The following is a 71164-nucleotide window of genomic DNA, read 5'->3' on the forward strand; positions in this document are numbered from 1 at the left end:
TTTTCAGCAACCAGGCAATTTGGGGGAGGCCGCCCGCAGCCCTCAGGACACCTGGGCAGGCAGAGAGGACCCCATGGGTGGGGACGCGGCCGTGGGGGTGGCAGCCCCGTGCAGGGAGGCCTCCTGGGCCCGGCCCGCTCCGGCTCGGCTCGCCCCGTGAGTATCGCCGGGCGGTCACATGCGGCAGGCGGGGAGAGCGCAGAGATGGGGAAGCGCTGAATAATTGAGGAGCTGCAGCGCCCTCCTCCCTCCCTCCCTCCCTCCTTCCTCCTCCCTCCCTCCCTCCCTCCGCCCTGCCTGCGCGGCCGGCAGCCGGGGCCGGCGGTGCTCAGCGCAGCCCCCCCGCCGGCTGCAGCAGCGCAGCCGCCCCCGCCGGGGTGCGCGCCCGCGGCGGCTCCGCAGCATCGCCCGCCCGCTGCCCTCCGCGCCCGGCGGTGAGTGCCCGCACCACCGGGGAGGGGAAGGAAGGGACGGAAGGGAAGGGACCGGGGCGGGGGGGGGGGGGGGGAAGGCGCTTCCCCGCGCTGCCAGCCTCCTGCCCGGGGGGAGCGGCTCGGAGCCTCCCGGGGTGCGGGGGACACGGGGGCCCGGCTCCGAGCGCGGGAGAGCTCTGGCCCGGCGCCCCGCGGGAGAGGGTGAGGGCGGCCGCGGCCATTCCTCCCCCCTCCCCCCCCCCACGGGGCCGGCTCCTGCCCCGCTCGGGGCCGACCGCGGCAAGGGGAGCGTCCCCGGGGGACCCCAGCCCGCTTGGGCGTCCCGCTGCCCCGGCCAGGCTGCGGCCCCGTGTTTACAAAGTGCCGGGGCACTCACCGGAGGGGAGGAGGTGGGGGCGTCCGGGCTGACGGCGCGGGATTGGTAGGAAACAGGGAAAAACAGAGTGAGAGGAGAAATACCGGGTGGCCTGACCGAAGCGACGGCTCTCGCTACAGGTTACCGCACAAGACGCGTGCGGGGAAGGTCGGGACGCTGCGGGCAGGGGGGCAGTAGGCAGAGAAGGAATCCGAGCGGACGAGAAACCGAGGGGGAGGCGGGCAAGGACGCGAGGGCAGGTTAGCCCCGCCGGGGGCCGCCGCGGGCGGGGGCCGCGGGCCGGAGCCGCATCACGCGTGGGGCCGGGCAGCGCCGGGCGGGCGCTGTCCGCGGTGCTGAAGCCCCGACGGGGCGGCCCCGGGCGCAGGCGGCCCCCGGCCCCGCCGAGGCCGCCCCCCACGGACGCGGCTGGCCCACGCACACGGACCCGATTGACGGCTCCGTCCTCCCGCCGGCGCCTGCAAAACTCCCTCTGACTTAGATCCCGGTAATGGAGTTAGCTTCCTTTTTACGTCACCCCCGACTCGGTGCTGTTTATCGATTCCACACGGGTGTTTTCGAACTCCCTACTACCAACCGTCTGCCCAGCTCAGCCCCGGTAGGTGTGCTTCAGCATCACGGTATTGAAAATCCTAATCTCTTTTCTCAGAATTGCTTTCCAGCTCAGGTTTTGTGGCCTATTAAATGCTAGTTTATAGCCATCGACTTAGTGCCTTCCTGTCACAGGCTGTACCTAGAGAGCTCTAATATAGGGCTTCCTAAATCGACACAGACTCCGGGGAGGAGCAGGAAGCAGTATTACTCTTGTCGACCCCAGAGAAGACTTTCGGCTCAAAAGGGCCATGTCTGATTTCATCTAGCATATTAACTAATTAATTCTCCCAGTGTCCCTAAGTAGTAGGCAAGAACATTTTAGCATGCCAAGGCATTTGTTTAATTGCCCAAAACCTGTCATGAGACTGAAAGTCTGATTGCTAAAGATATTTACATGTGTTCATTTTATTGGTACACATTGCTAAGGCATACGACTTACCGTAGTTGAACAACATGTTGTAAATAGTAGAGTGAAAAGTTACCTAGATTAAACTGACTAATTATCTGTTCTTAAAACGTACTGCTCCATGGGGAACCCTTGTTCCATGAGAACAGAGAAGTAAGGGGTTCTTGCAGAGATCCAAGGCCCAAGTGCTATTTCCCATTTTCACCTGTCAAAGGTGCTGAACTTGGCCAACAAAACTGAGACTGATGAGTAGTAAATGATGCCGACAAAGAATCTTGGGTCCTCTCAAAGTGAAGTTAAATGTACAGTACATATCTTAGAAGACAGGATGGAGGCAGTATCTGCAATAGGACAAGCTCTTGAACAAGACCAAGGAAAAAAAAAAGCCTCATTCAATTGCTGCTCAGTAAGGGGAGATGTACGAAGGAAATTTTACCTCAGCCTTTGGAAACTGAGACTGCTAGAACAGAGTAGACATCAACAAAAATGACAATAAAATTGGAAGTAAAACAAAAAACAAAAAAAAGAAAGAAAAGCCAAAGCCTGTCAAGGACCAGAGAAAGGCCCTTACAATGGAGGAATTACAGCACCTGAGCAACTCACTCCATTAAAAAGGAGAGTGGGAGGTGACTTGATTCTTGACTCTAAGAGCCACTACAGAAAGAAATTACTAGGCACTGAGTTATTCCTCCATCTGCCAAAGAAAGGCACAACATGAACTAGTGCCGAGATGCTAAAGCCAAAACATTCTCATTTAAGTGAGGGATCACATTTTTGAACAGTGGAGGGCTGATGACCTGATGAAGGAGCTATCAGAAAACCTGCTGGATTCTCCATCTGTTTATGTCAAGACTTGATGTCCTCCCAAAAGATGTAACTTAGCCAAAGCAAGCCATTGGGCTCCCTGCAGGAATAACTGCCTGGAAGCTAACGGCCTGTGATTCAGACAAAATGAACTCGATTGACTTAATGGTACCGTTGATCCTTAATTCCCCAAGTCAGGCCCAGAGATGTACAACTTTGCTCCCAGGTGCCCCAGCCTCTCCTCTAGACAAGTACAACATTCCCAGCAGGTGGGATTTTTGACTACATGCCAAAAGCAGAACAAATGAGTGACCAACTTACATTTTGAATCCCCCAGTTTTCCAACTTGTTTCATTAATTAACTCTCCCTAAAAGTAATTTCTTTCTTTGTGCATATTGCAGTAAAGTGAAGTAATTTAAAACATAAATCGTTCTCCTTAGGGAGTCATGACTGACTCCCTAGTCAAGACATATCCTACCCTTCTCTAATTTTTTAGGATCATATGAAAATGATGAAAATTCATTCTTTATGGAACTTCAGAGTCTCAGATGGGATCATATCAGAAAGGATTCCAGCCCAAAATATTTTAAAGAATATATTTATAGGCTGACTTGACACTACTTCCTTCTTGAGCATAAGACAGTCTGTTTTCTCAGTTCTGAAATCACACACATATGATAAGATTTCATCCATCTTCCCTTGAAGGCAACAGGAGTTTTTCTAGAAAATTCAATGAGAACAGAATAACCTCTCAATGGCTAAATTAATGGTTTTCCTGTGAAGCCCTGCAACATTCAAGCAAATAGGATGGCAAGAACTTACACAAACATAAATACAATCCTAGGGTCTTCATGAAAAAAAAAGGAAGAGGATAACAGAGTAGTCAGTAACAGAATATACTTAGTCCTTCAGTCTTCTTAGCCCCCAAATAGTCAAAACTTTGCTTTCGGAGCACCTGAGCTATTAAAATCATCATAATGTATGTGTTTAAGCAACATGTTGTTTGGATTATTAAGACATTTTAAAATTAAAATGTAAGAATGTAAAAAAGGATCAAATACTTCTTCATCTGTGTGTGGTAGGACATCATCTGTGGGATTCCTATGTCACACAAAAAAACATTAGCAGGTGGGTAGCATTTGTGTCTTTCACATTGACTAAAAAAAAAAAATTAAAAAAAAAAAGTCACACCCAGATTGGTGCTCTCTATAAAATATAAAGCCATGGCTGGGCCTGAGCTTGTCATTCTTGTGAGAGACAGTAGATCTAGGGATGCAAAAGGATCCAGAGTCAAAAAACATAGTAGGCGTTTTTAAGGTACTTCCTACGGATATGAAAACCTGGCTGGAGTCTCACCTCAGTCCGGGGTGAGTCTGTTGAACTCATTAAGCCACCCATGGTGTAAATGGGAGCAGATTCTAACTTGGATCCACGAGCCACAGAGATTCCTAAACCATTTTTCATTTACAAGCAATGAGATGTAGCTAAGCTGCGGTTGCCAACTGGAAACTGCATTCTAGTACTGGGCAATTTTTGTCTTGTATACGTTTCCTTGGCTTATGGAATAGCAGCCCTGCCTCTAGACTATGCAGTCATCGGCACAGGGCTGGGTGCTCCAGCTAGCATTGACGCTCCCACTGCAGCCCATCCCTTTCTGTCACCAGGCTGGAACACCCCTAGGAGAAAACTATTTTTTCCTGCAATAAAACTGTCAGACTGAAGCCCAGGCACTTATGAAACAAAATCAGTGAGGTGGAGCCACACAGCACGTGACTCTATTGTTTCTGTTCCTCTGCACAGTGACTGTATCAATAATTTACTGAAATGCATGATACCATAAATTAAATATGCCTGGCAGGTGAACGGAAGAAGAGCTTTTGCGGTGCAGGTTTTTCAAGCACCATGTCCTAATTCTGCGAGGACAGAGTTACAGGATCAAGTGGTTTGCTGCCTGTAGGGAAATGCGTTACTGGTGCCATGCTACAAGTGTCTATGGGGGTGTCTGTGTTGAAACTTTAGGTAAACGTCTATAAAACCAAATGTGTGGGTTAGAGGGCAGCCCCTCTCGGCAGCCTCTGACTCTTGCTTGTTAGTGACCATGACCTAAATTGGTGGTTTGGTCCACTCCTGCAGGTCCTCAGCTCCCTGAGTGCAGGCTGGGTCTTACTCAACGAAGTTTTTTAAACTGTGGGCTGAGACACCACTTGCACATCTGGGCACGTTCCACCCACAGCAGCATGATTAAAACTTAGCTTTAAACGTGCGCTTGAGCATTATTGAACCAGGTCTTAACCATGGATCTGTTGAGTCATACTAAATAAGCAGCTGCTCCATGGTGCCCTGGAATGCTAGGGTGGCCTCCAGGTAGGATTTAGACACCCTAGTCTAGTAGTGAAGGAAATGTATGCTTCTCCTGCCTGTCCTTCATCCTCAGCTGGGAACAGGCAGAAAGCATTGGCGACAGGTCTCATGCCGCTCCAGCCCCACAGCAAGGTGCTCGGGATGCATCTGGGTACACCACAGCCTTGTCTAAAGCACCTGGGCAACAGCAGGTGTGTTCCACTCATTAACTGGCTGTGGGAGCAACAGGGACCAGTAGATGTGCAATTAATAACCAGGGTCACCAACTCTGCACAAAGTAAATTAAGAGAGAAAAAAGGAATATGTCAAGTTCCTTTGGCTGAGAGCTCCAGCACAAACAAGAACTACAGCAATAATATTTCAGCAACTCTGCTTTCTGCTCTTAATTGCATGCAGGCAAACCAGTCGAGTTACGCTTGCCAGGCAGGGCAGCACACCACGGGGAGACTCTACTTACTGTAGCTGGGAGATAAAATGTGTTGCCTTAGTGAAAGATGTTGAGTTTTGGGGTCTCACTGGTAAGGGATGCTAAGAGCAAATATGCAATTAGCTACCAGGGCTTCAATAGCAAACAGATTTTAAGCTAAAGGTAATCATGTTGGCTTGTGCTGATTCCCTTGCTACACAAGGACATCTCCGAGCAGTGTGTACACGGCACTCAGGAATACTATAATACCCTATTTTTTATGCTATTAGCATTTTTAAGAACACATCATTCTTCATTTAATTCTGCTTCACTAGTACCATCCTAGATGCTGATTTAGTCTTAGATGTGCATTCATAACTCATTTACTGGGAAATGTCAAAAAACCCTCATGCTACAACACCAGGTATTACTCACCCTACACACCACTTAGGTGTTGCAGTGCATTTGCCTGACTGATGATGATAAATGACTAAACACATAGAAACTTTATTCTAAATCATCTTCTTTGATCAACTTGTGCTCACATTACTCATATAATCGGTTGTGTTGAAATGCAAGGAGGATTACTCATGTAAGGCAAGGCTTTTTTGTCCTAGTGAATAATAAGAATAAGCAGCCAAACGTAATAAAAGCAGCAGAAGCTGCTATTCACTTCCTTGGAAGTGCGTTGAATCTACCTCACACTTCTGTTGAGGAATTTAGTGACACGGGCTACAACCAGCCAAATTACCCCGCAGCTCTAGACTCCCTTTTTCATATGCAAAAAACCCACATTGATTTGCATATACTACTACTGCTTCTTCTGGAGCATTTAGTAGGCTCGGGATTGAAGAATGTGTCTTTCCAGCTTCTTCTGAGTAAAGTATTTCTTTGAGAACCTCTCCTGCATTAATTAGCTGATAGCCAAAATCATGGAAAAGGGGCAGCGAGGCATAATCAATTACACTTGTGTAACCGCTGATGGAACACGATAACTAATGAGACCAGGCGCACATACAAAAGAGAAATGCATCTGAAACTCGGCAAGAACTGAACTGTGTTTGTAAGCCCAATGTGTTTACAGCGTACAAGACCAGTTCAGACTCCTACTAAATTATTACAGAAAGCCGGAAAGACTGCTGGTAAGAGAGAGTCAGTGTTGAGAGGAAAAAACTATTTCTTAGTGGGGAATAAAGGAATCTCTATAAAAACAGCAATCGTCAAAATAAAAATAGAGGCTTAGAAATAGTGAATTTTCATGTCCTCTGTTTGATACGCAGGTCTTTTTTTTTTTTCTGGTTTGGATGACAAAGCCAAAGTGTTAAATGGGCACTTTACTGAAAGATTTAATTGGTGTTTTTGTCACTGAAATTCAGAATGCTACCCCGAAATGAAATAAGTTTTCGTAATGATGCATCAGCCTGATTCTTGCAACAGTAAAAATCCATTTTGTTTAGAGAGACTTACACATTAATAAATAACCCTGTCTGAGAATTATGTCAAATGAAAAAAGCTCTCATGGCTGGCCTGGAGCAAACAGTAATGACTTTCATTCTGCAGTGTAAAAGTATGGATCCACAGAGGAAAGAAAAAGAAAGCACAACCCAGTAATTACAGATATTTCCTCCTGCATGTTGTTAAAGCAAAGACAGTTTTTAAATGAGTATAATTCTAGAAGAGACTGGGTAACCTGGGTCTAAACATTTCAGTGGTACAAAGGCAGCCCTTGTCCACTCTGACAGTGAGATTTGTTACAGAAAACGTGTATCTCATCAAAGCAGTAATTACTGAAAGTAGAACCCATTACCCAAAAATAGGAAAAAACCCAGAGCTGCAAACGCAAGGCAACCACTCTGCTGATGCCAACAGCAATCGCACTGCTAGAACAATACCTACCTAGCATTGCAAACAGGCAACTCCCTGTCATCCGAAGAAGATACCAAATTAGCAGGAAGATGCCTTTTCCCTTTGTGACAGCTCAGGGTCTGGAGCTGCTACTATCAAAACCAGAGAGAAGGTGGCAGAAGTACGTGCCAGCACACGAGATGAATCTCGGTTCCTGGGCACCTGGCTCGCAGTGCTTTAAACGCCTGGATTTCAGAGGTCAGCACATTAGTCCTTGAAACAGCCTGAGCACCCAGATCTGTGAGCATAGCTTCCTTTAGGAGTTTCATTTGTTCGATCATGCCATGGCTCGTGACTGCAAAAGGATGGGGGAGGCTGTATCTGATAGCCACGAGCATTGGTATAAATATCTGCACTTCAAATGCAAAATCATGCAGCCGCCACAAATGAGCGCATGAAGGTGCATAGAGCCACAAGGGTCCTTCTGCAGATGATCATGGACAGGTACAAAGGCAATATTGTTTTCAACAAGGTACGGCTAGGGGAGTGTTAATAGATTTTGGCACGGTTTCTCCTCCGCTTCCTTAGAAAACCCACCTGAATTAACCACTCATGCACTTCTGTAAGGTAGCTACTTTCTCCATTTTACTGCTGGAGGAACATATTTACTAATTTCATGGGGTTTCATCACTCTCATAGAGGGAGCCTGTCAGAGCAGTTCCAAGAAGTTCCTGGTTCCCCATCTCCTGCTCAGCTCACCCATCTATTGATTTGTAATTTCCCTGCATTAGCAGTATTGTTACATTTTTTAAGGCTTTTACTTTGCCATCTCTAGACAACAATGACAAACTAGACCTTTTTGAAAATGTGCAAGTTGATTAGACTTCTTTCTCCATAATCCTCTCTTTCTTTTTTCTTTTTTTTCTTCTAGTGATTAAATAGCTTTTTTGCAAACACAAATGGAGCACTTCAGGCATATTGCATTACTTACAGCTCGGCACTCACAGACTGTTGTATCTGTCATCAGTACTCTGCGCTCAGTCCTACACCACTCTGCACCATGAGGAATCATTGGTACCCATACAAAAAGGGCAGAAAACAAGTGGAAAACCAAAATGCCAGGTGTAGGACTGCCTTCTACAGGCACAAGGGAGAAGGACATCATGTCCTGGGGAGGTGGATTTACTGTCTAAGGGGAGAGGATGCAGCTGCAGGGATGCCCATGAGCATCTGGGAAAGGGCGAATGGTGCATTTGGGTTTCGATCTCCTGCAGGCTATAAGAGCTATAGGTGCTACCTCCAAACACATCCAGCCTCTAGGAAGGAGGAAAACCACTGATCCCTCCAGCCCCAGAGCTGTTACTCACTAGCCTGATGCTCCAGAGGCTCCCAAGGGACCCTGACAACCTGAACCAACTGCTTGTGAGGTTGGCATGTAATTAACCCTGTCAAAGTTTAGAACGACCCGGTGTCAAGGGATCTGCTGGCCTTCACTGCGACCGGCTCCAATTTCACCTCTGAGTGTGTTACTTCAGCTCCCACCTATTCCTTATCCAGGCAGGAAGATGAGCACTCACCTTCTCCTCCTCCTAAACCTCCTCATTGGGCACCGTGTCCATGACGGCGAGCGAAGATCGGTGCTCAAATACTGAATTAGCTATTTAGCTTAGGAATTGGGACCCACCAGCTGCAAGACAAAAAGGAGATTTCACATCTCTCCCGTCCTTCCCTCTGTCTTTTCCCTGGTTATTCAGGCAGCCTGGTCTCTCCCCAGAGACAACAGCGGGTAAACCAGCACACTGTATCACCCCTCTGAAGGCTGGAGAGGGGCAAAAAGGGTAATCTCTATGTACATGCTAATTATTTTACTGGATTATATGTCTATGCTCTTTTGACTCTTTCTTGCACTAGAGACTAGAATACAAAGTTTAAGGACTCCAGGGGCTGGCTCTGGATGTGTGGCACCCTTGCCTTATGTCTTTGGTCTTTGCCTTATCTATTTCCTCTTTTATTTTGCTTATTTGTCAGAAGAAGATAATGATGTCTAGCCATTTTACAGCAGTGCTAACATTGGTAAAGCGCTTAAAGTAACAGATAGAAGTAACGCAGAAAAGTGCTGTTCAACCCCTCCACTTCCATTTTGCTATGAAGACACACAAAAAAAAAATCCCTGAATTTTTTAGTTCATGCAACATAGAAACTTGGTCTTAAGACTGAAATATATCACTAATTTAATTTAGCGAGAATTTTAGTTTAAATTAACCACAGCTCCACTTGAATTGCTTAAGTAGAGGGAAAAATGGAAAGATTGAAAATAAAAGAGCCCAAAACTAACAGCAAAGGCACAAGGCCAGATTGCTGAAGCTGGACCCACGTGTGCGGCGCCAGGACTGGCTCTCGGTTCTGTGCCTGGCTTCTAAATCCCTTTAAGGAGAGCTGATGATGGAGACAGCGCCAGCTTTTACAGTGGCAGCCCAGCTGGGGATCAACACTGTAAAAACAAGCACACAAAACTCCAAATCAAATCGCGTTCGCAATGAAAACATTAACGTGACGAGCAGCCCCGGCAGAAGGCGTCCCTCTGGTTGGTGGCCACCGGAGCTGCTGCCTGGCTCCCGCCGCGCCGCATCGCACCGCTGACGTCATTCCTCTGCCTGCTGGAGGAGCTGTAATGAAATTCAGTATATTGTGTCTCTTCATACAAGTCCACCTCACTGTTACCGAGCTAGTAATTAAAAGAAAAAGGGGAGGGGGAGCAGGGAAGTCAGGCTAGCACATTTCTTCCTCTTTCTCTTGTCCTTCGTCTGGGATCACAGCGAGTTTGCTGCCAGGAGCTGCCTCTTGCATTGTCTTGAGCCACCTCTCGCATCGTCTTGAGCCTTTGGGGCTCCCTTTTCCAGGGGCGATGCTGCAGCCCAGCTCTGCATGCAGCCCCTACGCGGGCAGGGCGTCCGAGGGCTGTTGTTCCTGCACTGTAAACATCTGTATTACTATTTCTGAGGTCCACAGCAGGCACCGCCTCGGGGTTTGATAGGAGCCTGCTTCAGTCCTGCATTTCTGGGGCACATCTCCCCTGGGCAAGGAGGAAGGGACTTTCCCCATAAAAACCTCTGCAGCAAACTGGGTGCTGCTGTCCCCTGTGCCGGGGCTGTGCCGACCCAGCTGCTGCTGGGGCATCAGCAAGTTTTTCTCTGTAATAATTACTTCTGTGAGCCATGAAAACCAGAAGAAATCCAATCTTTTCCTCTTAATGAGTGCCCCTGCCTGGATTTCTATCAATACACCAACAGGAACTCTCTTTTTTTGTTTATCACCATCGATGTTCTGTTTCTTGTTGCATTCCCACCGTTTTTTAATAGAGGTCTTTGCTTAAGGATACCCCTATGGACTCCTGGACAGAGGGAAGTCATTAACAGAAAAATCAAATAATCCATCCCAAAGCACAGGCGAGGTATGGGGAAGCTTGTCTGGGGAAGCTGGAGCTGCGGGGGGTGACGAGGATGGGCGATGCCGGGGGCCGAGGGGCACCACGCTGCATCGCGCCGGCATGGGGCAGCTGGCAGAAAGCAGCTTTACGTCAGGAATAATTCAACACCGACCCAGACGCTAAGGAAGATCCATGCCTGTGAATACCTAGACCTCTCCTTGTGACTTGATTGCTGTTTTAGTTAATTTAGCCTAATGAAGAAGAGTGTTTCGGTACAAACAGCGGTTGCTAACAAGCACGCGGCGGCAGCAGCAAGTGCCAGCTGGTGAGGCGGCAGCCGGGGAAAACCGACCCAGACTGCCTGATGACAGAGAGCTGCGCAGCTCCAAAACCTGGCTGCAGCTCCCCGAGTCGGGCTTGCCCCCTCCAAGCCACAGCTCCCTCAAGCTTCCCGGGTTTATAATGAAGAGAGCAGATAAAAACCACAAAAACTCTCCTTCCCTCTCACTGTGTGCTTCAAGCTAGCCAAGGTTAGTGGAGCAGAGCAGAAACGAACCGTCTCTGCCCCATGTAAATGGTTGCCATCCATGAGATTTTTTTATGGCTTTAAGTGGAGTGAAAGGATGTTTTCCAAGCTACAGAGCAGCAATATGCCGATCTTGCTTAAACATCTGGAATAGTTTCGAATGATCGCTTTAATTGAATATAGCAGCAATTATAGAGTTATTTTGTTTCAGATGTTTTAGAGAATTTTTTCCCTTGGTGACTCAGGAGGGGCTGTATGAATCCCAGGGCTGTGCTGGGCTGCCCCATGGCAATGGGCAGCCACACAGGAGGACCTGGTCCCAGCCTGGCCCCGGGCAGCTGGAACAGCTCAGCAGCCTAAATCTGGGAACATCACAGATCCACCAGTCAGTTCCTCTTTTAAATTTAAACCATTTAAAATATTTAGGTTTTTCATTATTTTAGCAGTTAAAATTTATTCCTGCACAAGACTGCCATGTCTTCCCTTGAGGTTCTTTGCAAAGAATGAGAAAGTCATTTCTGTACCCTGGTGTGCCCTGAGAGCAAACTGGGCTGTGTGAATCCATCACGCTCCACTCTCTTCAGTTTGGGAGATGCACTAATTTTTGTGGTGTGGATGTGGATCTCTCCAGCGAGACCTGAGCACATGCCACCCTTCCCAAACCCTTCATCAGCCACCCACGGACACTGCAGACAAGATGATGAAAAACTGCTGGTCTCAAACCACATCAGCCCCAACCCTTTTAAAACACAGGGCAGGTCTGCCCATGCCCAAGCACAAAGCTGGTGATGGGACCAACGACCAGCCCGCTGCCTCGGCATCTCCATCCCATGCCATCCTTCCTCTTCTGGTGGCCCAGTGGCTCCTCTGTGACAAGCACAACCTTCGTAAAAGCATCCAGAAATGGTGTAAAGACATCAAGAGACACAAATCAGCTCTTCCCAGTGTTCATCTCTTCCCACAGTTAATCACCCAACTTTTATTTGTCCAGCCCCAACTTCCAGCCATTGATTCTCATTATGCTTTTCCTCACGAGAGTTAAGAACTGACTCTTCAGTACCTCTTATTTTCACCTTGCAATGGGATTTTGCCATGAGTAAACCAAGGATGGGCTCACTTGGGAAAGATATTTTCTTACAGTACAAACTGCATGAGAAAAATGCTCAGAGATAAGGGCGTCTAGATTGTAACAGTTCAAAAACCAGACGGATACTTCTGCCCAGCTTCTTGGCTAGTTTAAGTCAATTTGATGCAAACCTAACCATAGCAACCTGAGTCTTTCAAACTCAACTAGGAGTATCCATAAAGTCCCAGTAAAGAAACTAATTAAATAAAGGATGGGAAGGGGTTGGGTGGAGTGCAGCAAGACCTCTTTGCCAGCCTGTGTTTCAGAGATGCTGTGCTTTGGATAAAAAGAGGATGAATTTGGGTAGTGCTCACTTAGGTTAGAGTTATTTCTTCCATGACCAAAACACAGCCTGGCAAAGCAGAGCCACGCTGGAGGCATCAGCACATGGGCACGCTGCCCCGAGGGCTGCTCTACCTCGTCCCAGCTGGCGCAGACCCACTGAGCTCTGGCTCAGCTGCCCCCTTCCAGCACAAACCTTCATTTAAACCAGAAAGTAAAACCTAGCCTGAGATCCAGCCCACGCCGCAAACCAGCTGACTCCTTGAGCAACCCAAAAGCCAAACCCAGTTTTTATTCTCAACCCAAAGATGCACATTTGCTCAAGAGCGGTAACAATTTTTCCTTATTATAATTCTTAGCTAGAACATCCAGCCTTTCAGCTTGTGGTTGCTCAAGGTAAAAAATCAGCAGAATTTGAACTGTGATCAACCAAAACATGAAATGAATGCTGTGTTTTATTTAATAAACTCTAGCAACACAAGGCTGCTGGTAGACACAAGGTAATTTGTTTTGGATGTAACGATGGAAAAATAATTGGTTTGTCTTCAAGGCAATTAAAAAAAAATATTTCTGTATTAACAGGAAGAAAGCTGCCAGGCTACAATTCATATTTAATAAACTAATTTTTTTGTTCCCTTATATTATAATTCAGAGATTGTCAATTCTTGTTATTTTCCTCAAAGTCAAGAAGTCATCATAAGTCACTAGGAAGTTATTACTGCTGGTATTAGGAGCTCACCTGAGAACTATGGGTTTGCTAAAAAACAGCAGAATGGAGAGTGGGAAATGGCAGTTGCTGAATAGTTCTTGAAAACACGACTTAAAAGAAAAAAAGCACAGAGAAAGAGCAAAACAAGATAATTTCATGATTTTTAAGACAATCTCATGATTTGGAATCATAAGACAATTTTCAGACAGTCTTAAAGCTTCTGCCAAGCTTGTATCTCAGCTCACCTTAACCACACAGAAGCCGGACTCCAAAGCTTGTTGCAGTTACTCCAGGAAAACAACATCTCTTAATTAAAAAACAAAAAGTATTCCTAAAAGAGTATTTAAATAACTACAAAAATGAAGTGATAAATTGAATGAAGAAACCACACCAAGGACTCTTTTTAACTGGTTCACTGGGACCCGAACAAGCAGCACCCTTTAAAACTTTTCCCTTTAGGGTTCACCAGGATAACGGTAGCACGCAAAAAGAAAAATCAACCGGAATAGCCAGAGAGCTGCAAGAGTCAACTTCTACAGCACCAAAAAAAATCACCTGTCCCTGTAAGGGCCAATTCGTGGTGCTCAGGCCCCGTAGCCAGCTGCAGCCCGGCAGAGGCAGGCAGCAGTCTCAACACGCTGGATATAGGAGCAAAGCTGTGGTCCCAGACTCTCTTTTTTTTTTTGCAGTGCAGATGGAGCACAGAAATGTCCCCCAGAAGGTCCCATGTGGATGGGCACAGCGATGGTAGGCTGAGAAACGGTGCCCACAGGAGCATCCCCACTCCCAGGACATACTGTGGTGCGGCTGAGCTTGGGGCCAGGCTTGGTCCCCACCAGGACCCAAGGTGCCACGGTGGCCACCAGCACCTCGCAGTTATACATAGCCATCATCACTTTTGGTAGCAATTAGAGCACGTAATGGGCACTTGGAGGGTATCAGGTTCCTGCTGCTATGGGGATGTATTAATAACTGGGGCTAAAACCATGCAGACAAACATAAAGGGGGGCAGAGCATCTCTATTGTACAAAACAATTGGGATGGAGAAAGGAAATTTCTCTGGAGCAGCAGCATGGGCGAAAACAAAGCTCCTCTCGGTCTTCAGGGCTCCCCCAGCGCTGGAGCCCAGCCAGAAACTGGCTCAGGGGCCCTTTTCGGTTCCTCCATGTGGAGCACATTGCTCTTTCTTTGCTATTTCAGTTAAAAACTGTGTTCTTCTCTCTTGCAGCCAGGCCACCAGCGCAGGAGGGAGATGCAGCCGCAGCCCTGAGCGGGTGCTGCTGAAACCGTCCGTGACCCACCTCTGCCGAGCCCAGCACCAGCCATGAGTGGCTTCTTCTCGCGCCTGGACCCACGGCGGGTGCCATGGGGGGCAGCGGGCCATGCCCTGCGTGCCCGTGTCCTGCGCACCAAGCCCGTGGAGTCGATGCTGGAGGGCACAGGGACCACTGCCGCCCAGGGTGCCAGGCTGGCCAAGGTCCTCACCACCCTCGACCTCATCTCCCTCGGTGTTGGGAGCTGCGTGGGCACCGGCATGTATGTGGTGTCCGGCCTGGTGGCCAAGGAGATGGCGGGTCCTGGGGTCATTGTTTCCTTCATCATCGCCGCCGTTGCCTCCATCTTGTCAGGTGAGTCGTGTGGGTGGGTTTTTGAGTAACGTGCCATCTCGTGCATCCTCTGGCTCCATTCATGGGTGGATGCCTGGCAGGACCCATGCTCAGCAGCACAAGCTACGAGGAGGTGGTGACTTCCCCATAGACTAAAAAAACCCTTTCACACTGGGCTTACCCAGCTCATGGGGTGCACTGTCTCTCCTTGCCCAAATGTCAGACCAAACCTTGTACTGGGAGCCAGCAGCCCAAGCATAATTACCCCGATGAGCTGCTGATGGCCTCCCCAAGGATGGAGCCTGTGGTCAATATATTTTGAAACATTTGAGAGTTTTGTAGCGCACGTCCCAGGCAGAGAGCACGGCCAAGCCACAGCATTGGAGCAAGAGCACAACATGGCTGTGGGAAACCCTGTTTCTACAGGAAGGATATCGGTGGCTTGGGGAGCACCAGGGCCAGCTTCTTTTGTTGTGGACAATGCTAACAGTTAAAAAAATTCTCAATTAGTTTTGGAGTTGATTTTATTGGCTCCTATTCACACAGGATCACTCTTTGACTTTCCAAACAAAAAACCCAACAAACACATGTGCAGAGAGAGAGTAATTATGTATTTTTGTGAAAAGCCGGTGAATTCCATCTCCTCCGTAGGAACCCAGCTGAGCATATGGCTTGAGCTGCGGTTTCCACATGAAGCCAGTACTGCTGGCATTTGTCCTTTCCAGATCAGTGGTAACACGATGATGTGATGTTCTTGCTCTCCCTGCTCAGAGGACTTTGCATGCTGTGTCAGTCTGGTATCCAGCTTTTATCTGCGAGTTGGATAAGGAAACTTGAGTAAATGGCAAAGGGCTTTGATAGAAGACAGGAACAGCAAACACAGAAAATTGAACCGGCTCAGCTTTTCAAGTCTCTGGATTTTTGTAGGGGGAGGTGGAAGCATATCATGCTCTTTCCCTGGAAGTTGCAGTGCTGCTCCATGGAGATCCCACCAAAGTCCATGCGCGTTTGAACCCGCTGCACCCCTGCAGCCCAGAGGCACAACCCTGGCACAGCACAGGGATGGGTGCCACACTCTCCCCAAAGCCATGCCAGGGAAAGATCCTGGGTGCTGGCTGGGGACCACCACACTGACAGTCCTGCCTCCCCGCTCCCCAGTTAGACCCCAGTGACAAGGCAGCTCGGACACATTTACCACTGGTTCAGTCCAGAACAAGAGCTGAGAGCATGCGTTGAGATCTGATGCTCATTTGAGATCACAACAAATGAACCAAACCACCCATTTTTTTAAGCAGGGCAGTAGATAGCATCAATGTCTTTATCCTTTCCCACTGCCCACTTTCTCTCCTCTGCAAGGGTTTCGCTGGCCATGATGCGCACTAACAGCAAACAGAGCCTGGGTGGGTCTCATCTAAAAAAACCACGCTGTTCTCCAAAAGGGATTTTTTCACCCCAGACACGAGCCCTGCCCCGCAGTGGGGAGCTCCTCCCGCCTTCGCCCACAGGAGCCCGTGCCGCTTCCCGCTCAGCTTTCATCTCCACTTGCTTTTGTAGCCCTGGGAAAGTGTTTTGCGAAGGATGCGGTGTTTTGATAGTCTCCTTGGCCGCTTCCTCACTTCATCGTTGATGCTGCTATTGTTTATAACAGCAACATGGTTTTGGCAAGTAAAACTGAGCAAGGGTTTGGGAGCCAGATGGGCTATTGGGCTCACGGGGGAAGTGATTTCAGCTCTCGCATCCTGGTCACTCCCGGTGTACCGGGCACTGAGTTTGGACAAGTGTGCACGGACAGATTTTAAGGAGTTTCTCACAGTTTTAAGGCTAGATGGGACCACTAGATCACCTGCTTTCCCTTCATGTATCCCTTCTGTATTAAAGATCACAGAGTCAGATCCCACTGCCTGCAAAGTGAGCCCAGGAAGGTTTTGGCTAAAAAAGCCCCTTCCAGAAAGCATTCGGCTCCCCTGGGCGACAACCGTGGGGAAGCCCTGCCAGGCAGGTCCCACTGGTGGTAAATCCCTAAGTCCCTCCGTGCTGTTTAGCCCAGTTTCAGATAGGGATTTTTCCAATTTCATCTACCCGACAAATTCCAGTTATGCCTTCCCCTAGGTGTAAGGAACATGTGCCCTGTCAGGGTACTTACAGACATAGTATCATTGATTAAACTGATAAATTAAATCAATCTCTTTCATCCTCTCACTGGAAAGCCTTTTATTCAGCTCTCAAACAGAAACATTTACCCAACTCCCCTCCAAAAAGCCTCTAGCACAGGGCACACCACAGGCTCCCTCCATCAGCTGCAACCACCAGCATTCCTCACTCTCACCCCCATCTCTAACCAAAACCCCTTCTTGGCAAAAATCAGCAGTTCCCATCTTACCCAACCCCATTACCCTCTCCACAGCCTTTTCCACCAGCTGTTGCTTGTCCCTTTAGTAGTCCCCTTTCCTGAAGTAATACAACCTTGTTGATCGCATTTTGCAAACTCCTTACTGTGAGCTCAGGCAAGGGTCAGGTCTCCCCCCGTGATGGTTACCAGCGTGGGATAGTCTTCTCTGCCACACAACCCCACAGGCTTCGGTGCCAGGCTGTGCAAAAAAAGAAGAGACTCTCTCTCCCATGGGAACTGCTCTGCCACCCCAGCAACCCTTGATGGGGATTTCAAGCACCAAACCACACAGTTTTGGAGCACATTGCCATGCTCTTACCTGGTACCCATGTGGGAGCAGGCTCAACGACAGCCAGGGTGCACAATGGAGCAGGGGAGAGCTGAGCATGTGCCTCAGGTGCTGCCTGGCTACAGGACAAGATCCAGGATGAGGGGCTCCAGCTGCAGCTGCTTGGGCAGTGCTGGAGAAATAGGAGTCCTTTTTCTAAGGAAGCTTTCTTTATGGAGCTGCCTTTTATATATCTGCACACAGTGATCATGAAACACAATGGACGGGCTCAGTGGCTTGCTGAAAATAGGATTTTGCCCTATACTTGCCTCCATAAACTGGCTGCTCTTGTTTAATGAAGGATGGTCCCTCTGGATTTCTTGCATGGTAGCATGAATTAATTGGTGTTACTTCCAGCACTGCTGAAAGGCCCCTCCCCAAAGGCTTGTTTCACCTAAAACATCACTCCCATCATGCCAGTGCCCTGTGTGATGTCTCATGGTCCCTCTGTGTCCTCGTGGCGGGCAGCAGCGGAAGGGTCAGCATCCACACCATGGCCACCACCACCGCCCCAGCACACCGAAAGCCAGACAGCAGCCAAGAGGGTGCACTGAGCTGTGGCTCTTGCACCGGCCCCTTGTACCACCGGTTGTGCTGCCCAGTGGCTGTTGCAACGCTGGAGTTTGAGGTTGAAGCCAGTGGGGACTTCGTGGTCCCTCCTCCTGCCCCTCTGAGGCACCGCTCACCAGCAAAAGTCCCCACCAGGCAGGTCAGGATGCCCAGTGTGACCCCAAGCCACCGCTAACACAAAAACATCTAACCCATATACATGCGCTGTATGGAAAGCTGCTGGCTGCCTCGCCTCCTACCCCCAAACAAGACAAACCAGAGAATGGAGAGGTCAATTAAATCTGAAAAATGGGGGTTTGTAGATCGGATCTTGGAAGGGACAATGTCATGGACCAAACTGCTCAGCTGTGTTTATGTCCTTCTGAATAATGTCAATAACTGTATAATTACACCAGCGTAATGACTGTCACATTACACAGTGTAGCTGATATTCAAGGAAAAGAAATGGTCTTCTGTAAAAAGACTACTCTTCCAAACAACCCCTGTGTTCGTTTTTTTTCTGCAGAAACTTCCAATCACTCTTGATTGGGGAGAAGAAAAGAAATCTGTCTCCAAATTCAAAGAGTCGTGGCAGGGAGAGCGTGCCCAGCCTCTGCCTGCGTGGATTAGTGAGATAAAATCTGTACCCTAATAAACTATGATATTATCTGCACCCAGATAAAATCTGCACCCTAATAAATTATGATATTATCTTCCTTTTTAAGCAGAGAGGGAAGTGCTGTGAACCCTGTTTCTGATGGAGGACCTGCAGCACTGCAAAGCAAAGTGATTTGATTAATGCCATCCGATACGGCCAGTGGCAATCATGGATGGACAGCAGATCCTGCATCTCATGTCCCCTGGACTGGATATTGCATGCTATGATAAAAAATAGTTTATTTTCTTAATATATGCTGATACCTAATGGAGATATCCACAACGTGTTGCTGTATGCAATGCATAGTGAAAGATTACTCTTCTATTTGGGGATCCTAGTAGAATAATTGAAAACTCAAACATTTTATCCATATTAATATCTTTGCTTTGCTGTTATCATTCTGTACCAATAACAACCCTCTTCAAGCCTTATCTTGTCATTGGCTAAAAGTACAGCGGCCTCCAAGAAAGATTATATTATTTTTAAGGCCATCAAAGAAAGAAACTAGATACTGGTCCCCATCAGAGCACCTGTTTCATAAATCATTCAGGCCTGTAGTTATCCATGAATGTCTTACCTTTGTCAAGTGCATGCATTTTTCATCAGTTTTGAGTAATGACTGTCTGTAGGGCTGGATGATGGGCATGTCTTGCTGCTCCTGCAGTTGGGCCTGCTTTACAGAAATCAAGTTTTCAAGAGTCCCATTGAAACGCACTGCCAGCATCGTGCATGCAAGTTAAACAGTGAATGGAATATAAAAATCCTCCAATACCAAGAAAAGAACCACCACCGAATTCAGCTTAGGGATTCAATAATTCTGTGTTTGTACTGTGTAAAAACTGCACTTACAGTAAGAGCAGCAACCTCATAAGGTTTTTATAAATTATTCATTCCTCTCTCTATACTGAACTGATTGCAATTTTGCAGCAATTATTATCTTCTAAATAGAGAAAAGTAGTTGATAAAGAACTCGATAATTACTACATGTTTACACAATGATAATAACAGCCCTAACCCATTAACTTGTACGAGCTGAACTGGGGTCTTCAGGGCAGGGGCTTAATCAGTGTTAAACATGCAGGATGCAGTGTGGCCTTCCAGCACTTGTTCTGACTAATATTTGGGGAATTTATGACTAAGTCCATCCATTCCTTTTAAATAAAAGGTAATGGTTGTTCTGAGACAGCAATATGTCAGGGTCAGGTTTTTATTAAAAAGTATCCTGACATAGTAAGTACACAAGGAGTTTGGAAGGTATTCAAGTCGATTGAAATCTCCTCCCAAACAGTTCCAGTGAAATACTTCTTTTAGCTTTTCTTTTCTTCTTCTACAAAGTTAGTTTTGCAATTATTCTTCAGAATGAGACTTACATGTAACATTTTAAAGTGTTAAAATAACTTACGTTCTCCATGTAAGATGGCCTCAAACTCCTCTTGCATGGGTACGAATGAGAGCAGGGATGAGCAGGACGGTGCTCGTGCCTGGATCTGCATAGCAATAACCCAAGATAAGCATTTGGAGATTGCACAGTCGGGGCAGGGAGAGGTGAAGCCTTGTGTGAGCCCTCCTGTGGCATCTTGCTGTAGGACGAGGCTGGGCAACACTGGTCCAGGATCCCATGCAATGGCTATAACCATCCCTGACCTCCTTGTGCCCAAACACTGTCCTCTGACAGGTCTCACTGCAACCACCTTTCCCAGGGCTATGATGTTTTCTGCAGCCAAAAGCACTGGGAGCTTTCAGTATATTGATACCACAAATAAAACACTTGAGAGAAGCATTCTTGGCAAAAATCATCTTGTGGTGTCACTGTTGCATGGGGAAGAAGAGGTGTCTATCACCACCAAAGCTGCTGCAGGGAAACAGTGCTCCAAGGACTGCACCACCAGCACTGCCCAATTCTGCTCCCTGTGCCTGGATTTCCCCCCAGCTTCGGCTGTGTGTCTGTGCGGGCTGCAGCTGGCCATGCCGGAGGGTCCCACATCAGGGGCACACATCTGTGAGAAGGCTTTTCTACAACAGGCTGTAAAGATTTGGGTAGTTTGAACTATGTATCCTCAAAAGAATTTCATGACAGCTTGATTTTAATGAGAAAATGGGCTGCTTTTTAAGCCAAGCAACTGGGGAGGGAGGGTCACTATGCCCCCCTGTGATGTCTCTGGGCTCTTTCTGATGCTGACTACAGCCCTGGGCACCTCTTGACACCTCCAGGCAGGTGGGACCAAGGCAGTTTTACTTTTTCCTTTTCCAAGCACATTTTCCTTATGTTGCTTTTTTATTTTTCTAAACAGGCGTTTGCTACGCTGAGTTTGGCGTGCGGGTCCCCAAGACCACGGGCTCTGCCTACACCTACAGCTACGTGACGGTGGGGGAGTTCGTGGCATTCTTCATCGGCTGGAACCTCATCCTGGAGTACCTGATCGGCACGGCCGCGGGCGCCAGTGCCCTCAGCAGCATGTTTGACTCATTGGCCAACCACACCATCAGCCACTGGATGATCAACAGCGTTGGGACGTTGAACGGACTAGGTGCGTCACACCGTGCATAGCTACCGGCATTAATTAGGGCCTGAAAAGTAATTGGAAGCTCGTCAGAAGTCAGACATGGAGATTAGGCTTCATTCATTATTTACCATCCGCCTGCCTCTGGTACTTTGCCTTTGCAGTCTGGTTCACAGACAAGATTTAGGGGGATGGGACACACGATACTTTGAGCCCCTTGGGGATGAGCTGGCGTTTAGCAGAATAAGCACCCAGAAAAATTAGTTGAATGTCAGAGGCTAATGACAGCGCAGGAGCACTTCACCCAGTGCAAGTCCCGTCCAGGCACACGCAGAGCCTTGTTAGAGAGTACAAGCTGGTGTCTGCAGTACTGCCGTGTAGAAACTCAGGGCTGTGATGGTCCTGTATGACCAGCAGTTCCAGCAACAGTCCATGGTTCCTACCAGTAAGTAAAAAAACCCTAGCTGTCCTGTACCTGTGTCATGAAAAATTAATGCTTGATTGATTTTTAATTAGTACTTGGCAGATACATGTTATGCAAACTAGGACCTGATCATTTATTTGCTGCCCTCACAAAACTCCTAATGCTGTCTTGAGGCATCAGGATTTATCTCCTTAATGAAGCAGCTTTAGCTAGCGGAGGCAGGGGCATCTGGAGACCACCTTTGCAATGAGATCAAGGACTTCTGCAAAGCCTCAGGGTCTGAAAAGGATTTTTAAAAGCCCCCACAGAGTTTCTGGAGATGCTGTCCACAGCTATGGATGGAGAGTTACACACCTCTTTTTTCTCACCCAGGGAAAGGAGAGGAGTCATACCCCGACCTTCTTGCTCTGGTCATTGCTGTCATTGTCACCATCATCGTGGCCATGGGGGTGAAGAACTCGGTGGGGCTGAACAATGTGCTCAACGTCATTAACCTGGCAGTCTGGATCTTCATCATGATTGCTGGTCTCTTCTATGTCAAAGGTCACAACTGGTCTGAAGGGCAATTCCTGCCGTTTGGATGGCCGGGGGTAAGTCCTGGGCGCACGGAGGGACACGCAGCACCTCAGCGGTGCCACCCACCTGCCACGCGCTCCGCTTTGCTCGTGGTATACGAGCCCTACTTCCACTGCACTCTCCAAATCTGAACCCTGCCAAACCCACCTGCGCTTTGGCCAGGGACCCCCAGCTTCCACCACTGCAGGCTTGGATCCAGACCTCCTCGCTCCACCAAACCCAAAGGGTACAGCAATGCTTTGCCCATATCTCCTGCCAGCTCTTAGAATAGACTCAGAACTTTTCCCAAATGTCCTCCTGGAGAGCGAAACTCCACATGAAAGTATACACCAGGAAATGCCGCTAATGGCCAGGCAATGGAGCAAAATGCAGTGGTCCTCCGAGACAGGGTGCTCAGGAGGACCTGGCCCAGCCTCTGCAGAGGGGGAGATACTTGTGTTGGCTGGTTTTCAACAACAATGTTCTCAAGCATTTGTTTTGAGCACTTCATAATGCCACCTGCCAGTACTTATTTTATGGATGTTCCCTCAAAGCTTACTGAGAATTTGGACGTATTTAGCTTTTTTAGCTTGCTTGCACTGGTTTTTATCCAAGGATGAACAGAGACTGAAAATATCTCAGCTGGCCTAAACCCAAGATAATTTCTCAGATTTACACTGCTCAACTCCATCGGGGTTTTGTGCAGAAAAATAAGCAAGAAAGTAAAGTAAACCAAGAGTCTTGATTACTGAAAGGGTTCCAGGCTGCCATACAGTCCCTGCACCTCCCTTCAGTAAATCAATACCTCTCTGCCAGAGAACAACAGTGAGGAGAAGAGCACTGAGGCCCATTTGAGAGCAGAGGTCATATTTACCTTTGGATTGTGCTTGGCTTTTTATGCCACACAATAGGAATGAAAAAGAGAAAATAGAAAATAGCTGTTTTGTTCCAATACAACTCACCAAATATCTCCTGGCAAAAACCACACAGTTTTGAAAGATACATATCCAAAACACATCAAAACCGATAGGGTCTTCCCGTCATTTTCAGCTGGTTGTTTGTCTCCCAAATTGTTTGTAAAAGTAAATCCACCACAGCAGAAGCATGAGATCCTCAGGACCATAGGATATACTTTAAAAAGGTAATTATAGGTAGTCCCCTGAAAGAGGTGAGTTTTACTGTGTGCTCCGTCACCAGACAGCAGAGATGACAGAGATGTGATGGACACGTGGTACCCAGCTAGCTAGCTAGATGTATGCGAGGGTTTTACAACTGGAAATTAGCTCGCTCACAGCCACACAGTCTTTCTCCTGCTTCAGCGTTTCTTTCCTATAAACATCCTTGCTAATCTTGTATATTTTAAAAAATCACATTAAAAAAATAACTAAACAGTACAAATAATTCCTCATCCAAATGCTCCAACGTGTGCTCCTAACCTGTCTGCAGCTTCCAAGCAAAACAGAGGTTGTTTGCAAAGCAGCGCACATCTGACTGTTGCTGCTCTCTTCTGCTTCCTCTGCTAGCGGATCTTGCTGCCACATGAGATATCTTGCTAAGATGGAATGTGTAAACATGCTCCAAATCCCTGCTAATATAAACGGATTTGGGGTGGACGATTGTGAAAGCAAACCTGAAATTGGTTAATTGTCTCCTCTGTCGCTGCCAAGATCTCCCAGCAGATTCGGGCACTGTGCAGGCACGGGTTTGTGGTGGACCACGCGTGAGCTGCAGATGCCTCCAGTGACTCGGGCCGCACGCTGAAATCTTTTCCCTCGACCAGATCACTGAGTTATGGGTGCTCCCGTGGTCAGTCCCCAGATGGGGATGCCCGGCTCTGTGTGTGCACCCCCTGATCTGCCCCCACTCACCCTTTAGCTCAGACAAGGCAGAACTGGTTCCTTCATTTTTGCTCCGTTCCCTCTCCCTGGTTGGGTGCCAGCCTCCCTCCTGGCACTCAGGTGCTCGACCCTCCACACAGGTGCTCAAAGGGGCTGCGACGTGTTTCTATGCCTTCATCGGCTTCGACATCATTGCTACCACGGGAGAAGAAGCGAAGAGTCCCAACACATCTATCCCCTACGCCATCACGGCCTCGCTTGTCACGTGCTTGACAGCATATGTGTCTGTAAGTACAAGCTATAAATACGTAAATGTACATAAATATGTATGTATGCATATATATATATATATATATATATATATAAAAATACATATATATATATATAGCATGTCCCTTCTGGGCATCTGCGCAGCTCCCCTCCCCATGAGCCAGGGTGCCAGTCTGACCCTGGGACAAGGGCCCTTTCTTTGGTGGGAACTGAGACATCAGCTGTGCTTCCGTGTGACTGCAGTGTCCTGCTGAGGCTTCCCTCAGCCTGGCCCGGTTTGTCCCCAGGCTCCTGTCATCCTGCCGAGATCCCTCTGCTGGCTGCAGGGATATGGTGGCAGCCGTTTTTTTCCTCACACCTCATCCCCATCCACAGCTATTTTTGCATCCAGAAGTGCAGCAAAGCAGAAGCAGTGCTGCAAAGCAGTGCAGCAGCATTGCAGCAACCTTTCTCCGTGTTTTTGGGTAAAGCAGCACTGCCTCTGCTGGAGATATGGGAGAGGGTCCAAGTGAGGGGGAGGATGGGCAGGGATGGCCATGCAAGAGGTATCCAGCTGCTCTGCACCCCAATAAATGCATGTCTATACTCAGGGATTTTCCTGTAAAAGAGCAAAATTGAGTCACGAAAAAATATTTTTCTGATCGTTTCAAAGAAACTCACCTACTGTCTCTCTGTCTTCTGTAAAGCCTTTGACACGGTCCCCCGCAACATCCTTCTCTCTAAATTGGAGAGATACAGATTTGATGGGTGGACTGTTCAGTGGATAAGGAATTGGTTGGATTGTTGCATCCAGAGGGTAGTGGTCAACGGCTCAATGTCCAGATGGAGATCAGTGACAAGTGGTGTCCCTCAGGGGTCCGTACTGGGACCAGTGCTGTTCAGTATTTTCATCAATGACATTGACAGCAAGATCGAGTGCACCCTCAGCAAGTTTGCAGGTGACACCAAGCTGAGTGGTGCAGTTGACACGCCAGAAGGACGGGATGTCATCCAGAGGGACCTGGACAAGCTGGAGAAGTGGGCCTGTGAGAACCTCATGAGGTTCAACAAGGCCAAGTGCAGGGTCCTACACCTGGGTCGGGGCAATCCTCGGTTTCAATACAGGCTGGGGGATGATGTGATCGAGAGCAGCCCTGCGGAAAAGGACTTGGGGGTACTGATGGATGAAAAGCTGGACATGAGCCGGCACTGTGCGCTCGCAGCCCAGAAGGGCAACCATACCCTGGGCTGCATCAAAAGCAGCGTGGCCAGCAGGTCGAGGGAGGGGATTCTGCCCCTCTACTCTGCTCTGGTGAGACCTTACCTGCAGTACTGCGTCCAGCTCTGGGGTCCTCAGCACAAGAAGGACAAGGACCTGTTGGAGCAGGTCCAGAGGAGGGCACGAAAATGACCCGAGGGCTGGAGCACCTCTCCTACGAGGACAGGCTGAGAGAGTTGGGGTTGTTCAGCCTGGAGAAGAGAAGGCTGCAGGGAGACCTTACAGCAGCCTGCCAGTCCTTAAAGGGGGCCCACAGGAAGATGGGGACAGACTTTTTAGCAAGGCCTGTTGTGACAGGACAAGGAGCAATGGTTTTAAACTAAGGGAGGGCAGATTTAGACTGGATTTAAGAAAGAAATTTTTTACAATGAGGGTGGTGAGGCACTGGCACAGGTTGCCCAGAGAGGTGGTAGATGCCCCATCCCTGGAAACATTCCAGGTCAGGTTGGACGGGGCTCTGAGCAACCTGATCTGGTGGAAGATGTCCCTGCTCTTGCAGGGGGGTTGGACTAGATGACCTGTAAAGGTCCCTTCCAATCCAAAGCATTCTATGATTCTGTGATTCTCTCCTGCAGTGTGGTGGGCTTCCCTCAAAATCAATTTCTCTTTGGCTCAAATAGGATCAGAGTGTTGCCCCAGGCAATGCCATCTTGGGTTTTGGGTCTGTCCCGTGGGAAGTGCATGACTCAGGCAGTGCTGTCCCCACACAGGAACGTGGCCAATGCGAGTGTTACTAACCCCACCGAGTCCCGCCAGCCTCCTGTGCCACCACTGCAGCAAGGTTCAAGGAGTCACCTTGTTGCCTTCGGAGGCCTTACCTCTAGAATTGTACATGCCCTCCACAGGGGACATAGGGATATAATCCCAATCAGACTTGAAATTTTTTGGCTTTCCACCCTTGAGAAGCAGCCCCTGTGCCCTGCGAGTCCCCAGCTGACACCCGTGTCCTGTTCCTCTCGCCTTCCCCAGGTGAGCATCATCCTCACACTGATGGTGCCCTACGATGCCATCGACACCGAGTCCCCGCTGATGGAAATGTTTGTGGCCCATGGCTTCTATGCAGCCAAGTTCATCGTTGCCATCGGGTCCGTGGCCGGCCTGACTGTCAGCTTGCTGGGCTCCCTCTTCCCAATGCCGAGAGTCATTTACGCCATGGCTGGTGATGGGTTGCTCTTCAGGTCAGTCATGCCCATGCTGGCATTTATTTTTATCCCCTTGGGACCCAGAGGGGAAGTGTGCTGAGAGGGACAGGAACTGTCCTGTGCAGCGGGCACGCACAGACTTGGTGCTTGCAGAACGGGACACACGCCAAAGCAAAATCCTGGGGAAAAAAATCAGAAGAGATCTACGCAAAAGTTTCTCATTTGGTGCTGGTACCTAGAGATTCAGCTTATGGGAGGATGAGCATTTAATTCAAGAGTTACTTGCAAAGGACAGCAGCTTATATGCATAAAATTTTGACACTTATTTGCAAGTGTCCCAGTGCCCATTCCAGATTGCACAGAGCTGGTTAGACCTAGATCTAACTCCAGATCCAGCCTCAGCAGTATTTCCAGTCTCTGGCTGTCTGGAGTCTAAGGTCCAAAAAGCAATAAGAGCTGAAGCCTGGTCCCTCCAACCGGGTAAGGGTTGTTGCAACAGGGAACTGCTGCAATCTGCAATTTTAACTTTCTGTGACTGTTTTGCACTCCAGATTTTTGTCCCACATCAGTTCTTACACGGAAACTCCCATAGTGGCTTGTATCGTCTCCGGATTCCTCGCAGCATTGCTCTCCTTGCTGGTCAGCCTGCGGGACCTGATAGAAATGATGTCCATCGGCACGCTGCTCGCCTACACACTGGTCTCCGTCTGCGTCCTGCTCCTCCGATACCAGCCCGAGAGTGACATCGATGGCTTTGTCAAATTCCTCTCTGAGGAGCACACCAAGAAGAAGGAGGGCATCCTGGCCGACTGCGAGAAGGAAGCTTGCTCCCCGGGGAGCGAAGGAGAAGAGTTCGCCGGCCCACCGACCAACACATGCGGGGCAAAAAATCTGCCATCACTGGGGGATAACGAGATGCTAATTGGGAAATCCGATAAATCCACCTACAACGTGAATCACCCCAATTACGGCACAGTCGACATGACTTCAGGGATAGAGGCAGATGAGTCTGAGAACATCTACCTCATCAAGCTGAAGAAGTTGATCGGCCCTCGCTACTACACAATGCGGATCCACCTCGGACTGCCGGGGAAAATGGATCGCCCCACGGTGGCCACCGGCCACACGGTCACCACCTGCGTGCTCCTGCTCTTTGTCCTGATGTTCATCTTCTGTTCCTTCATCATTTTCGGGGCAGACTACATCTATGAGCAGACCTGGTGGGCTGTCCTCCTCGTCATGCTGATGATCCTGCTCATTGTCGTGCTGGTGTTTGTGATCCTGCAGCAGCCGGAAAACCCCAAGAAGCTGCCCTACATGGCACCTTGTCTGCCCTTCGTCCCTGCCTTTGCTATGCTGGTGAATATCTATCTCATGCTAAAACTCTCCACAGTCACATGGATCCGATTTGCCGTCTGGTGTTTTGTGGGTGAGTCCCAGATTCATTTATTTTAATTTTTTAACTGACACTCTTTTGAAAGGATGTTAATAATAACTTCCCTAATTAGAGTGCTTAGGCTGATGCTTCTTCAGCTGGGACATACCCAGTCCTTTACATTTGCCCCTTGTCATCCTGAAGTTCTTAGAAACCACGGTTAATCAAGCCCCCGAACCACAGCTAGATGAAAAATTACACCTCCAGAAAATGTCAGTTTGATGGAAGTAAACTGCTCCATGCAAAGGTGACTATTTTGATGAGTCTTTTGATGCAAAGTAGGTGGGTTCTGGAAATTGCCTCGCAGGCAGGTTTCCTACAGAAATCTGCCTGCTTTCTTGCTATTTCACCCACTTGAGCTCTTCAGCCGCCCACACCAAAATCTCAGCACTGCGTTTCCAAATCCCAGAGCTGCCCAACCCCAACAGCCCTGGGAGAGACAGAGCCAAGGGATCTGTGGACTTTTCTTGGTCTAAGTCCTTAACTTTGTGGCAGGGTGATCTCGGGACTCACAGGCTCTGTTGTGGACCTTTTTTTGACAAATTTAGGCTTCCTGGCACATAGTCAGGAGCCTGACACATCCATAGTTTCCTTTGCTTGATATTGCGACCTACTTACTCCACAAACCCAAGAGAAAAAGAGCAGCTCTCATAGCTCCTCCTGAAGGCTCCCAAGTCTGGACTATAGAGAACTGAAGCAACAAGACAGTCAAAGCCAAGGACTTTTTACAGAGAAATAATAACCCTATGGGTAAACATATATATTGCAGCAGCCCACAGGAGCCCCAGTTGCAGACAAGAGACCCCGAGCATGGTGCCAGCACCAAAAGGACCGTCCCTGGCCAAGTTTCCTACCAGCAGCCCTCCCCTTTGGGAGCAGGGTTCAGGGTCCTGGGTTGAGAGGGAGAAAGGGGTGGGAAAAGAGAATGAGGAGTGATGCAAAGGTCACAGTCAGCTGCCACCTCCCGTAAAGGCGGGAATCACCTCTCCTGGAGGAGGGGTGGGAAGGCACAGGCCACCACACTGGGCTCACCAGCCTTCGTGCTTTTCTCAGGTGCCTCCTGATGTTTGTAGATGTTTGACCTCAGTTGGCAGAACCAGGAGATGACATGAACAGACCTTAGATCTCCCTTTGGCATCTCAGAGAGTTTAGAGTAGTCTTATGGTTTCCATCCTTCAGGAGGAGGCTGCTATCACCGTTTTTTCCCCCATTTTTCCATTCCCACTTTTGCTTCATGGTGAGGGCAGCAGATATCCTGAGTCAGTCCTGCAAGACTGCGGACCCCTCTCTGAGAGTCCCCTAACCCCAAGCCAAGCCATTGGGCAGTAACTGCCACGTGCACCCTTTGGGCTGGAAAAGACATGCTCAGTGCTTTTTTGGCTCTCAAAGGCAATAGGTGAAGCTGCAGACCCAGGGAAAGCCCTTCTACCTGGAAGCAAAGTGACTCCAAAGCATCAATTTTATCCATTGTGATTAAATACTTTCCCCGTGGGTACATCTAATACCTCTTCAGCTGCTAGCAATGGCAAAGAGTCAATTAAGCCGCTCCGTTAAGGTGTGAGGGACTCCACCAGCCCCAGCCACGGCTGCTCACCTCTTGGGGGAGGCACATCCTATTTGTTTTTGTCTCAGGCTGCCACACAGACTCTGGATCTAACCTCACAAGCAGTCCCCCGTGGCCAGTCCACGGCACGTGGAGGAGTCGGTTTCTCTATGCACACATCTGGGGTAGGTTAATCCCAGGATCCACTGGAAATTAGATCTCCAGATACATTTGCTTCTGGGGAAAGCATTGGTGCAGGAAGGTGAGATCAGGTATGGCTAGAGGGAGAAGGTGAAATGAAACTCCTGAAGGGAGGAAGACAGGATTTCAGAGCTGTTTAATACCGAATACACTCATCCTAACAACCCCAGGGCACGCGTGGCTGTGAGCACCAAGCAGGAGAGAGACTGAGAGCATAAGAAAACTCCGGAGAGAAAAGGATATCCAGGAGGGTAACAGGGTGGAGATGCAGGTTGTCGGCACTTGGGAGCCTCCACACGTCTGCTGGGAGCTGCTGTCCCACCGAAGCTGCAGATGGCACAATCACATGGCCAGCAGCGATCCCAGCTGATGTTTAAAACGTACAGCCCTCGGGTCACAGCTGGCAGCTCGAAAACACAGACTCAGTGGGTTTGAAGAGCAGACATCAACTACAAAATACACTGGCTTAAAAATATAGGTATGTTTAGATACACTTAACCCTCACCAGCTGGTGCCAGCCCGGCGCTGGGTGGGAGGATGCTGGCAGTGAGCCGGGCTGGATCTCCCACCCACCCCTGATGTGGGTTTTGGGGGGCAGGTGCTGTTTTGGTGCATGGCGTGTTTATAGCAATATTTTATCTGGGCTCATGGGGCTGGTGTGGGCAGCCGGGGTCCAACCCTCTCCCTCTTGCCTGCCGCAGGTCTGCTCATCTACTTTGGCTATGGGATGTGGAACAGCACGCTGGAGATCAGCGCCCGGGAGGAGGCCCTCCACCAGAGCACCTACCAGCGCTACGATGTGGACGTCGACCCCTTCTCCGTGGATGATGGCTTCTCCTACGCCACCGAGGCTGAGGGCTACCCAGGCTGGGGTCCCTCCGAGGACAAGGGCTTCTCGTACCAGCAAATGGCAGGAGCAAAGGAAAGCCATCGGACAAGTGGCAGGTCGAAAAGCAAAGGCAGGCACAAACCGCCGTTGGAGGCTCTCATCGCCAACGATGAGTTGGACTACTCACCTGAGTAGCGGGGCGGGCAGCGGGGTGCCGCGCCGCCCAGCCGATGAGGAAGGGTCCCCGCGACTCCCCCATCCTGTCCCATCCTCCCTGGGTCCTCCACCACCACCCCGCTCACCTCCGGTCCTCGGGACACGCTCTGCGATTGCCGTTGACCACGAACCAAACACACCCGTGGCCTGTCCCGGCTCCACCGGTCGGGTCCCGCTCTGGTGAATGCCGGCTGATCCCCCGGCACCGGTTGATCTCCTGGCACCAGCTGCGCTGGCGGAGGTGGTGGAGTGGGAGATGTGCCAAACTGGGAGGGCGTTGAGAGGTGGAAGGAGCCGCATGAGGGGACGAGGCGAGTTGTCCCCGGGGAATGTCCACCCAACGGCCGCAGCAGTGAGATGCCACTCTTACATTTTTGGCACTTTCTTAGCACGTGTGTCTTTTTCTTTGAACCACCTTAGAATAGCTGAGCCAGAGGGACAGATGGGTAGGTAGGTACAAAATGGAGATGGACAAACCTCTTTCACGGGAGTAGCTCAGAGGTGGATCCAGGGGTGTTAGTCCCATCACACAGCGTTTTCATGCCCATTCTGGCACAAAGGCACTCAGTGCACTCAGCAGTGCTACCCCCGTGTCCATCCCCACACCCTGAATCCAAGCGTCCCAAATACTGGGATTCAAAATTAGTCCATGTCTCAATCAAACCTTGAAATCCCAGCACGGCCGAACATCCCAAATCTGCGGTAGTGAGCCTGATCCCCCTTCTGGTCACAACGAGGGCTGTGACTCGCTCTTGGCTCAACCCACCTCGTGCGAATGGTCAACGAGGACCACACGCCATTTCTCTGAGCATCACCGGTCTGAGGCTGAGCGCTGTTTCCACCATGTTTTTTCTTTTACAAAAATGACTGCGCCGTAATTCCCTCACTGTGGTGGGCACATTTCAGCACTTGCTCTGGCCTCAGTGCTTCAGGGACGCATCCGTGCCCTCACAAAATATCAACGTCCATGTGTCAGCCACATCGTGGCGGGGCTGGGCCACACGTGGCAAGCGGAGAGGACTCGGCTGCTGAAATCTTCCTCCCTGCTGCCATCTCCACCTTGTACCATCTTCTCTGTTTCTGACCCTGGCTTGGTGGATGCTGTATGAAAAAACACTGAAATGCTGCTCGTTCTATAAGTGTCCGTATTTCAATGTGAAACCAAACAGAGCTGGTGGCTTGCAGGGCAGAGGCGGTCAGCAGGTGGACATTTCTCATAGTTAATCCCTCCAGTATGGCCAGAGCATGGCCATGACTCCCAGCAGGGCCACCAGGTTCCCTGCCGCCAGCGTCCCTGCAGCACCATCGGCGGTGATGGGGTTTGGTCGCAGCCACCGTCTCCCCCAGCACGGAGAGCAGCTGCGTTGCTGAGTCAGCAGTTAGCAGCAGGTCCAGTTCTGGAGCCCATCACCAACACGCTTAAACACTTAAACACTCTGTTTAAAACACTGCAACAGAGGAACGTCTTTTTGAATAAATAATAACCAAGGAAGCACCCCATCAGACAGTGACACCCATCCTCCTCCTGGCTGCCGAAGGCTGCGGCTGGATCTATCCCTGGGGCTCCCTTCGAGCAGCCCAGACCAACCCCCAGTACCAGGGGCTGCTGCTGGCATTCCAGGGGACAATTTAACATCGATGAGGGCATGAGGCAGGATTTCCGATGTGTGATGCTGAGAACCGTTGACACTTTGGTTCATTGGATGTAGCTCGGCCCCTCAAAACACAGCAGAGAGCCCACCTGGCACCCTTTGTGGGCAAGCGGGCTGCCGGGTGCAGAGGGTGCTTGGACCTGCACCCATCCCCATCGCTCCCGGGGCTCAAGGGCTTGAGGGATAGGGTCTGTCCATGGCTGCAAAAGTTTCCCACCTGCAGCTCCTGTCCCAAATGGTCATAAACTACAGTCCTTTTCCCAGTGGAGAAGAGCATCCAATTCTGCAGATTTTAACCCAGAGCACTCCAGGCAAGCCAAGGGAAGTTTGGCCTCTGCGAGGGCTTCAGGATGGGAGTGAGGATTTGGCAAAAGGACCCGTAAGCTTCGCTCTGGCATCCCCTCCCACTGCCCGCCCCTACCACGCGTCTACAAGCAAAAATCCCAAGCGCATCCCACCGAAAAGCTGTTTGCAATGTGCGCACTGCTCCCAGGCCAGCTCGGGAAACCTTTCCGGCGGTGCCGAGCGCCTCTCGCAAAGGTCACCTCTCACCCGCGCTTGGCTGCTCTCGTCCTCGATGCCTTAGAAGTACCCAAGAGAGATGGCACCTCGCAGGTCTGGCTTTACATTTTCAGGGAGAAAGAGTGATGCTATTTTCCTACCAGCTCTTGTACTATACCATATCCAAGGTAGTCGTCTTCGTCCTGCTTCTGCACGGTACTTAGGCATCTGCTGAACCGCAAACTCATGCCCAAGTACCCTGTCGATTCGAAGCCTGTTATTCCTTTTGCAGCCTTAATCTCTTGCTACAGAGCAGTTACCAGTACCAGTGTCTGTCGTCATGTCCGCTCTAGTTATGCCGTATAATTTGACGTGGGCTTGATCCCTTGCTCTTTGGCGTCTGTAGGAACCTCTCTATTGGACCCATGCATTGAGTGAGGCCTTTTGGCTGCTCTTGTTCCTGTTCACCCACCCTCCTTCCCCTTCCCAGGAAGCACCGGCGCAGGACAGCTGTGCCACGTCCCCAGGACCGCCGGGAAAGAGCATTTGATGCCATGGCACTGTCTGGTGCGGAGAGGCTGCCGTCAGCCCTCACCATGGCAGGGGGTGGGAGCCATACCCTCCTCCCGAGCCCACTGCATCCCACCTAACGTTGGAGAGTAAGGAGAAGGCAGCCGCGCCGCAGGCTGGGGCTTGCCTGGGTCCCCCCCCCCTGCTCCGAGTGGCAGTGCCTGGGGGACACACTGGTTCAGCCTCCGTTTGGGAGCTCAGACACTTTCCCTTGTGGTGGGCGTTGGGGTCTTCAGTGGGCACAAGCAAAAGCTGCAAAGGCCAAAATGTTCAGGCGTGTCCATCACCTCTGGGCACCTCTGGGTGCACTGCTGGCCCCGCGGGCGGTTTCAGATGCTGGGAGGAGGTACAAGTGCTTGTTTTGCTGTAACTCCAAAATCCAGCCTTTCCCCCTGGATGCTCTCAGGGAGGTTCTCACACCCCTGACCCACCAGGAGGACACCGGCAGAGCGGTCCCACCCCGCTCCCACCACCGGTGAGAGGGACACAGCCCCCCCACGCCTGACCGCCCTCCGCAGGGCATGCACCCGGGGGCCCAACGCATGATACAGGTGGAGCATAAATACCTCAAACCTTCCAGACCGACTCTATAAGATCTCAGTCCCTCCACAAATTCACTCCGCACGGTTACGACCGCTCGGTTACGAGGCCCAGCACGCCGGCATCCTCCACACAGCAGAGAAATCACGCCCTGAACGACATGGGATGTTGTAAATCCAGCTTGTAAATGATCTTCACTTTGTTTTGTTTGGTCTTTCTGATGTATATCTTGCTTTTTTTGCAGATGGTACTTTCTGGTGTAACAATTCTCCGCAGTTCTGGTATGAAGTTGGTGTATTTGTTATAAAAAGTTTGTTCTATTAATTTTTTTTGTGTGGTTTCCAAAAGCCCATTGGTGCATTGTACAATGGGATCTTGTAGTGTGTCATGAGAAAGAAAAAAAATATGCAGATATGTTATGGAGTGATTTTTATTTTGAAATGATTGTGTTGTTGACAACTATACATATAATATATATATTATCAAGATACTAAGAAAAAAAATCTAAATTTACCAAAATCTGTATATTTTAATAAATGCATAAAGCTTTATTGTGTGCCTTTACATTTAAAATCAAACAGGAACTAATGGATTTTTAAAGAAAGCCAGAGACAAATGTGTCTTAGTATCAGTTTCCATAGTAATGTAAATCTTTCAAATGAAAGACTAAACCAAAAAATGAAAAAAAAAAATTCCCATATAAATTTTGTTAAGCCGATCAGTACCTGAAGGTCTGATATTTTTTCAATGCTAAATTGAAGCTAGAGATGAACAAATCTTGCCTTAAGTGCTTCAAAATTTCCTTTGTAGAAGATCCGTTTCAATGGGCTGACTTTGGTATTTACTTGCACTGTTGTGAAAAAAAAAATGGTTATCAGTTTACACAATAAAAAAAAAAAAGAAAAGAAAAAAACCTAAAGCCAATGACCGCAGGTTGACTATTGCAGTGCGAAGCTCCGGGGAGCGCCGACATCCTCCCATCTGCGCAGGGTGCTGCAGGCACCCACCTCTCCCCGGCGTCGCTGGGGTGTCGCGGCACCGTCGCCCCCTGCACGGCCACCGGGGCCGCGGGGAGGCAGGCATCGCTCGCGGGGCCACGGCCACCTCTTGCCTTCGGGGTGCTCAGGGCCACCGGTGTCCCCTCATGGGCTCCCTTATTCCTGGTTTTTGGGGAATGGGGAGGCTGCCAGGCACGTTCCCCGTGATGGGGAGCTATAGCTGGTCCTGGTGGAGCTGGGGAGGGCTCCACTGGGGCACCGGGGACCACCACCTCCACGCCGGGGTGACCACCAGAGCTCACACCCACCACTCCACAGCTGATGTTAGGGATGGCGTGGAGCAGATTTTCTGTTTAGGAAAATTATATTTGACTCTGTTTTGAGGCTTTGGGTCAGCAAACGAGCACCAAAAGCCTTCAAGAGCAAACAGCGCCGCGGCCAACCCAGCCCGGGAGAACCCAGCGGGTGATTGGGGCAGTTTGCGAGGGCGCAAAGCAGGTATTTCAGCTTTGATCCTTTAAAAAATAGAAAAGTTTAATGTTCTTTGTGCTTCCTCCAAACGCTTCCCCTCTGTGGTGCCAGCACTAATATCCTGTCCCATACTTGGCCCCATCTCCTTGCGTCCCACGGTTGCAGATGTCAGTTTTCCCCGCGGCTGCTCCGGGGTTGTTTTGCTTTGTTTGGATTTTTCTTCTCTTCCCTGAAATAAAGCTTCTTCCTTCCTCCGAGCAGCTTGCTCAGAGCCTTTTAAGGGTTGGATTTGGGATCGCCCACCGGTAACCTGTGACCGTGTGCAGGGTGAGCAGAGCCCCAGCACCAGCCCCTGCTGAGGGTCCCCAGCCCCGCATGCCTGAAGATGCCAAGATGCGGGCAGCAAAAAAACCCCATAAGCGCTGCCTGGCAGGGCTCATTCCTCATCATGTCATGCACCACTGCCCGGGCCCCTCCAGCAACACCAACACCTTGCCACCCCCCCCCCCCCAAGCATCTCAGGCAGGTTTTCCTGTGCTTTTTCCTCCCAGTTTGCTCCAGGGCGATTTGCAGGGCAGCGTTCCAGCAGCTTTCTGCTCTGAGGTCTCCCACGCCGCTGTCGGCCCCGGGGTTAACCGGCAGAGCCACTGCTTGCCTAAAGCCGCACACAATCCACAATCCCAGGCAGCCTGCACAAGCTGGCACATCTGTGCGCCACCCCTTCGCCCGTGGCACCCACACATCAATGGCAGCACTTATAGCGTCTCTCCAGCGCGTACAACAACTGCCTGTGCCCTGCCTGTGAGGTAATGGGCACAAGTGTCCTGCCGCCGGCCCCGCCGCTGCCCGCCTCGGGTACATTGTATAGGATGGCAGCGATGCAAAGCCTGCACAACAGAGACGCGTTCAAGACTGCTCGGTCTTAAAGGCAGATGCTGGGGTTGCGTGTCGGAGCTGGAGGGTGATACACAGGCAGCCCGGGACATGACCAGTTCTTCTTGGAGCCTCCTTATTTACTCCTTTTAAATAGTCCCACCTTGGCTTCTCGCATGGAGGAGGCAAGGTGTGGGAGCTGCAGCGTCCTTGCCCATGGCTGTGTCAGCCAGTTTGGATTCTCCAACTGAAGCAGACCAAGATGAAAGGACAGTCCCTAACCCACCAAGGCTGGGCTAGCAGCCTTGTTTTTAAATTCTTCCCCATCATCCCAAACAATTTGGTGGGCCCTCTCCTCTGCTTGCTCAGTCCCCTCTCCTCCTCCACACAACACCCCCCGGGCTCTCCCCCTTGTCCATGCTTGAACAGCAGCGATTCCTCGTTTCCTGCCCCTGAAGCCTGGCTTACACAAATTGTTTGAACTGAGTTAACATCTCTGGGAACAGATGGGAGTTTGTATCAACGTAATTAAATTGCTACAGCCTCTGGTAAGGACAGAGTTAGATCTTGATCTTACAGTTTTAATCAGAGCGATGACCCCAGATCAGACTCTTGCTTTAGTTGAGAGCACTTCCAGCAACATGACTTCTCAACTTCAGCACGCCCAAGCAGTGCTGGGGGTGTATCTATCTCCACCGCCTCAGTGGGTTTCTAAGTCTCCCTGATACAAAGATACCACGAGTCAGTACCACTGGTGCAAGCTGCTATCGGGAACATTGAAAGAGCAAATGGATAAGACAGCGGTCAGTACCATGCAGGAAGATTACTCATATTTTAAATATTCCCCAAAAAACCAAAACTCCCACTTAATTCCACAGCAGAGCAGAAAACTCTCATCCTGAACTGCTATAAAAAAAATTAATCTTCAAAATAATTGGGAAACCCCTGTCATGGAAAAGCTAGCTATGGAAACACACAGGAAGGAAGGAAAAAAGAAGCCAGTGGTTGCAGGTACTCTGTTATTTATTGTACAGTATTCCACTGAAAGTACAAAGGCATCATCAGTATTCACCAGAATTGTATTGTAACAGGTACATTATACTGCATGTTAAAATGTGCTACTTCAATGATGCAAGACAGAACACAAATTTAGAGGAAGAAAGCAAGGAGTTTAAAAAAATGTAAAAATACATTTTTAGTAACTGATCTGTACAAAGGAAAAAAAGAAACCGAACCAGAGTGCGGGGATTAGAGCCCCCAAAGTCATTTAAAACTATATAAAAAGGCACTGTTATCTATCGTGTAATTAGGACCTTTGGGTTCTGTTTCCTTCATACTGATGGCTGGGGGGGGGGGGGGAAATACTGTTACTAAAATGACCAAACTCATACAAAAGTATTTACAGAGAAAGGCAGGAAAAATTCCCCTACTCTTGTTCCAAAAGAGAAACATTTGCCCGGTTGGAGAGTAGAGCCTTCCTCCCTACCCTCTCGCCCAAGCCGTGCCAACACAGTGACCTTGAACAGGGGAAAGCAAATAGTGACATGGTGGGAGAAGCTGCCCGAGTCCTTCTAACAACGGAAAAGTGTCTCTCTCATTTCTGCTTTATTGCTTTAAGCTCTCCTATAATCAGGGGAGCTAGAAAATAAAATAAAAAACCCTAAAACCCACATGACAACCCCAAACCATCTGAGTCATCCTGGCTACAGAGAAGATGGGGCTGGTGATCAGGACAAAATGGGGAAAAGGACAAAAGAGGACAAAAGAGGTAGGGCTGGCTGGAGCTTTCTTTCTAGAGAAGGGGGGAACAGATGGGGAGAATAACGCTTCAAACTACCAGACTTTTGTGCTGCTTTTCTAAATCTTCCCCTGGGAGCCTGACAGCAGTGTGTGTCAGTAGAAGCAAACCCAGGGCACGCAAACCCACCAGCCAAAGCATCCGACGGCAGCCGTGGGACGTCCCCAGGACGCTTACACGTGAGCGCTCTTCGCGTGGGTAGGGGAGCTGGATCCCGAGGCGTAGTAGAAACGGTTTTCACCGAACGTCTGGGCATCTCCCGAGCAGCAGACGATGACGCAGCCGCCGAAGAGGCAGAGGGCAGAGCCGATCCAGCCCGTGTACAGGGAGTAGCCGAAGCTCATAATGGTGGTCTCGCGGTGAGCACAGACAGGAAACCAGATCGTCGCAACGACACCGCACATGGCTGGGGAGAGATGGAAAGGAAAGGTAACGCCAGCAGGTAACCCCACCACGGGGCCACAAAGCACACCAAAGAGGAGGGAAGGCTCTGCAGGACAGGGGACAGAGAGGAAGCCCATCCCTCCTCCCTTGCAGTCCCACGGTGGGGCCCAGGAGCATCAGCATCGGGGCTTGGTCCAAGAGATCTCCGAGCGGGAGGCAGCGTGGGAGCCTCACGGGGAGAGAGATCAAGAGAGAACAGCCATCTCTCTCAGGCACCAACAAACAAAAAGAAAAAACAACTGCTGCTCGACACAATCTGATATATTTGTTACAAGCGAAACAGATTTCTTCCCTAGAAATATCTTTAAGGGGGAAGAATGAAAGTCATCCCTGAAATTGGTGCTCTGGAGAGCTGCAGAATTAGGAATAGATTAGATATGAAGCAAGACCATGAAAGCTGTATGCATCGGTGAGACAGCAAAATCGGTGGCCCTGAGTCAACTGGTTTAAATCACTATTTCTGCATGAACTCACGTGCTACATCCTCAGCCCGTGTCGATCAGCATCGCTGCTGTTGCTCTACTGAATGGTCACATAAACTTTAACAAAATATCCCAGCACTTAGCAAGACAGAGTAGGGTTTATAAAATAGAAGCAGAAAATGGGCAGGGACAAAATAAGCAGCAGTACAGCATTGTTGGGGTTTTTTATGGAGAAGGAAACGTCTCAACTCTGGAAAGCAGATTCCACTTCCCTATGGAAAATGTCTCTATATTGAGTGATGGGGACAAACCCAGCAAGGCTCTCCAGAAACCTGTTGAATTGAATAGAAATGGGACCTCATCTGAAGGGAAAACAGTATTTTACCTAGAGTCTACAGTGGGTCAAAAAATGACTGAGGACTTCAAATTTTGCTTGAAATTCCACAGATTTTTTTCCACAAAAAGCAGGAAGGCTGCCACGGTGGTGCTGCGAGGACCGCTAGGCAGGTGACGTGTGAAGTAGGTACCCTCAGGACGGTAAAGAGGGTTCAAATTCAGCACTTTGCAGGCAGCCAGGCTAGAGATCACAATGTTTTCAGTGTGTGGCACACACACGTGGTTTGCTCCAAGCAGGGAGCAAACACGTGCCCTGCATTCTCGTTGTGCTACACAAGGTCACACTCGCTACCCTCACTAAGGGTCCTACCTCCATCCTGCAAAGTCCCCACACGTACCGAGGGCAACAGGAGTTGATGGTGTTAATCACCTCACAGGAGCAGGTCCTAAAACAATACTCCTTTATGGCCTGTACATCTGAGAAGAATTAATCTGTCAATATTTACTTGCCTCTGGGAGAAGCTGTGCAGGACTCCATCCTTGTGGCTATCAGAGAATCAGAGCAAAACAATAACAGGACCGTGGCAGCGTTACAGATTTCCACCGACCGCGTTAAAAGGTATCTGGAGGCAGTGTCAAAAAGTTAAGGTTGCAAAAGGAAAAAAAAAGGGGTGAGATTAAAAATAAAATTGTTTAGTTAAAGTGGAGAACAAACCATAGCTCCTGGCCGGTACAGCAGAAAACCCATCCCCAATAGCTGCAGTTATTGTAAGAGAAAATATTTTCCTATGGAAAAGAGAAGAACATTTGAAGGATGCTAATAAAGCCAGTAATAATTTGGGGCCTCCTCAAAGCAACGACCTTGTGGCTTTGGAAGGAATTTTTGGAGAAGGCAGGGAGGGGAGAACAGCATTTCTCCCACGTGTGGATCAGTCCTGCAAACAGCTCATGAGCCTCTAATGCTTTAAAACAAAAATGTATCAGTTGGGAATCCACAAAGCATTCTAATGGGCTCCAGAAAAAAAGCTTCTTTGTTGTCCAAAAAAACACAATCATCTTTTCTTTTTCTGTCAGCAGTAAATATATATATATATCTTTATGTCCATAGACTGTAAGAGCCTTATCTATCCAGACCCGCCCCCACAACACAGGACCGAAGAAAACACTTGCACTGGGGTGAGAAGAGCTCTCAGGGACGCTAACACAATGGCATCTCTTGTGCATCTGGTTCAACTACATGTAAAACCACCTTATTTTAATGCTGACAATACTGGAAAGCTGTGAAACACAAGCCAAGGACTTTGCATGGGTTAGTTTGACCTCTCTGTCTTTGGAGGCTACCAGCTGCCGTCAGTCACCAGTGACCCCGTTGCTTAGCGAGAGGAACGCCCTGAAACAGGACTGGATTTCATCGCTCTGCATAGATTAGATTGGGCTGTAAATCCTCCGAGAAGATGTGAAAAGGACGGTCTGCAATTGCAATATTTCTTGGTGAACTCAAATTTTGGTCTAGGCGTATCACAGAGAAAGGCTGAAAAAAGGTTGATTTGCCAAGAAACCTGAAGGGATTGGAAAAGGCATTTTAGGGCAAGTTTCAAGTACTAAAATAGCTGCCTACAAGGACAAACTCTTTGAATAGAGATTATTACCCCTTTTCTTTTGTGCTGATGCTGAGAGACCCTTCAGCTCTCCCTAAATATGAATGTCTTCAGATAGTAGGGCTGCTGTAGTCAATATAGTCTGGCAGAAAAGTATAAGAAAGTCTGCAAACAGAAGGAGTATTTTCTATTAGACCAACTATGTTAGCTGGAAAAACAGGCGTGTTTTGGGGCATATACTGGAAAGCTTGCCGGCTTTTTGCAGCTAGAGTAGGCAGTCCTGTAAAAGCCACTGCCTCTACCTGCAAAAGTCATCTCAGTAATAGACGGTATGGTTGCCCTTGCTCCATCAGATCACTGGGAATCCACAGGGACACATCCCAGGCTCCCAGCATTTCTAAGTCCTTTTTGACTATGGACTTGCAGTGGTTGAATCCGTCGAGCTGAAACTCCTGATATTCTACATTACAGACATATTTTAATCAAATGGAAGTACGCATAGACAAGAAGCACAGAAGGTGCTTGGGGAGGTGGGGGAGATAGAGCAGGATTACTCTGACTCGAGGGACAGTGAGTCCCTGCCAAATTCCTTAACAGTAAGTTAAAGGCTTTCTGCAGAAGAAAGAATACTTCTCTTTCACAGCTAAATTTAATCATTCTGAGTTGCTGACTCAAAGTCACACAGATTTCTCTTTCAAAGCATTTGGTTGAAATAATAGATATCCATGATTTTTTTTTTCTATGTTCAAGGCAGTCTTTTTCTCTTGATATCTATGGTTTTACAAGTAAATCTCACGCAGTGTCCAGAAAAACTTATTAATATCCTTTATTTAGTACACAATAGCTAATACGGTCATTTTGCAGTAGTAATTGCCAATAACTAACGTATTTTTTGTCTGTGTTTTCCAGTGTCTCGAGTTCCTCACCTCCATTAGGAAAATGCCTGCTTGGTTACCAGCACGGGGTCCCCCGAATTAGTATCAACACCACAGGATGGGCCAGGGTTTTTCCATCAACACTAGCATATGACATGTTTTCATACTGGCTCAGAGCAAACTTCTGCTGACGGTTGTTTTCAGCAATAAATCAATTATCTCGGACAGATAGGATCGAGCAAAGACATAAATACATCAGCAGGCAGGATAGGAGGGTGTGCACACAGGTTGCACTCTGCAGCCTGCTATTATCAGCGGACAGAAAAATCAATGGAATATCTGAGCCCATTGTTTTCCTGGCAAGTTTTCAACTTTTTTGTTTGGTTGGGTTTTTTTCCACACTGTTTCAACCCGTTTTCCTTTTTAATAAATTTCAGTGACAAACCGCCATCCCTTCCCTGAGCAACAAGTGAAGTTTGCCGTGGGGCCAGCTCCCCAATCACATCCCCACTCTCTGCTTCTGCTACGTTAGTGAGAATTTGGGGGTTTGTTTTCTTTTTACCAGAGCTCTGGGAGTTGGTCTCCACTTAGAGGAAAAGGCTGGAGCCCATGTGGTTGGGGAAAACCACGAACGAGCGTTCAGTGGCCAGAGGGTAAATAAGAACAGTCCAGGGCATATTACTTCTAGAATATAATTAATTTTAAGTCAGTATTATGACTTTCGAGGCCTGATTCATGCTTACTAAATGCTCTGGACTGGTAACACCTCATTTTGCAAATAACAGATCATTAATCAGCTTAAATAATGTCAAAGTCCCAAGCTGTGTACATTATTCTTCTTCCAAAGGGACTGTGTTGCTTATCAGCCTGGACAACTTCGGGGTTGGTAAAAATAAATGTGGGTTGGTTTGGGTTTTTTTTTTAAAAAAAAAAACAAACCAAACTTAAGAGCAAAAGGAGCTTATTTTTTCTTCATTTGTGATCTGACAAAAAGAGCATTATTGTAATTGTGACTAAAACATTGTGACCAGGCTGCTGTTCCCAGCCCAGATCATTCAGGACATCGGCAACATGAGCAAACCACTTCACCTGCAGATGCTTCAAAACTCACAGGGGTGAAAATCGGTAAGAAGTCCAAATCCGACCCAAAGAGCATTTGTCTGCCAATGTCTGTGTAAATACACATTTCCTTTCCTCACAGGATCTACTTAGTGGGAAAACCATGTTCTGAGGCAGAGGAGCCTGGCTTATGGAGCACCACAACCCCTCTCCTCCATCCTCCTACATCTATTCTCCTCCCTGGTGTTACACCACAGCAAGACCCGGACAGGAGAGCGGCACGCTAGACCCCAAACCCCTGGTGCAACACTGCAAGACACGGGATTTCACTTGTTCTAATGCAGCATTACCCAATACTGCCACTGCAATTTGTTTGCTGCATGTGCTGGTCCTGTAATTCTGTTGCTCTTCGGCAAAGCAGATTTAAGGGCGATACTCTTGCCTCCACCTCTGCAGCCATGCAAATGGGGCTGATCTACAGCACGGTTCTCCTTGACTGAAACCAAAAACTCGCGTTTGTTTGCTACAAAGTGCAGCTCTGCTAGGCCTCCCCCACCCTGGGCAGAGAAAATCTGGCAGAGCAGACTCCTCCGGCACCAAAATTTCATTCACAGGCAGAAAAACCCCACTTTTTCTTTCACTTTTTGCCACGCCCAAATACGTGACTCAAGGTTTCAGGACAGGGATGAAGGCTACGTTCCAACAGCTCTCTAACATGGCTGTTCTCAATCAGGATGTCCTAAACAGGCCCTCTAAAGCTGATTTTAGGACTTCCAGCTGTGGCGATATGCCCTTAAACCCCACAGACATTGCAAGGGCCCCTTGGTCTCAGTCCCTTAGAGTTCGGACGTACCGACTTGTACTATCTGCTTCTCACGAAGGCACCGGAGGAGAGACCGCTTGCAAGGAAGGAGAGTCCAGAGGACAGCCCCTCCGAGCATGCAGCTATATCCAGTGCCCACTTGAAAAAAAAAAAAGGAGAAGAAGAAGAAAGAAGACGGGCATGATGTCAGCGCGGGCTGCCAGCGACCGGCAGAGCCACACAAAGAGGCCACTTTCCCTCACCCCTCCTCCTCTGCCACACAGACGGGTAAAAACAAGGCACCGCAGCCTGTTGCTGAGATGACGAGGCTTCAAGAACATGCAGGTGTTGCACTGGGGACAATGAGCTCCACAGTCTGCGCTGCTCAAAACAATCTCCTCCGCAGGCACTGAGGACCAGAAGAAATTCCCAGGGGAACTTGGAGGCCAAGGGCAAGGCTGGCCAGAGGGGGTTGGGAGGCACAGGGGACATGCCACCCCTCTTCCTAGGTCCATGCCACCTCCTTGCTCCCTCCCCTGCTGTCCCCGCATGACCAGCACCCCCTCAGCAGTGGGCTTCCCTTCCCACACGCCTCAGCTTACTTCGACTTGGCTGTATCCATGATGCCCAGGGAAAATTCAGAGGCTATCCTTTCCCTGTAAGCAGCTTGGGAGTTTAGACCCTTTTCCAAAAATAGCATCGCTTCCACAGCGAACCAGCAAAACCTGTGTGCGACTGCTGTCGCCCTACCGCAGGCACAGGCCGTGGCCGTGCCCGAGGATTCCACAAGACAACGCACAGTAGGGTTTCGCAGCCCTCCCCTCTTCTCTCTGCTTTGCTCCCTGCCTCCTGTCTTTGTCCTCCCACTCCTGTTCATGCCTTTTGTTTGCCCCACAGACTGCAGCGATGCTGACGAGCTTCAGGGTCAGCCCAGCCTGGACAACCGTGCTTTCAGCTGAACGTGCTCAACCAGCTTGCACCATACCGTCCTGGAGCAGAAGACGACCTCCAGCTCCACACACACACGGGGCCGGCGGGCGCCTTACCCAGGAGGATGATGAGGATCCCTCCCAGCTGGGACCGCCGGTACTTGGCAGCTCCAGGCTCATGGCCCATCCGGATGCAGGGCAAGACTGTTATCAGCAAGAAGATAGCGGGAAGACCCAGGACGGAGGCGGCGATCATCAGTGCTCGACATGCTTGGACATACCCTGTGGGCAAGGCAAGGAAAGAGGATTTTGATTATTCGGCACAAGGGAAGGAGACCTTTGGGCAGAGGCTCCAGTTAGATTAGCTCCCAAGACTTGCATGGAGTACGGGAGACAGGTTCAATCCTTTGTGTCAACAATTAAACCTTCACCAGGCATAAGACAGTGAGACTGCAGTACAGTGGGTAGTGCATGAACACAGGATGTGCAAGCTCAAAATTTTCCAACGAACACATAGCACTGCCTGGAAAATACAAGCTCTTCCCAGCAAGGCACTGAGAAATCATGGAGCTGGGAAATGCGGGAAGGGAAAGTAAGAGAAACAGCTAGGAAGGAGTTTTCCTATATCTTCACAAAGACAGCCTTGCTTAAATAATAAGAATTTAAAGTCTTAAAGAACAGAGGAGGGCCATAGTCACCCAAAGGAGGGCTGAATAGTTGAAGACCCACTACTGAACATGCAGGTCCATGAGATACTACCACCAGCTGCCCTGAGGAGCTGAGGATCGTTGACCTGAGAGGAGGAGGGACGCTCACCAACCACAGCCACGTCCCGATGCTGCACCTCAGGAGTCCAGCCTGGTAGCGGGGTTTCAGAGGAGTCCTGTGGCTCGAGCTGGCCGTTGGCCCAGCTCTTCCCTAGGGAGAAGAAATGACTGCACCTTGTAGAGTTGCTTGAGTTGCCACAACCAAGGGCCACATTATTCCTCTGGGTCCCTACGGACATCACGGGATTCCCTGGCACTTCATCAGTTACCACCCCTCTCCTGCCTGCCCCTGTGCAGCAGCAGCCTAACACCAGGCAGCGAGGAGCAACGGGGGACGGGGACGGTGGGTGTGCTGGGCAGGCATGTGCTATTTCTACCAGTCTGTGAGGGACTTTGTATCATAATGCATCAATCTTTTTGTATTTTTATATATTTTATGTATATATTATTTATTTTATATATAATTTATAGATATAATTTAGAGATAAAATATAAAAATTCTATATAAGTGAATAAAAACAGGTCATTACTTGCATGCAAAAGAAGAACCAGTGTCAGATTTGCTCCAGTGCCCAGTGAGTCTCCACCAGCTCTTGGGACAGTCTCAGCACAGCGAGTGTGCTGGCTCTCTTTGAGAGCAAAATGAAGCTGCCACATGCAGACATGGAGTTTCATGATGTCTCAAACAATATCAGCAAACAGGGGCCTCAAGCAAGTCCCACTGACATACACATAAGTTACCATGAATGAGAATTTTACTATTCCTGGAAATGCAGACTCTGGGTATATTGAATATTTGCTTGATTTTTTTTCAAGAGGAAACTTAACAAAAAGAGTTACCCAAGGAGTTCAGGGCAAAAAATGAGACCCTAAACAAAGGAGCTGGCAGTGCCCAGTGTGGTTTCTGTGCAATCAATCCCGATTAAACAAGAATACAAACACATTTGTTGTAAAGACTTGACTCAGGCAATGAAAGACTCTAAATACTTTTCAGCTATCGGGCACACCGGGATAAATTTCTCTCCCATGGAAAGCTGTGGGTATCAAACGGGTTACAAGCAGAAGCATCTTGTTTTGTGATTTGTTTCTGCTGGAGAGAAGCATTGCTTTCTGCTGCTGAAAGACCTATTTACCTATTTATTAAATTTCATTCAGTAATGTTTCTTTGGGGCAAGCCTTTTCTCTGTCTTCTGTGCCAGATCATATTGAACAATAGTAGCAATAAGGAAGGTAAACCTACTAAAATAAAAGTGTACATGCACAGAGAAAGGGAGAATAGGAGCTAGTCTGAGAGATTCAATATTGCTAAGCACTACGTGATACAGACTAGGCTCTGTAACAGAGAGAAATTTGGGAATAACCTTTCTAAGCTCTTGTGAAATTATTTTCACAACAGTTTAAACAAATAAATAAGGAAGCATGAAAGAAAACTACAAGGAACGGTTATTTCTACCCTGTCAGCTTTGGAAGAGGCATCTTTGAAATGCTAGAGGAGGTGCAATCTAAAACATCGCGGAATGAAGAAGCGCTACAGAGTTAACAGTGATTGAAACAGGTAAGATCATTAACTAAACTTACAGGGACAAGACCATACAAGACTTTGACAGGTTTAATTAGCTCAAAAGATGTATTAATACTGATGAAACACCTTGCTTAATTTTTGCTTTGCAGTAAACTAGATGAAAATTACTATATAATTAGAAAATATCAAGAGAAGTTAAATGCAGTTATATCTGTTTGCCGCATAAAAGTTCTGTCTTGCCTTAGAACATGTGGGAAGCACAAGGCCATCAAGACTAATGACAATCTTCCAAAAGATTAAAAGCCAAAGCAACATTAATAATAGATGCTGAGAGATTCCTTATACTTAAAATCATTTTAAGGCACAGAACCTTAACTTCTGTAATAGTTCATCAGCACCTCAAAGCAAAACTCAAAATACTCTATTATACCTCAAAGTACCCAATTATACCTCAATATGCTATATAAGTTTTGCAATGCAATCTAGATACGAGGTGTGAAAGGAACAGCAAGTGTTTACTAAGAACGATGATTAAAAATTAACCGGACTTTAATAGCCACAGATAACACGATACCTAGGTATGATTAAAACCAGGCATAATTTAATGAGAATCACGTTAAGAACTATCACACACATTCCTTAGCGTAGTTAATGGACCATCTCCTGCGCTGATGAAGTTGGAGGAGCTTTGCCATCAATCCCTCTGGCAGCAGGACCCGCGCTGCTCAGACCAAGGCTTTGCTCCTCAGCTCCGGGTGGGAAGGGGGAGGACGGGGCACACGTACCTGGCAGTATGAGGATGTCCACGAGGGGCTTGCAGTGATAGAGACCTGTCGCCATGACACAGTCTGCCCACAGCCCCTTGGATCCCAGCTCATCCATTTTCCTGCAGGTGGTAATGGTGTAGCCGCAAGTCACCACCCAGTCGTTGGTGGCCGTTGCCACAACCACGCCGATCCACCCTATAAAACTGCAGACAAATCCGGCCAGGTGCAGGCAGGTGGCCACCATCTCGATCCCTTGGTGGGGCGAGCTGGACAGGAGAGCGCCCGCAGGGGTTCAGCAAAGCTGGCCGGCGAGCTCCCTGCTGCGAATCCCGGCTGCTGGGACCTACTGCGAGCTGGGAGCTGGAGGGACGGGGGTTTGGTAGGACGAGGTCCCTGATCAGGCACTGCTGCAAGCACTCGGCTGCCTCTGCCCAGCTCCCTCCCTGGGAGGGGTTAGAGCTGCCTCCAGCCCCATAGTGCATGGGAGGAGCGAGCAGGGAGCCCCAACTTCTGCCAGTTCATCAAGAGAGTCGGAGGGGAAGGAGGGTGTGGAGAGGAGGAGAGGCAGAATTACACCCACCCGTGCTTGAAAAACAAACCAGACTGCTTTATTCAAATGCAAACAGCCTGACTACTCAAAATTTAGCAACAAGGGAGAAAAATTAAGGCAGTGTTTTCGAGCTGAAGACAAATGATCACACCAGTACCTCTTCATGGAAAGACAGGGCAAGAAACTTGGTGGACAGAGTTACTCAAGAGGTGGAATTGATCATCTCATCAAAGCCATCAGCACGGCTGCAGTAAAAGTACAAAATCAGTCTTGGGTCTTTCCTGATGTTTTCAGTAACTGCAAAAACATAAAAGACCCATCACTGCATTCTCTGCTTGTGCCTGGGTTTTCAGAATTATTAACTAACACTCACGGAGTCTTAAGTATGTTTTTAACAGCACCTTATTTCCACTTCTGAATTCTAAAATTCAAATGAGCAGCTTTTTACTCAGACTCATTATGGGTGTAAATTTTAGTCTACTTGATAGAAGAAGAAACAGCCCACTTCAAAATGTCAAAAGAAGAAAAACTTCACAGCCCGTTCTGCATCAGGAGAAACAGGCAGGCAGGATATTTTCCTAATTTTACTTCGTATTTTCACAAACACATATCTATGTTCCCGGGTGCCAACACATCCCTAATGAAATTTCATCAGTGTGCGTCCTCCAGCGCTGCTAATTTTGCCCAGGGAAGGTTGGGATCTAGGCAGATAAAACGTGCCTGGAGAGACCACTAGTGGAGAGCTGTCCCCATTGCAAGGGGGAAGGGAAAATGGACAGGAAAATGACAGAGCAAGGAATTTGATTCATTCCTACAGCTGTTAGCGAAAAAGAAATATTGGAAGCTACACTCCAAGATGAAGGTGCCGGGAATGAAATATCTCCTGCTTTTCATCCAATAGTGGTTTTTTTCCCAGCAAATAAAGTGAAAAACATGAACAAGACTGTCCTAAGCTTCGTCACATGTTCCTTAGATTCAAAATTCAAGGACATGAGGCCACAGTTTTGTTTTGTCAAAGCTTCATCTGAACGCTAGAGTTACTACATAAATAGTCAAAAGTTATCTTTGAAGAGGAGCTTTTATAATAAATAGAAATGTAATAGTTGTTTTCACATTTGTTTTATATTGTTGGTTACTCCTTGGTTTTTTTCTGTGCCTGGTTTGTGGTATTTTTGTGAAGCCATGCTGCCAGCTGGCCTCCCATTGACTTTCCCGATGTGATTCCACCTTTTTACGTAGCTTATTCCTCTCCTGCACCCACTTCAGGTGGAGCACGCTGTTACTTATATCCAACCACCATTTTCACGCTGTCTAGGGTTCGATTCTAGATGGATTTAATCTTTCCCCAAACAATATTTCTGCTTATTTATTATTCAGGAGATAAACTTGTCATCTCTCAAGTGAAACTGGTGGTGTTCCACTTCTTGGATCACGCAGTTGCGTTGGACAGATCATGCGTCACCTCCTGAATTTAGAAGGAGACGAGCTGACAAACGAACACGTTCCTGCCTCTCCCCTTGGCTGACTCAGTTTGCATTTTTTCAGTCTAGCATTTCCTCAAGCTAACTTTATAGCATTTTATAAATTAAACATCTGATCTGTTTCTATCAAGGATAAATGCACATAGTTTAATACTGCTTTTTGATTAATACCAGGCATAAGGATAGTTAACCACTTTGGGACGACTGACCCCAACCTCTGTCATCTAATGATACTGTCACCACGCAGTCCTTTGGAGGTTAAAAAACAGGCATTTGATCTAAATCACGCTAAAACTTAGATTTCTAATACACCTCAAAGTATTTAATTTTTCTTCAAAACACCAGACAAGTTTGCAACATCTTGATATCCCATTTCATCCCGAGGCTGAGATTAGAAGCATTTTACATGGTGATAGTGCAGGCACATCCTAATGCACAAAAGACGGCTTTTTAAAATGCTGCAGGATACTAATTCGAAGGCTGTGGACACATCCTACTGTAATTCAGTCTCCTACAGTTATGAGACCAACTCCTTAACCACGGAAGCTCCTTACCCTGCCGTGTCTGCCTTCACAAATGCTTCACACTTCGAAGAGCGTGCAGCAGCTCAACTGGCAAGAAGTAAATTTTACACTTCAGTAACTAATACTATTCAACAGTACTCGATCTGGTGCCCACAGGGCACAGCTGAATTATTTCATTAATGTCGATAGGGACAAGAAACATTTACTATTTTGTCACTGTTGTAAATAACACTACCAGTGTTTAAGTGAATATAAGTTAGTATGCTACAAGTGAACAACGATTCACAAGACCAATAAAAGAAGAAACAAAGAAGAATGACTTACCAGCAATATGCTAAATAAACTGATACACTTAGGGCAATATTCTTAAAATTTGCCATTTTTAAAGAAAGTGCTACACATGCATTTATTTCACCAACAGGGTGAACAACCCTTAAAAATCAACCTTTTTACCCAGTCACTCAAGCAGTTTTTCCTTGATCAGCACCGTTTTCTCTGACAAATGACAGGGATTGCAATTAGTCATACTTACACAAGCTATCAACACCCTGTGACTTTTTCTCATACAAATGACTCACCTTGAACTTTTTCTTTGCAGCATTTTCAGCCCGATAGCTTCTCCCTCACTTGGAAATACAGCAGTATAAAAATATGACATGGGATGCAGAAATAAACAGGGTTAACTCTTTAAGTGGTACAGCTAGTTGTTAATTTTCTTCCATACTAAAAGCTCAGCTCATCAAAGTATTACCAATTGCTTCTTCACCCTGGTTAATACCGCTCATTTCTCTCTTCAGCTGTAAAATACAGGCAAGAACACGGTAGCATTAAGGGTTTGCAATAATCAGAAACAATCAGGATTTCCTATATGCAAGACCAGTACCTTAAAACAAGGACAAAGCATTTTTGCCCTGATTTGAGGGGAAGGAAAAATATCTAAGTGTGTAGATCTAAAAATATCTATGGGACCGCGCTTGGTTATCTGTCAAAAAAACCCAAACCCTTAGTATGAATAAAATCACCTAGAAAATCTCAAAAATATTATTTGTAGTACAAGTTATATTTACTACGTCTAGATTTTTTTAAGTGACCAACAGAATATAACCTCTTGTTCTAAGTGGGGAAGCTCAACCTGAACGGAAGACCCATTCATATATAGCGTACAGGAACGGCTCCTCTCTCTTCTATTCTGAATTTTCTGCTATTTAAGCTCCCTGATGGTAGACAAAAATGTTAAGCAACGTAATCACGTGATTTACAGAAACTAAGAACTGAGAGCCACTGTAGGGCATATTTTCCATCAGCAAATAAAGTATAATTCTCATTTCGGATTTTAACTTTTTATAAATCTCAGCAACAGCAATGTGTGGTTTTTATCCTGTTCATTACTAAGCCATAAGGAGAGGTGTGAACAACTCAAACACTGCTGGAGTAGTCAACTAGCAACAGAAGCTGTGCACCAGAAAACATGCCAAATGCACAAGTGGTTGTATTTAGACATATAAACACCAACTTTAAGTCAAGATACATAGAAATCCTAGTGTCAGTAAGATCTCCACAGAGCCATAAGAGGTTTAGAAAATGGACTCATGGTGAGGGAGGGCTATTGATCTTGTAGATTCTGCTAAAATTGCCCTTTAGAAAACTGGGGACCTGCTGCAGGCAGCGGGAGTTCTGCTAACACGTTTCAGCGTAATCAGGTTTTAATTTACTGTAACCAAAGCAAGGAAGACTCTGTCCTCCTTAGAAAAGCACTGTTGTTAAACACCTTTCAAAAAGTCACGTTTAGAAGTCAGTGTTCAAAAATATTACGAAGACCAGTGTTCTGACATTACAGTTCTTTATTTGTTTTTGAATCCACAATCTATACAGGTATTTACATGGCATGAAAATGGATAACAGCACAAAATACAATTGAGGTATAAGCTAAGAGCACAGTATGTCATGTTTCAATAAATATAATTCAAAATTTGTAAACTAAGTGACCAGATAGATGCATCTTGTTTACTAAAACCATATAAAATATCTGTTAAATCTCTCGTGAGGTAGAGGACAGTTTTGTGTGTCATGTAATGCAACCACAGCAACTCTAACAATAAGACTGTACATCATTGGCAAAGTATTAAAAATTGTTGAATGCACTGATCATTTTTCACAGGCTTTTACTATGGTTTCAGAATAGTCATTCAACCTGTTGCCTTGAGCTAACACAGACTCTGTTGTTTTGCAGCTACTTTCTGTAATTCATTAAGATAATTATACTGGCATGTCAACATCAATAAATACTTTCGAGAGTGAGTATGAAAACACAAAAACAGATTTCGTCAATCACAGAAAGCAACATAATGGCAACAAAATGTTTAGACCAACTTTTTATTATTTCCTAGAATTAGTGTAAATACAGTACAGCTGTGCTTTCCTTTAAGTGAGGTATCTATATTTGAAGAAAAAAAATTCAATTGATATTGTTACATCTAATCAATTTTCAAATAGCAAAATTTTATACCATTTGTTTGCTGTGCTTGATGAAGTGCTTAAAACTAATTTTTCAAGCATTTTCCAACTGAACCACTAACCCTGAAAAACCCCAATTTTCTAAGTAATGGAGACACACTACAAAATTGTCATGCAATTTGTAAGCAATAACTGCTTTCACAAAAGCTAAAAAATGGATCTTTTTGAAATAGAAATATGCAACAAATAGAAAATTCTACAAGCTTTCTGTAATGAAAAGTGATGAATACTCGCACTACAAATGTTAATGAGCAAAAAGAAAATTGAAATTTGCAGCATTCTGCTGCTAACTAGTGACAGCTTAAATAAAATTACTGAAATATTGCAAGCACAGATTAACAGGTAGGTGTAATAACGTCTTTTGCCGACTTCACCATGTTATAGAAAACTCTGTTGTGTGGATTAATTACACGAATTAAGTGCAGAAAAAATACAAAGTTGTTATCTTTACTGACAATCAAAATATATACTCTACAAACAAATGAATTCTAGGAAGCTGACCATGACAGCATTTCAAGGCCAACCTCACAACTAATGCTAGGAAAGTTTTCCAAAAATTTCATAACACATTCTAGCTATCCCCTCCCCGGATATAAAACAAGAATGTATGAATAAAACGTCATGACTTCTAAAATACGGGCCTTATTTTTTCAGGCCATCAGTAGCTTTATGCTCCCATTCAACTTTTCCTACTTCACTAATTGCATTATGCCTTTACTATATACAAATGATTTTACACCTAAGCTATTAATATATTAAATATAGAATAAAATTAGTTTAAGAATGTGAAACATAACTACATTTATCTAAATACTCAAGCTAAACGATATGCTTTACAAAAACTAAAACATAGACTTAGTTAAGTTCGGAGACTCAGATAAAAATCTCTTTCGTCTAGGGATACATAGCTACACTGTGAACGAGGGTGCTTTCAGACTGCCGAAATTACAAGAGTTTTACTCTCTAAGCTCGTATATTTTCATGTTTATAAGAGTACACAAAGCATGTGAAAGTCCTCTTCCAAAAAAGAATAGGAGCAAATTAGATATTCACCTTGAATCCTACTTACTTTGTTCCAAAAGGCGCATGAGGCAACTTTGACCTTGGTCTAGGTGTTTAATAATGCAACTTTCAAAATTAGGGACAATTTTAAGATTTTTTCCTAAAGGCTTCATGTCACAACTATCTGGGAAAATGACATCCTGCCTGAAAGATCAGCAAGCAATAACTGAAGGCAAAACAAATAATAATACATAAAATGAGCATGCCATGACAAAAAGTGAGGACCTAATGAGAGAATTAGTTTCTACCATTAAGTGTGCACTTAAGTGAGGGCCCTTAAGTGTGCATTCCAAGTTCCTATATTAGGCTGTAAAATAAACCATTCAATATAACTAGTATAAGGTAGTGAAAAAAGGTCAACATATATTTGTTCTAGAACTTATACTGTATTATTTACAATTTACTAAAAAACTATCTTTCAAAGACTGTGAACACACAAAATCTATGGCACATTTATGTATACATTATTACTTAAAATCAGTATAAAATTAAGTCTACACATATGAAAATTATTTATGTTCGGTAAAGAGCCTGAAGTAATATTTAAGAATTTTAAGAGGATTACAATAATTTAAAATGCATTCTAACTTTAGATTAACTAAATGGAATATTTACAAAGCTACTTTTAAAGTCATTTTAATAAATGTTCCATTAGCTTTTTCAGCCGGACATTTTAAAACAATTAGGAGGCCTTATCTGCAGCTGGAATTGCTAAAACTTCATATAGCTGCTTGAGTTGCTGCAACAGTGAAAATATCAGTACAAACTATGGCCACCAGCATTTTAATAGCCTACAGTATAAGCCAGTTAACAGCTGGTTGAGAGATGGCTGAAGTGCCGGCTGAGGCACAGGAACCCGGGCTGTACTAGTACGCCACTGCAATTGCCACTGCTGAAGATCAGCTGGCGGCAAACGGGGAAATTTGAGCAGAAGTCACTTAACATAGACAAGACCCGAATGAAAACAGGATATACAGTATTCTAATATAATAATCCCATGAGGATTCCATACATTCAACAGCTAAGCTATAAATACTGTGGTAAATTAGTTACTGCAGCTGTATTAAGCAAGTCTGTATGGCCTTATCTATACTGACAATCGAACAAGTCTGATTCAAAACACTGATACTGAAAAGCAACTAGAAACAGTATCTTTGATCCTTTGATAATACCCTGATGAAACTTTTCAGTTTCCCAGGATGGTGTTTTCTTACTTGCCCATCTAGCCAATCCAACATCGGTTCTGCCAATCAAGTTGGACTACTCCAAGCTCCAGCGTCTAATAATCACACTTTTACCAATATTCCTGCCTACTCTCCCTATAGCCATGTTTTTGGTGGTTGTTACAATAAAACATTCATTGTGTTTTTAGAGCAAGTGGTGCATACACAACCAGAATCATTTATACTCAACACCTTTCCTTCCAAAGCATTGCTATGCTGCAAAGACAGGCTTTTTTCTTTTTTCTTTAAAGCAATAATTTAGAGATGGAGTTGAAGAAGGGAAAAATGTAATCTGGGTTCTCTTTTCTGATCAACACTGACAAAAAAAATTGTTTGATATTTTTTCATCTAAACTGCTTTAATTGTCAGTGTAAATATGACACAGAGTCCATAAACAAAATTATACACAGCTATAAAAGAATCATCCTATGACTCCATGACATTTAATTTACCACTTCGTTTCTCATTCAATTTAAAGTTATGTGCAATTTTATCTTTCTCCGTGATATTCAGTCCTGTCATACCACTAAAAGAGAAACAAAAAAGAACTCAGAAGTTTTCAGTTTTACTAGGCCAGGAAAAAAGAATCAATGTAGGCTTTTACTAGTGGTTTCATCCAGAATTAACTGAATTATTGAGAGAATAATAAACCTAAGCATCTCAAAACCAGAAGCTAAAGCACAGGTTAAAATTATGTAGTGAAATACTAGAACTACTAAAATATTCCTAGTCACTGACATAATCAGCTAACATCTGTCAGCTATATCAAACTTTTTGGAGAGAAGTGCAAAAAAGTATTTCTTCATCCAACTTTGTAGTCATGCGTTTAATCCACTAGGAACCAGACTTCTGAAGTACTAAAACATTATATATACATAAAACAGTAATTCTGTACAATTACACTTTTTCAAATGCTATAGCTTAACAAACATGCTGTATTTCGTAATTCATGGTAAATTACCATGCCATTCAAATACAGAGACTATCAAAATGATTTTCAAAGTGCCGTATCTCAGAACTTTATGTTTTAAGCTATTATCGCAATGTCAGTTAAGGCCTGTTCTATGTAATGAAAGAAAAATCCACAAGTTGGCAAGAAGCTCAAAGTGTGGAGGCTTAGGGTACTAAAGAAACTAATACCTATTTTTAATAAATATTATTTTTCTTGAAAGCATTAGTATCTGAAAACCAGTTAAGTCAAGCTTTCTCGGTTTCTAGAAGGAAAAGCCCCACCTTTAAGCCTTTTATTAACGTTTCTTTCATACCTACTATATAGAAGACAACAAAAGAAATTATGTGAATTTTTAATTTCCAAAGATTCCATTGTAATTGTAAATTTTTTAATTTACAAAAAAACCCTAATATTTTCTTCTTCCAGCATGGCAAGCAAATGCTGGCTCTAAAACGCTTTAGATTGATAATGAGTTGTTAAAATAGAAAAATACTGAAAATATCAGCTTGACTTCACACAATGAAATTATGGGAAATATTCACGCTGGTAAATCACTTTTGATGATCGATCATCTATCATTGTGGCGATTTTGAGTATTAACTTACAGATGAAAAGCTGCCTTTACTTTCCCCAGTTCGAGAACACAGAATTCTCACTGAAACCCAAACTGTTTTTGACCTTGAAGAATTCAGGATGTTTTTAATGTATTTTGATAACTGGATGTGCAATTGATAGCAAAATAAAGATCACCACATATATTTTAACAGACAATGTTAAAAGGTAGAGAGTCCTCAAGACTGCATTAGAAATAGACAGAAACTGGTCACTCTAAATCAAGAGTTTCATATTTTTCGTTGTTTGAGAAAAACACCAGTACAAATAAATGCAGATTTTCATTGGTTAGGAAAATCTAAAAATGTATACCTATCTATCTCTATTTATTTATATATATGTATATCTTCATCTGGCCTTGTCTGGGAAATAGAAATCTGTAGAGAATACTTTTTCTTATCACACAGAAACTGCTCACAATTCATTAAAAACCAAAACACCCTGTTCGAAGGACGCAGTCACACTTCCTCTTCCAATTTCTATTTTCCTTTTCCATTTTTTGAAGATTTCAAGATCTGTAGCTTCAATTCCTTTATCATCATCTCTAACTTTTCCCTTGCCTCTCGTTCTTGTCTTAGTTCATCTTGAAGCTCTTGTCTATCTGCCTCCGCATGATCCAATCTCTGTCTCAATTCTGCTAGCTGTAAAATAGAGAGGAGAGACAGAGCGGCAGAGCAAATTTTAGCAAACTTATTTGTAAACGTCAACTATTCAAGATGCCACTGATGACCACCCGTATGCATCAGATAAAAATACTTCTGTTCACCAGCATCTATCAGCTCATCTTCTACAGTTGTCAAGAGTTATGCAGTTACCTACTACACCATTAGCAAATGACATCAATATGGAAAGCTGCATAAACACCACAATATTATAAAAAATGGAAAAGTCTAATTTTTAAATACATGTAAATTGTAGTTATATAAACTGTCACACCAGACCGTGTCAATAATACATATAACCTGTTAGGAAGATTGTGATGATGTCTGCATCAGATGTTTCACAAATCCCAGAATAAATAGCACTTTTTCATTTCGCAGGTTCATTTCTCCTACCTGACAAAATATTACTTCTTTATTTCAAAGCCTTAATGCATTTCTAGAACAAACAAAACCACCAACACTGTTCTCTGATACCCTTTAGCATAAACGAAACAGAATTACCAGAAATGAGATTCAGAAAATCTTGAACCTAACTGCCTGTGCATTTATGTGTGTGTTCAAATATAAACATGAGTCCACTCAAATTTTTTTGTGAAACATTTTGTGTTTAAACACAGAAATTAAATAATTTTTTCATCTTTGGAGTACAGTAAACCTCAAACTTGCTAGAGTGTCATCAAAACTTATTTACAGTGAGATCTGGAAATGTCTGATGAATTTTTCAAGTGTGGGAAAGTTACTGTCAAATTGCTTATAGGTATACTACCAGCAGTTAAACCAGGGAGGAGACTGGAAACCAGTTATCTTCTCTACCATTGATTTAAGGGGTTATTTCTTACAAAAAGACCTCACTGAATCTAAAAAATCCATCTGCCTTTATGATGATAGGTATCTCTCTGATCTAAATCATCACTAAGCATACATCTCACTGAAAATGAGGAAGAGAGCTCATGAGAAGGGAAGAAGCAGGAGCATACAGGATCACTGGTGTTCACCAATTGTTATAAAATGTACTGGGCAAAGGAACTGCAATGCTGATTTTAGAGAAACACCACATTCAGTGGACCTTCATCTCCACTTGTATAATCGGAAATATTTAAACGGTTCTTAGTATAATCAGAAATATTTAAGTGGTTCTTAGACAGCAACAGGCTATTAATGCAAGTCTTCTGACTCCACTACTTTGACTAAGTAAACTGTTGCAGTACGGTAATGCCCACTGCCTGCATGTTACAGCACGTACTACATAAGCACGTCTCTGGTTGCATTTTGATTTCCAGCTCTAAGGAAAGGTTCCAGTACTGGTTATACTGCCCTATTGTGATTGACAGGGTAAAGCAATAATTAAACTAGACAACTCAATAAAGAAGTCAAAAAGGGGGAGAAGACACTTAGTGCATTTTCAGGCAGGCCTAGAAAGAAGACCAGACATTTAAACAAGTTCCAAATCCCAAATTAATAATTTTGTTTAATGTACAAGGAGGGTTCCTCCCAGTCCACAGGTCTCAGAGAGAAAGGGCAGCCTGGGCAACTGCTTCAAGAAGACATCAGATTAAGGCTTTTTTAAATGCTGTATACACAGGTTGGGGAAGTTACCTGTTGCCAGGACCTCTGTTTAACTCAGGTACTTCTGACAACTGCTTGGAACCTAGGGTCCAAAATCTATTGTAAGATGTGATAAATGGAGAAAAAGATTCAAATTATATGTTGCGGATAGCTCTACCACACAGGTAATAACAGAGTAAACGTTCACGCAAGGAATGTATTTAGTTTTCAAAGTCTAACTTCAAAAGAAAGAATCAACCAATACCCTTGGGGAACAATCTATGGCTTTTACCCTCTAAAGCAAGTAAGCTACGCAAGCCATATAAAACATGCTATACATGATTATCTTCATAAATTAGAACATGTTGTTACTTGCAGTAATAGGGCTTGTACCAGATGTTTAGTAAATCAGGCCTTAGTCAGAGAGGATTATTTCTGGCAGCAAAGGCTAAGAATCTGTGGAGTGGGATGTCACAAAATTAAATTCATGAGAAGGATTTATGATGCTAGTCTCTGCCTTACTCCCCCAAAATACCAAAACCTGTCTCTCAAGTACTGCCTGTTTCTTAGTTTGAGACAGTAAGAACAGGAAATATACACAGCTATGATCACATGACCACAAAGCTTTACTGAGCTTAAGTTTTAGATTTCGTTTACTTTAAAAAACCTGTTAAGACTAGTTTTCTGTGACACAGTACAAAATACATCACTATACATTTAATCATAACTGCAACTGATTTTGGAAAGGGGCATTCCAAGGCTCCCTTTGGCATTAACTATATTTTTCCCATTGGAATGACATGAATAACCTCCAACATAAAGAAGCAATAGTAAAAGTTAAAAAGAAAGTGAAAGAAAAAAAAATCTCCATAGGTTCTGCCATATGAACCCAAGAGGCAGGAATGAGAGACAAGAATATGATTTTCATTTCCAAGAGAACTCTTGACCAAATGCTTTGATAGAGCACAGAAGGGGGCTCATCAGATAGTGCAGAAGATTCTACCACCAAGGAACAGAAAGAGCAGCAAGGTATGCTACTAATCTGACAAAAAGGTGCTTGAGAGGTTTGGATTTTTTTTTTTAACATAAAAGTAAGAAAAAGTGGAATAGCTTATTTCTATAACTAAAATGAGAATGTTTAATTCTATAACATGAGCAAGCCTATATACATTAAAAACTCAACTTGTTTTAAATAAGGATGTAACAGACCTTATGTTTAAAATCAGTATTTCATCAATAGCATCATAAGTTTCTGTAAGTTGCATTCTACCTCAGTTTCAATCAAGGAACAGGGAAATAAATATTGCTGTCACTGTGACCTATTTTGGTATTCGTCTATGGTATCAGAACGCATGGAGAAGATTAAACTTTAAGGTGGCTGAGCAATAGCTTCACAATTTCGTGATACACCAAATACGGTTTGGTTTGAAACGAACTTTCCCTTCTCACCTGGGCTGCATATTCAGCTTCTTTGTCTTTTTCTAAATTGGAATCACAGCTACACTTCTGCTTCATCACGTGGTCCAGTTTCTTCTCCAAGTCTCTCTGCTCAAAATAAAATTCTTCCATTCTTTGAGCATGCTCTGTTTGCAAACATTCAAGTTCTTTTTGTAAATTCTGCTGCTCTTCAGTTAGTTCCTTCATAGCTTTAGAGTTGCTTAACATTTCCACTTCCTGTCAAGAAAAATCAGGATCACATACACCTTGGTTCTAAGACCCAAAAAGTAAAAAACTTAATTTAAATGTGTATCTGGAAACAAGGAGGTCAAAAAGAGCACATTTATCTACTGATAACAATGGCCTGATAATGGTATTTATCTACTTATCAATGACAGCCTGGAATTCTGTAGCAAGCATTTCATTTTTAAGAAATTATTTATACTTCCAAGTACACGGAGCTTTCAGAAACAGATTCACAACTTCCAGCAGTGAACCTCAGAAAGCAGCAGCACTGATTTACTGAAATATACTTTGAAAATGTAAGAAGTGCATCATCAGAAAACAGAATAAATGTGTTTGATTTATTTTTCCACTAGCATTTTGATATTTTTTAAAGTCTTAATTTTTTTTAACTTATCTACAAGCTTTACCTCCAACAGCAGAACAACTTAAAAGTAGCAGCTCTAGGGCCCTATCTGAGCTCATAGATTCTGAGCTTAACATTAAATAAACTAAACTAAACTATTAGGTCTGATCTATGAAAGTATGAAGCGAAGACAGTATTTACCTTAATTCAGAAAACAAAAATGAGGTAAAATCACAAGTGAATGCCAGCTTCTAATGTCATCCATTATTAAAAAAGACTAATAAAATCCCCCTAAAAACAAGGGCTTATCAAATAGAAATGGGAAGGTGGCATTCTTTTTTATATAGGGCAGTGATAAGACCATTCCTAGAACACCGATGTCTGCATCTTTAAAATCCTGAAAACTGAGAAATTTTAGAGCACTTAAACTATATTTGCCAAAATACTTAAATGTTTGGAAAACATTTTAAAGTGAAAGAATTAGTTTTCATTTGGATAAAATGAAAGAAGGAGCTGCTTGAACACAGTAGTTGCAAACTGAAAAGATACCAATTATTAGTGGACTCAAACCTAATGAGCATAACGGATATTAAGGATTTGGTGTCTGGATTCAAGCCGGGGGGGAAATTATCTGTGTGTTTTGGTGTTTCTAAATGAATGTAATCTGTGATATTGATTCTAGAACCAACAAGCTAACATCAGTTTTCTGATGTCAGAAGTGAAATGCACTTAGATTGGCACTGTACCATTTGAAGCTGCTGTTTCCGCCGCAAAATAGTATTGAGTTTTTCTTGCTGTTTGATGTAGGTTTTCATTACTTCTTCCATGATCCTTCCCTTGTCATCTTCACAACTGATGTCTTTCATGAGAGTGGGGGACAAGGTTCGCCCATCACTACCTACTTCAACACGGCTAGAGTCTCTAGTGATTTTGGAAGAAACACGTTCAGATTTTCCACTTCTTGCAGCACGAGTTGACACAGGTGGATCTACAGAGAACAGAAGAACACAGCACAGAAATCACAGAAATTTCACAGAGTGAAAAAAATGCAAAGAAAACTGAAGATTATAAAAGGGTCAAAAGAATTTTTGGAAAACTGAAGTGACATCACAAAATACTAGCTTGGTGTAGAGCTTTCCAAAATTATATGGTACAAAAATTGAAGACTTCAATGTAATTTTCACTACTCACCTAAACGTTTATGCTGCTCCATGCCAGTTTTCAAGTCAATTTTTTCCTGTTCTTCAAGAGAAAGCTCTGGATAGGAGGCAGCTTTTTTGTGCTTTCCACTACTGAGCTTCTTCTCTGACTGTCCAGGTGAGGATTTAATTACTTCTGAAGCTTTGACTGTTGTTTTTGCAACATCCTTATATTGTGATGCAAGAGATACATTTGGGGCAACCACTTTATCACACATATAAAGGTAGTAACTGAAACAGTGGAACAATAAAATTAAGAATGAAAGGTAAGGCATAATAAATGATGACTGGTAGAGAGCAGTGAGTTTAATTTAACATGATTTCAAATTGTAAAAGCTTCCATGAAAAATAAGCACATCCTTTTTAAATTTTTCCTGTGCAAAAGGAAATCCTAATGACCCACTTAATCTTCACTGAGTAGATTATCTAGATAAGGTTTTGAGGCTATCAAACGAGGATTTTTCAAACATGGCTGATTAAAAAAATCACACAGAAAATCATAGGAAGTCTTCATTTAAATGCAAAGAGTGAAATTAGAATGCCATTGAATCCAGACTCTCTAGCATTTTCATAATCCTTCTATTAGCAATGGAGGATGGGGGAAGCGATCAGTGTAGTGGGAATGAGCATATCACTCCTTAAATAGCAAAGCTGTGTACTGACGGTGCTGGGGCATGTCTGAGACCTATGCTGGACCTTCTTTCCCAGATATATTGACCGATCCGTCTGGATTTTCACAGCTCCTGGACTCCTGGGAGCATCCTTCTGTACCGCTCTAACCTAGCCATTCAGCTTTTATCTAGTACAGAAGGAAAAGAGTGCCAAATGTGTTAAGGTCAGTGCCAAGATAATCAGTGTCACGATGCTGGAGTTAACACTGCTGTCTTCAACACTTTCCTTGCTCCTAGTTCTGAAGGAAGGCACCGATAGAAACAGCAAACTGAGGGACCATCACAGAAGTTCCACCATTCACATGTTTGCGTGGAAACTAGTTTGATGCATGTCTGTTGCTTTGATGCATGCTGCTAGCCAAAAGAGTCTGATCTCAGCCATATACAGGAAACGCATAACCACACAGGGATGAGGGTAAGAGGTACATCAAGAAAAAGTGTTTCCCTCGTTGATGCAGATGACAAACTTTGTACTATGTTAAGGAAATGCACTTGGTTTCTAAACTCAGGAAACTAATCAACAGACAATTCAGACATAGCCATTTTTCCAGTGTGGAAGAAAGCCTTTGAACACCTTTTAGAAGTCTTGTTTGAAAGGAAATTAAGTTGCACTCATGGTAAATAGGCCCTATGCAGCTTTCCACATGCATGCGCTATATTGTAACACAAAAGATTAAAAATTACCTTCTGTCATTTCTACTCTGAAAAGGGAAATTGTAACTACATTTCAATTGTATTGCCTACTGAAGAACACTCACAGATCACAGCTTGAGTCCTGTACCAAAAACCACCCATAAGCAGTTCATTAATATTTATGCAAAGAAATGCATAAAAAGTTAGTGTTCAATTATTCCTGTGCAATCCCTTAGAGTTTTCCTAATGGCTCAGGTTGCAAGTACATTTTTTTCAGTTTGAATTAACTTTCGTGATGGTTTTGGCCGGGGTAGAGTTAATTTTCTTCACAGTAGCTAGCATGGGGCTATGTTTTGGATTTGTGCTGAGAACAGTGTTGATAACACAGGGATGCTTTAGCTATTGCTGAGCAGTGCTGACACACAGTCAAGGCCTTTGCTGCTCCTCACCCCACCCCACCAGCGAGCAGGCTGGGGGTGCACAAGAAGCTGGGAGGGGACACAGCCAGGACAGCTGACCCCAGCTGCCCAAAGGGACATTCCACACCATATGGCGTCATGCTCAGCACATAAAGCTGGGGAAGAAGAAGGAAGGGGGGGACATTCGGAGTGATGGTGTTTGTCTTCCCAAGTCACCGTTACGCGTGATGGAGCCCTGCTTCCCTGGAGATGGCTGAACATCTGTCTGCCCACGGGAAGGAGTGCATGAATTCCTTGCTTTGCTTGTGTGCGCGGCTTTTGCTTTACCTGTTAAACTGTCTTTATCTCAACCCACGAGTTTTCTCATTTTTACTCTTCCGATTCGCTCCCCCACCCCACTGGGGAGGAGTGAGTGAGTGGCTGGGGTTAAATCATGACATCTTTAAATAGCCAGAAGTATTTAAATACTTGTACATACAGTGCTTATAATTCTACATGGGAAATTCAGTTACCTGGGATGGAAAAAGGAGGGTGGTTGAGGATCGGTTTCTGCTTCTTGCTTTATAACTGGATACCACTGCGATAATTCCAGGCTCTGCTGTGAATCTGCCTAAAGAAAAGAAAATAAATTGGTAATTGGAAGATGGGTACATGTTATTTACATTTTCATAAATGCTCCTCAGTGGAATGGCATTTACACCATTAATACATACACACCAGAGAAACTGGGGTACTGGAAAACAGTGTCTTTGGCAGAGATGCAGGGTGATGCAAGCCACAGAAGTTTCTTCACTCTCCAATTTCCCATTATGGGCAAAGCAGCAATGAAATTAACAGAAAATCTCTTTACAAACATATGTAAAAGCTCTGCTCCCTTTCCACTACTCTGCCAGAGGCATGCTAAAAATGTTTGGGAGAAACAGAAAGCAGAAACTAGGACTCCCAAAAGGCTGTAGGAGCCTTTTGCAATAAAGTATCCACATCCCAGTAAGCACTTGCCAGATACTTTATTACAAAATAAAACCTGTGAATAAAATGGAACAATTACTGGCATTCCAGAGACAGAACTTTCTTTAGTTGTCACGAATTTTTATTGCAAAAGTGGGCAAAGCTGCTGCAGTAACATGACCACTCCATTTCCTTTGCAGTAACAAACAAAGTTAAATCAGGAGCATCAGAATAGATCATCTTAAAAAACTTCTGTGCATCTTGTAATTACTCTTTAGTCAAAGTTACTGGTGATACTTGGTGCTCCACTGCAAAGGTACTATGAATTGCAAGTGAAAGGTGTCTCATCATATATTTAAACAAGACTCGTAGCTAAGAAATTTATTCTTTATTTCTTTGTATTAAAATAGCCTTGGGAAGCGGGTTTTTGGGTGAGGTGTGGTTGGTTGACCCCAGCCAGCAACCAAGCACCCACGCAGCCACTCCCTCACCACCACCCCCAGCGGGACAGGGATGAAAGCAAGAAAGCTCATGGGTCAAGACAAAGACAGTTTAATAGGTGAAGGAAAGACAAAAAAACAAGTGAAGCAAAGGATATCGCTCACCACCTCCCACAGGCAGACTGATGCCCAGCCAGTCTCTGAACAACATCCACCTCGGGTGCCAAAACCCCCTTTCTTCTTCTTCCACCCCAGTTTTTTTGCTGACCATGACATTATGTGGTATGCAATATCTCCTTGGCCAACGTAGGCCAGCTGTGTCCCCTGCCAGCCTCTTGCCCACCCCCTGCCTACTCACTGCAGGGGCCGAGCATTAAACAGAGAAAGCGTTGACACTGCGGAAGCACTGTTCAGCGGCAGCCAAAACGTTGGTGTGTCACCAATACTGTTTTACCCACAAATCCAAAGCACAGCACCATACAGGCTGCTATGAAGAAAGTTAACACCATTCCAACCTTTGGAAAGTTGCTCAATTTTAAAAAAAGCCCATAAAGCTAAAAAAAATCCTACTGTCCGAAAAGCTTCATCTAGCATTCTAACATCTTCACAATTTCTTGTGTACAAGATACATTATCAGAAATGTTTATATTTACACACCCTGAAATAAACTCACAGAACTTCATCTCTGGCAGTCAAGAGAGTACCCAATTACACACATGTGGCTTGTATCAACGTCTGCAGAATCAAATGCCACTTGACCGTGACAGAGACCAAATCCCATCTACAATATTCTGGTCAAAACTTCCAGCCCACTAAATTCAGCTCTAGCAATGAAACTGAAATTTAACTCCACCCTTGCAGTTCCTCAAATCAGTTCCAACACAGATAGAAAGGAGGAAGGGTACAAGGAAGCTAAGCTCGAGAATGGTAAATTCATAATCAAGACTTTAAATAAAGAAGATCTGAAATACAGCAAGTAATCTCTAAAAATTGCCTCATCCTGACACTTGCCAAGTTTTTTCTACTTATTCAGATCATTCTAATAATTTAAATAATGTACATATATTCTTCTTATATTACAACTAGTACACAGTAATCCAATTTTAACTTCTGAATCACATCTTGTCCATGTTTTAGGACTCACATTTTAACATGTTTATATATTTGTATGTGGAATTACATATCCGGTAATCTGTATTTTCAAGTTATTGGGTCAGATTTTTACATTCCCACCTATTTCAAATGGAAGCTAACTACTGTCTACCCATTAGTGTGCATTTTGCAAATGAATTACATAACATGCCATCAAATTTTTACTTAGGAAAGAAAATGAAAGGTAATTGTAAACAAACATGAAGTCTTTTCCTAACACAATTCCTCCCTCACCATCCAGGCTAATAAAATAGAGGTAAAGTATCTACTTCAATATATATATGTATATTTCCTTACCTAACAATCTGTTTCACTTAGATGCTCTTAAACCATAATATAAATGCAATATATCCAAGTAAACTTAAAATTCATTGAATTACCTCTACCTAAACTGTTTGAAAGGGCTACATGAAAAATACATCTTGTTTTTCTTCTAAAGCTAGTTGTAGAAAGCTATTTTTAAGAAAAAAGAATAGATAGATAAGTAGTGGTTCCAGCCTTATCATTAAGCCCGTAGTTTCAGCAGAGATGGAATTTATAAAAATACTCAGAAGAAATGTTAACTCTCCACATTGCGAGCTTTTGCTCACACACAGTGATGAACTCAAGAAATTAGTCTGAGAAGCAAGAAAAAGTTTCAGTGCAGAGCAATTATCAGAAACCGTCACAAAGTCAAAGGGAATGAGGACCTGAGAGCGCAGAGATCAGCAGAGACTTAGTGACAGCTGTTCCCATGAAGAGCAGGTGGATGTTACACCGCAGTCTAGAACTCAACAGAAAATGAGAAACTCGGTGACAATCAAATATATAGCTTGCAGCTTTCTCATTAGCACAAAGAACAGAAAAGAATTAAGCTTGTGAGTACAGCAGGCGAGGGTCTACATTGTCTGCTCTTAAAATATTGAAAGCAAAAGTGTACTTGCACTGTGAGGTGAGTAAACTCAGAGTGAAACGCTAAGGAGAAAGGCAATGCACAGGACCTAGGATGCTCCCAAGACTATGGGATTTAATTAACAATTTGTTATTACTGGATGGACAAAGACCTAGCCAAGGGCAACTGTTCTTCCTGAGCCCTCCAAGATAACTTCAAAGATGCTTTGGCACTTCTGAGGATTGACTCAGCAAAGGTGGTAAGAAGGTGACAGAATAGCAAATGGAACATCTTGCAAATAAATTTCCCTAGGAGTGTAAGAAAAGGGAATGTCCACACCTTGTACCTAATACCTCTCTCACACCACAGAACTGAGGGAAAGAAAAGACGACTGAAGCAGCACAAGCTTCTCCAGGACAAGGAAATGGAGGCTGTGCTCCAACACGCCCCTATTAAACTCTTCTAATCTTTCGTACTTTCCAGATGGATATTCATGAGACAAAAGAAAGAAAAAGAACCCTCCCTCACCATTTTATCTTTGTTCAAGTTTTCACAGTTTCTCTCTCATTCTGATTTCATATGCTGCTTCGTAAGAAAGCACTATACAGGTCTGCAACGGAAGACTCCAGAAAGTTTTTGGATTTCATTTGCACCAGTCCAGTCCAAATTACTGTTACTGCTAATTTCAGCTGTTTTTTCATCTGTACACACGAAACTGAAAGATCTTGTGGTCTGAAATCTGCTACTGTGAAAAGGGAAGCAGTATTATAGGTATGAATATGGAAGACTATTCCCACTGATGCATGCACCATCCTATAGTTTATTCCCTACACTGGCATTGCAAGGATAAAGACTGCCATGTCTTTATCAGATGAAAAGCAAAGTCTCCTTGCTATGAACTTACCTGCACCTTCAACTAATTCAGCACGTGGAAGCATGCCATATTGCAGACTTTCCTGGAAATTTTCTGTTAAAATCCCTTATTGTAGACTGGCACAACTGTAAAAATACCTGTTACTACAGTAAGCCTTTCTGCAATGCTAACTTTTCAGAAGTTTATGCTGAAAGGTGTCAACTTACAGCACACCTTTTTGGGCTGAACCATCTGGACTGCTCTTCCTGCTATTTTGAAATCCATCACAAAATGTCCAACAGGCAAAATGGATATATAATCAAAGCAGTAGCCATCAAACAGACATGTAAATGCCAAATACACTGAAAAGAAACACAGTCATAGGGCAGGAACCATTTAAAAACCTCTTAAGTTTAAATTATACCCAAAAAATTGTACTTTCTATGAATGGGAACATCTATGATGTTCGATATGTATCTGGTGCTTGTCTTATTATTTAAAGTAGAAGCTCTCTAAGGGAAAAATAAGCTCTGTATTTTTGAACCACAGCACAGACTTGCAGCAGTATTTTAGGAAAAAATACGACGTCTATTATTAACCATTGTCAAGATACCGGCCTACAGCTCATTACTTGGGCTGCTTAGAACCCCCTCTTTTTGGCATATCTCTCTATACAAGTGGTTTAAACAGAAAGCTATTGCTGAACAAGCAGACTTCAGGCTTCTAAATAGCAACTTATCAATGCACCATTACCCTGCACGCAAAGTCATGAGATGGGTGGTTAGCAAGCCAGGTCGCCATACACCGCATGTGTGCGTGCTGGAATAAAAATAACAAATGAAGAATTAATTTGTAATACTTGATTTTCAAGCTCCTTTCTGCTTTGCTCAGCTGCTGCAACACACACTGCATAAAACATACTCAAAGGTCAAATGGGAGAATGAAAATTTCCACAATAGCTCTGAATTTTCCAGAGACTGTATACCTTAGAAGAGAACAAGAACCAACAAAGCCATACCAGCTCGAATGAAGTTACTTACAGCCCAAAGAGGAAAGAAATTACCGCACCTTTCAATGAGAAATGTATTTCCATGGTGAAGCTCTCTCACAAATTTAACTTAGGCTTGATTTGACAAGCATTCCCATTTACAAAAGGCAAGCGAGGCGCTTCCAGAACAAGTATTTACGTGTGAGCACAAAGAGATTTGGGAGTTTTACAAGAGCAGGTGAACTTACTTTGGACCGAGTTCTTTTCTGATTTTTCTCGCTAAATTTCTCCTTCATTTCCTCCAAGAGATGCTTCAGTTCCCGCTCCTCCGACGTTCCTAAGTATTTTTGGTTAATATGCAGGTAGCAGTGCCACTTGGCCGATTCAAATCCCCAGTGGCAGGTCCTCTTGTCTGGGGATCTGTGCGAATGCATCACAAACGTCTGGGGTGAGAACATCCCGTAGCACTCCAAACACTGGATACATGGGTCATCCGGCGCAAGGTAGAACTGAGGTGCAAACAACCCCTGGCACTTGCCCAGGCATTCGTGTTCTACTTCAAAGGCACTGCCAGTCTCTTTCAATTGGGCCAAGGTGTTCTTACCAGGGAGAAAACTGCCATTTTGCGGAAAAGTGCGAGGACGTAGTAAAGCATTGCATAGTCTCTGAGCATCAGTCAGTGTAATTAACCCACAGGATGGAGCATTAAATGGAAGAATTCCCAAAACCTTCAGAATATGAAGCTGGTCAGAAGTGCACCTTGAGCAGTATATATACAGTTCATCACACACCGTATTGATCTGCTGCAATGAAAAGTCTCGGAGAACTGAATTTAACACTTGAGGCAGGCAAAGTCTTTTTTCTCCTCCGACTTTAAAACAAGAGATAGATTCCCCCTCCAGTACAGTCTGGGTGAGTTCTGTGGAGCTGTCCGGAGGAATGAGCAGTGGACCAGAAAGGATTTGGGGCGATGGAAGAGGCAAGAAGACAGTGGGTGACATACTTTCCTGGGAATAACGAGCTGAAAAAGCTGCCGGTCCACCCAGTGAACTCTGGCTGCTCAAGTGGAACTGTGCCAATGTGTGTTTCAACCCAGGATTTAAATTCAAAGGCTCAGGTAGCGAAGTACTGTTTGGCTTGGTGGTTTCCCCATCAGCCTCCACAGGAGTTTCGTCATATTCGTCCAAGTTTTCCTTCTTTATTGTTGGCAATTTATTTATTACAACTCGTACTTTGCTATTTACATGCATTTCTGTCATCGCTTTTTTTAATGGAGGACTCCCATCCTCTTGGATCCCACTCCTTTTTTGGTCTGAAACTAGACCTAGAGGGAAGTTTATTTGTGGGCTTTCCATTGCTAAACACCAGAACTTTAGTTAAGGAAGTCTTGAGTGTGCATTCTTCTGCTTGTTCATACAAAAAACAATTTCAAGTGATCTTGATTACCTCAGGCACACCAAGTTCAGTAAACTCCTTTCAGTAAAATGTTACTTCTTCAGCCTCCAACAGTAAAAACTGGAACCCATTTTGCATGTAATACCATAAAATTAATAATGAAGAGGTTACACAAATTTATCTTTTAGTTTTATAGCTATTTGTTCAATTTTCTCTTATAATAAACCTGCTGCAGTATGTGTACAAAAGGCTTTTCTTCATACACTACCCACTATTTTACACAGTAGTCTTGTACAGCAATTTAGTAAAAAACGATGAGTTGATGCAAGAGTGTCCATCCTTGATCATTTTTTTCCTTTAAAAAATATAGTCTTTTCAAGTAAGTCTCTATTTAAATATTAAAATAGAAAAACGGTCTCTGTTTGAAGAACGCTGATCTTAATGCAACCGATCCAAAATTTAGTTTAAGTTGTATGAAAA

The 71164-nt window shown here is 45.3% G+C and overlaps 3 protein-coding genes across 5 annotated transcripts in view; 1 reads left to right on the forward strand and 2 right to left on the reverse strand.

Annotated features, from left to right (window-relative positions):
- The first annotated feature begins 306 nt into the window (after positions 1 to 306).
- SLC7A14 (solute carrier family 7 member 14) lies at positions 307 to 34713 on the forward strand. Its single transcript, XM_072868573.1, has 8 exons — positions 307 to 434; positions 14526 to 14925; positions 21120 to 21356; positions 22126 to 22343; positions 24287 to 24433; positions 26644 to 26852; positions 27368 to 28245; positions 30697 to 34713. Exons 2-8 carry the CDS (start codon positions 14622 to 14624, stop codon positions 31017 to 31019), a joined length of 2316 nt encoding a protein of 771 aa, XP_072724674.1. The 5' UTR covers positions 307 to 434; positions 14526 to 14621; the 3' UTR covers positions 31020 to 34713.
- Positions 34714 to 38616: 3903 nt separating this feature from the next.
- Positions 38617 to 48208, reverse strand: CLDN11 (claudin 11). Of its 2 annotated transcripts, none has more exons than XM_072868087.1 (3): positions 47983 to 48208; positions 45026 to 45178; positions 38617 to 38849 (listed from the first exon to the last, which is right to left on the reverse strand). In XM_072868087.1, exons 1-3 carry the CDS (start codon positions 48206 to 48208, stop codon positions 38617 to 38619), a joined length of 612 nt encoding a protein of 203 aa, XP_072724188.1. The 2 variants fall into 2 exon arrangements, with proteins under 2 accessions (XP_072724188.1, XP_072724187.1); XM_072868086.1 differs by having other exon boundaries at positions 45026 to 45190.
- A 4140-nt stretch (positions 48209 to 52348) lies between these two features.
- SKIL (SKI like proto-oncogene) overlaps positions 52349 to 71164 on the reverse strand; it is a 20071-nt gene continuing 1255 nt past the window's right edge. For both annotated transcript variants that reach the window (XM_072867110.1, XM_072867111.1), the window contains exons 2-7: positions 69538 to 71164; positions 64550 to 64647; positions 62307 to 62545; positions 61862 to 62103; positions 60539 to 60763; positions 52349 to 57523 (exon numbers count right to left, since the gene is read on the reverse strand). The exon at positions 69538 to 71164 is cut by the window's right edge and continues 316 nt beyond it. In XM_072867110.1, coding sequence (XP_072723211.1) covers positions 57362 to 57523; positions 60539 to 60763; positions 61862 to 62103; positions 62307 to 62545; positions 64550 to 64647; positions 69538 to 70644 — 2073 coding nt within the window. In that variant the 5' untranslated portion in view covers positions 70645 to 71164 and the 3' untranslated portion in view covers positions 52349 to 57361. The remainder of the gene's footprint in view (positions 57524 to 60538; positions 60764 to 61861; positions 62104 to 62306; positions 62546 to 64549; positions 64648 to 69537) is intronic.

Source organism: Ciconia boyciana, chromosome 7 (genome assembly GCF_034638445.1).
Source record: "Ciconia boyciana chromosome 7, ASM3463844v1, whole genome shotgun sequence".
Classification (NCBI taxonomy): Eukaryota; Metazoa; Chordata; class Aves; order Ciconiiformes; family Ciconiidae; genus Ciconia; species Ciconia boyciana.

Excerpts from the sequence above, each read along its gene's own strand:
- CLDN11 (XM_072868086.1), bottom strand. The coding sequence starts at position 48,208 with ATGGTGGCCACCTGCCTGCACCTGGCCGGATTTGTCTGCAGTTTTATA. Across the intron at positions 45,191-47,982 it reads GGACATCCTCATACTGCCAG|GGTATGTCCAAGCATGTCGA; the intron begins GTACGTGTGCCC and ends CCTTGCCCACAG. Across the intron at positions 38,850-45,025 it reads GATCCTCATCATCCTCCTGG|CCATGTGCGGTGTCGTTGCG; the intron begins GTAAGGCGCCCG and ends ATCTCTCCCCAG.
- SLC7A14 (XM_072868573.1), top strand. The coding sequence starts at position 14,622 with ATGAGTGGCTTCTTCTCGCGCCTGGACCCACGGCGGGTGCCATGGGGG. Across the intron at positions 14,926-21,119 it reads CGTTGCCTCCATCTTGTCAG|GCGTTTGCTACGCTGAGTTT; the intron begins GTGAGTCGTGTG and ends TTTTCTAAACAG. Across the intron at positions 21,357-22,125 it reads TGGGACGTTGAACGGACTAG|GGAAAGGAGAGGAGTCATAC; the intron begins GTGCGTCACACC and ends TTTCTCACCCAG.